At 32.3% G+C, this 63,201-nt stretch overlaps 4 protein-coding genes and 1 long non-coding RNA gene across 8 annotated transcripts; all 5 read right to left on the bottom strand.

The window, feature by feature from the left end:
- Positions 1 to 2,685: 2,685 nt before the first annotated feature.
- On the bottom strand, positions 2,686 to 7,669 carry LOC107024329 (BTB/POZ domain-containing protein At2g04740). Its single transcript, XM_015225288.2, has 5 exons — positions 7,001 to 7,669; positions 4,169 to 4,928; positions 3,820 to 3,856; positions 3,571 to 3,704; positions 2,686 to 3,159 (listed from the first exon to the last, which is right to left on the bottom strand). The coding sequence occupies exons 1-5, from the start codon at positions 7,440 to 7,442 to the stop codon at positions 2,799 to 2,801; spliced, it is 1,734 nt and encodes a 577-aa protein (XP_015080774.1). The 5' UTR covers positions 7,443 to 7,669; the 3' UTR covers positions 2,686 to 2,798.
- A 2,216-nt stretch (positions 7,670 to 9,885) lies between these two features.
- On the bottom strand, positions 9,886 to 14,920 carry LOC107024187 (growth hormone-regulated TBC protein 1-like). Its single transcript, XM_015225101.2, has 7 exons — positions 13,983 to 14,920; positions 12,708 to 12,824; positions 11,833 to 12,011; positions 11,641 to 11,734; positions 10,647 to 10,724; positions 10,438 to 10,539; positions 9,886 to 10,259 (listed from the first exon to the last, which is right to left on the bottom strand). Exons 1-7 carry the CDS (start codon positions 14,457 to 14,459, stop codon positions 10,122 to 10,124), a joined length of 1,185 nt encoding a protein of 394 aa, XP_015080587.1. The 5' UTR covers positions 14,460 to 14,920; the 3' UTR covers positions 9,886 to 10,121.
- Positions 14,921 to 18,651: 3,731 nt separating this feature from the next.
- Positions 18,652 to 29,001, bottom strand: LOC107026565 (3-oxoacyl-[acyl-carrier-protein] synthase, mitochondrial). 3 transcript variants are annotated; one of them, XM_015227576.2, is made up of 15 exons: positions 28,717 to 29,001; positions 27,433 to 27,465; positions 27,111 to 27,340; positions 25,892 to 25,999; positions 25,743 to 25,814; positions 25,465 to 25,551; positions 23,249 to 23,400; positions 23,055 to 23,135; positions 22,925 to 22,958; positions 22,585 to 22,651; positions 22,271 to 22,347; positions 21,157 to 21,217; positions 20,965 to 21,047; positions 20,562 to 20,633; positions 18,652 to 19,288 (listed from the first exon to the last, which is right to left on the bottom strand). In XM_015227576.2, exons 1-15 carry the CDS (start codon positions 28,823 to 28,825, stop codon positions 19,124 to 19,126), a joined length of 1,431 nt encoding a protein of 476 aa, XP_015083062.1. In that variant the 5' UTR covers positions 28,826 to 29,001; the 3' UTR covers positions 18,652 to 19,123. The 3 variants fall into 3 exon arrangements, with proteins under 3 accessions (XP_015083062.1, XP_015083063.1, XP_027774445.1); XM_015227577.2 differs by lacking the exon at positions 27,433 to 27,465; XM_027918644.1 differs by lacking the exon at positions 27,433 to 27,465 and having other exon boundaries at positions 27,111 to 27,413; positions 28,717 to 28,842.
- Positions 29,002 to 31,189: 2,188 nt separating this feature from the next.
- On the bottom strand, positions 31,190 to 32,410 carry LOC107025218. Its single transcript, XM_015226024.2, has 4 exons — positions 32,273 to 32,410; positions 31,972 to 32,046; positions 31,535 to 31,873; positions 31,190 to 31,442 (listed from the first exon to the last, which is right to left on the bottom strand). Exons 1-4 carry the CDS (start codon positions 32,408 to 32,410, stop codon positions 31,272 to 31,274), a joined length of 723 nt encoding a protein of 240 aa, XP_015081510.1. The 3' UTR covers positions 31,190 to 31,271.
- A 6,730-nt stretch (positions 32,411 to 39,140) lies between these two features.
- Positions 39,141 to 50,784, bottom strand: LOC107023964. Of its 2 annotated transcripts, none has more exons than XR_001457296.2 (3): positions 50,502 to 50,780; positions 49,468 to 49,787; positions 39,141 to 40,895 (listed from the first exon to the last, which is right to left on the bottom strand). It is a non-coding gene; the product is annotated as an uncharacterized LOC107023964 (long non-coding RNA). The 2 variants fall into 2 exon arrangements; XR_003579507.1 differs by lacking the exon at positions 39,141 to 40,895 and adding an exon at positions 48,788 to 49,133 and having other exon boundaries at positions 50,502 to 50,784.
- Positions 50,785 to 63,201: the final 12,417 nt, after the last annotated feature.

Genomic DNA, 63,201 nt, shown 5'->3' with positions numbered 1-63,201 from the left:
TATATAAGCGGGAAGCTCCAAAGTAAAATGTTGAATTACCATTTTGCCCTTATACTAAATTCAAATGTTATTAAATATTTAATTAATTAAACAGTAAATAGTAGAATTTCTATGATGTTTTAGTTGGTGTACATGTGAGTAAATTAAATAGAAAACAATAAAAATAAAATTTATCCCTTTAAATAGATATATGTATAGGTTTATCTTCTAAATTAATTTGTGTTCTTAATTAATATTTGTCTCTAATATTTGTAACACTTGACCTTTCAACTTTGTCAGTGAATCTTCATATTCCAAAGGTATATTTTTCCTATAAATACAAATCTTTTAACATTATTTTCATAAAAAGATTTATATGTGATACAATTTTTGTGTGTGGAAGATTAGAGAAGGTTTAATCAAGTGAAGAAAAAGGCAAGAGGATTTGTGTCAAGAATACAAGGCGTAATGTGATTATAGGGATAAATAACACTTTAATTACTAGAATATCGAAGCTTGATGTATTTGTTTTTTTTACTTATTTGTCGAGATCAGAATTATGATAAGACCCCTCCATTTATGTAGTTGAATATCACTTCCATTAACTTGTCTTCCAAAGATTTTAACTTTTTTTATGGTCAAAAGTTGAATGTTTATTACTTTAACTTTGTTTCGATTTGCATTATCAACAAAAAATAGGAAAAAGATTGTCTTAGAATTTTTCTATTTTTCGCCTGTAGCCTTATGCTAAACTAACTCCTATATATGATACTTTTTCTTTGTATTTGTAATTTTGTTTTAAGAATATATTTGATTGAAGGGTGTATTTTTTTGCTTTAGAAAATAAGACAAATCATATATTATTATAAGTGGGAAGCTCCCAACTTAAAAGTTGAATTACTATTTTGCCCTTATTTTATCTCTAAACTAAATAAATATTAATATATAATTAATTTAATATTAGATAATATTTTTTTATTTAAATTCATGCCTCTAGACACATTAGTTCAAATTCTTTTGGGAAATAGTTATAATGAAGAGGAAAGACCAAAAGTTGTATTTTCCTTAATAAATGTGTATATCAATTCTTCTTTATCAAAAATCAATTTAATTTTGGCTTGGGACTGTATCAGTGATTATTTCTTATCACATTTTGTTGTTAATAGAGAAAAGATATACAAGAAGTAGTATAGACACTAAAGGTAATTTCATTCATATTGAATCTTTATGTTTTTTCTTTTTTATTATTTTATTTATTTAATCTTGATTTTGTTTATTGTATTTTAATATATTTTCTTTAAGTTTTTGATCTTGTTTTCATCAAATTGTGCGCTGTAATACAATTTGTTAATTTTGTGTGATATTTTTAGTGTTATTTGCTTTTGATTCTTCTTTCTTAATATTAGATTTTGATGATTTCTTGAATATCAACTTTTTTATTGGTTTTATGGTATTTGATATGCTTAGCCTCATTATGGTTTCATTTTTTCTAAAAAATCTACTTTATGCCTCATTTATATATTTTATACTTGTATCATTTAAAAAAATGAAATATTAATTAATAGGGTACACGTGCGTTGCACGTGAGCAAAGACTAGTACAATCATAAAACTAGTGTACAAGGCATGTAAAACAATTAATGCCTACAAAATATTCTAATTTTAAATTATTAATAATTACATTTTTGCATCTTAAATTTTAAATATTTGTAAAGAATCATTCTTACATGTGCTTGTGGATAAAATCTATAGTTTTTAGACAATTTGCATCAAAATTATCATGAGATTCAAATTCCAAAGTCAAAAAAATGATACACCAAAATGCTTAAGAAGTTAGAAGATCTTTTATCCTTTGATCAAATATTGCTCCTATTAATTTTTTAACCAAAAAATGTAAAATATATTTTAACAATCTTTTTATTGTAAGAATACTATATTGTCATTTTGGCTCTCTTTTACATTAAAATTTGATTTATTTAATTAAATATTAATATTTTATTTATATAATTACTTAATTTAAATACCAATCATTGCACTTTAAATCTTTAGTTATTTCCTTCTAATAAGTTTCTTATTTATAAATTTGAATTACTTAATTGCATTCTACTTAACGAGAAGGAGAATTTCAGCTTTTACTAATTAATGTCAAACATTTTATCTTCTTGAAACGTATATCCTGTATAACTATTAATTTAATTTCAACATTTTTACTCTATCTATGAGACAAGAGAGACATTTTAAGGAAGAATTTCAATATTTTTACTCTATTCTATGAGACAAAAAAACATTTTAAGGAAGTTAATTATAAGATAGTGTGCCTCCATGTTTGTTTTTGCAACAATATTTTGTCTTTTAAAATAAATATAAAATTTCTATATCAAAATTATAATAAAGGGAGGACTAAATGCAAAAAAATTCTTCAAGGTAGTTATACACTACAAACATTTTTTTAAAAATTAAATTGCGCATTGCCCTTTTATTAATAAGTTTATACACAAAATGTTTGTCATTTTACTTTTCATATTTATATTGTAACTCAAATATTATTTTTCAAAAAATTATGTGATTTTTTAATGATTTATATTCTTCGTTATGAATTAACGTGCAACGCACGTGTTCATATACTAGTAGAATCAAAAGACCAAGCCAGTAAGTTAAAATAATGTGAAGAAAAAGAAAAAAAGAACTGTTCTAACTGCCAAAAGTGTAACAAGAACTTCACATATAAGATCATTTTTATTTTCCTCTTGGGGATTAACTTTGCTACATGAACAAAATAGTACATTTATAAGATTCAAAAAATAAAAGAAATAACAAAACTCATATAAGTTCTTGTTCACTACTTGTATTACATTCAAGGCCATCAGTTCTTTCTTGTTCTGCAATTTGCATGAGCATCTCAAGGCGCTTGTCAAAAAGCAATGCACTCTCATCTCTCTCATCGAGTTCGGCAGCTTCAGCTTCGAGCCATTTCTCTCGCAGATCATCCAAAACGTTTCCTTCAGCTGTGCTGCTCATCTCAGCTCCTGGAGCACTTGGGGCAGTTGTACGAAGTGCAGAATCGCCAGATGGTGGTGGGAGGGTCAAAAGCATTGCCCTAAACTCTACGGTATCCGCAAATGTCTCAAAGTTACATGCCATTGCGTCTAGACAATACTCCCGAATCTTTATAGCACCATACCTAAAAGTATAAACCAAAGAACTTAGCTTTATTAAGCAAAAATACAATGGATAGACACCTTAATTATGCCCTTTTTTGCCATAAATTAACTCTTACGAGTTTGGGAGCAGTTACAATAATGTTGTTCATAGGTCTTGATGCATATTACATTTTAACTCTTGCTCTTCTAGATAGATAGTAAGAGATGTTCAATGACAGGACTATTCACACAAAGTCAAACTTACACACAGGAATTTTAGCTTTAAGTTTAAACATCCAAACAGACTGATTAGAAGATGGTGATAATCCATAACCAAAGAGATCAAAAGATTTCCTAGATCTTGGTATACACTAGCAAAGGAATGTGAATACAATTTAGGCATATTGGTATATAAAGAAGGAATATGACTAAAGAAGACAGATAGCACATACATGTCCGACAATACCAGCCAATGGCACAACTCAGCAGGAGAAACCATTTCCAAATGTGGCAGCAGTGCATCTGCTACGACACGTTTGAGGGGAAACAACAGGTACCTTGAAGCAGCATCAAACATTTCTTCAGCCTGGTAAAAGAGATTACATGCATCATAAATTAAACTATCTGAGCAATCAATGCAGAGGAGAAAGAGACAGCTAATTATGGCAACTATTCTATAACTAGAAATTCAAACAACATACTTGATCAGGGTCAATGTCCTTCAACCCATCAGTATACCTGTTTAACATAATATGATCTTGTTAGCAAGAGGTTGCAAGATGAAACAACTGAAATAAGCACAGCTGAAAGCCAAGTCACATGTCATTTGAGTCACACCAAGCGAGTTTGTTAAGAAGGGCTAACTGAGTCGTACTGGTGATCAATTAAATGTACAATCACATAAATGTTGTTGATGATGCAACAGACACATACTGAAATACAGCAGAGTAACTCCATCTATTAATTAGTTTTTTATATGGGAAGGGGGGGAGGTAAAAAAAGCAGCTTTTCAACGAAAAACAAAAAAGAAATGAGAAAAAGATGACTTACATATACTCTATCATCTTCTTAAAAGCTCCAACAGTCAAATCATGTTCCTCAATGCATGGAAGTGCATTATCAGGTAAACAATCTCTCCCTTCCAGAAAATCCTTCATGCGTGACAACCTCGCTTTAAAGTATTCAGACCTTGATGCTAAGATCACTTGATGGCAACGAAAGATCTTCTTATCAACTCTAACACAAACATCTGCAAGATCATCTTCAAACTCACTGATCTGCATTGAACTGACAAGACATATAAGACCATCTACATTGTGATTCAAGTTCTGTTCGCTGTTGGAATTAACAAGAGCAATTTGAAGAATTTTATGCAAAGCATTTGGAAGACGGTCTTCTTCTGGGAGAGAGATTCCCTGCAAGATGAACCGTTTTTGGGAGTTATCTACGTCCCTTAGTGCTTTGTACTCCGCATATTTTTGATGAATCAACTCTTTCTCAAGGACTTTTTGTAGTGACAGGCATTTGCAAACTTTGCAAATTCTAACAAGATCTTCCATGTCATCTACTGCTATATCAAGCCTGTCGGAATAAAAGAAGTGGATGAGGCTATAAAGAGCATGATAAGACAGCTTTTCCTTAGAGAATCGTACTTCCTTTCTATCCTTCCACTCAGTCTGAAATTTCTGTTCGAAGAAAGGTGACCGTGCAGTCAAGATTACTCTGTGAGCTTCAATAGGCCTACCCTGCACGTAGAATACAACATCCGGAGGAAAGTCGCTGGGGCTGGATCCTCCATTTTCTGAATTACCTATTAATTATCCCAGACCACCATGTCATTTTTGAGTGCATGAAGACAATCTGGACAAAGAATCAGAAAGTGTGATATATGCATACAGCTAAAGAACCAAAGTACTAGTACAGCCACAGTTTCCAAATCTAAAGGAGTACAGAATATCCAGTGAATCCAAGAAAAAAACTACTGACTCATGTAAAAAAACAGTAAGCAATAATGATGGAATCAGATTAAAACACCATTTTAAAAAATCATGACTTCACTATCACTGAAAGTTTTATCAAGTACAGTCTATCCAGCAATATATTCATACAACAGCTTCAGCAGGCCTATAGTGAGAGCGGAAGTCATTCACAAAAGGCTGACTGATCGATCAGGTTCTGTGTTTAAAGATTCAACACCGGAATGGAACAGTAATAAAGTGGAAAACTAAAGCACAGATCCCATCAACAAATGAGGAGATTTAAGTTTGTTACACTATTCATGGCGCAATAGCTAGTCAAGTAGTCATACTAAAAGACTCTGTATTCACTTTTGTCTTCTAGTTACTTTTGGAAGTCTAGGTACTTCATGTACTAAGATTCCTGAGCAGAAAGGATCCCAAATTCGATGCCAAATTCCTGTAAATTGTGGTTTCTCAGCATTGTAAGTAGACTTTAAGTACTCCCTCCAACCTCCATTCCAATTTTATGTGATGGTGTTTGACTGGGCACGGGGCTTAAGAAAGAATTTTTTGAAACTTGTGGTATAAAACAGGCCATACATTTGTGTGAATTTAAATTCTCTCATTCCAGGTAAAACTGAAAGTTTAAGTTAAACTATTTCTAAATGATAAAGTATGGCATTCTTTTCGGGAAAAATACTAAAAGAGAAATTATGAAGCATAAATTAGACATTGGGAGTAATAAGTAGCTTTCTACACTGAGAATTTCTTATAAGTGGGTGAAGGAAAAAATTGGGACAGTTCATTCTCCATCATTTGACTGCTCAAGACTAGTTGAGTACGCTCACATTACAAGGTAAATTGCAGCTTGATTGGGATGCGGTATCAAATGAGAATTAAATAAGCAATACCAACCATATGGATTCTTGTAGCATCACATTATTTGGCAACTGACAAGCATAACAGAAGCTATGAAGGTCAAGGAGCTATGTAGAGTGAACACTATCGGCATGTCATGCTAATTTGATGGGTTTGCAGAATGAACTGCCTTTAGATTATAGGGTTCAAAAAGTCTGTATGAACATCTTTGCTTTGGTGCTATTTTTAGATGATTATTTTGATGTCCCGCTTTTTAATCATCACCTCTCTCTTTCAGCTGTAACTTTTTTCCCTTTTTCTATAATCCCAACTCATTGATGAACTTATGAGCCAAAGTCTGCTTCTATCATGTATTGAACTGGATATTTTTCTAAAAGAAATAAGCAGCTGGTGCTAAGACAACTCAATAGAGAATTTTAAATGCCAAGATATTTTATATTCACATTGAGAACTCCAATGCTTTTAATACTACCACGCACTCCTTAAGAAGAAAGATTCAATTTCTTAATAAGTCTAACAAAAGAATCTTGCTCCTAGGACCAATCAGGTAATTTCCATATAAGAAGGGCTTGAAGTTGGAAAATAGGATTGTTTGGAAATTAAGGGCTCGTTTGGCACGAGGGATAGGGGATAACTATTCCAGGATTAATTTTAAGGATGACTTTATGGAATGTTTGGTTGGCATAAAATTGCGGAATAACTTATCTCAGGATTAGTTATCCTGAGATTGTAGTGTTAGTTTTATCCCACATTGAAGATGGGATAACTAACCCCGGGATAGCTTGTATCCCAACTAAATGAGTCCTAAGTCCTACACAGGGTGCTAAAGTTCTTCACCTAGATGCCATGGTTCTCAATAATCCACACTCCAATCTCAAAGTCAGACCATTCTCCCTTCCTCCAGTACCTATAGTATATCTATGCATCTTCTACTTCTTGTATACGGAAAAAAACTAAAATACATCATCCCAAATATTCAGTATTGAGGCATATCAGTTATAATCAAAGACAAATTTTTCCAAGCTCAATATGCATATTCACATACCTGATATGGGCACTTGACCTTCAGATTGTTCGAAGAATTTCTTATTAGCCCAACAAGCCAAGAAAGTATCTCTTAAAGCACCTTGCAAAGGTCCAAGCGGAGGAGGCCGAGCTTCAAAGGCCTTCAACAGTTTCCTCACCTTAAGATTAAGCGCAGCATAATGGCAACGGTCACCATCAAAAGTATGTTCAGAACATATAGCACCACTCTCCAGTAACATTCGGGCAGCATCAAGATGACCGGCAAGACAAGCATAATAAAGGGCGACTGAATCCCATTGGTCCCTAGCATTTACGTTAACACCACACTCCAAAAGGTATTTGAGACGGTCGACATCTCCGGCCCTTGAAGCTTCGAAAACGTCGCCGTATGGGACTTTCTTTAAGGGTAAACATGACTTGAAATCGTCAGCATCTAAGAAAATGTCATCCAGGTCAGACATAGGAATTGAACTGAAGTGTGCAAAGAGAAGTTTGTTTGGTTTGTGTGATGGAGTTTTTTGGTGAATTGGGTATTTGAATTCTTCTGAATCTTGAAGAAATTCGTTAGCTCCAAAGATTGAGGAGTGCAGAAAAATGGAAGCTAGAGAAATGAACAAGTTTCAGTTGCAGAGCTAAAGGATTGACAAGAAAAAAAAAGTGGCAAAATCGAGAGACATCACCCTTTGCCTTTTTTGGGCCGGGCTTAGGTTTTACGGGCTACGTTCATTTTTACTCGTCTATTATTTCAAAACTATTTTTTTTTTAGAGAAAATTGTATATAATAGCAAACTAATAATCTAAAATAAATAAAGTAGCTAGAATTTGATTTAATTGTGCTCCATAACAAACGTTTGTAAAAAATTGTCAGGGGCCTCTCTCCCAAATATCTCGCTCGCCACTCTCCTCCAATCTCTCGCTCGCTCCCTCACTTTTTATACAAACACAAGTGTATAAAAATTGTTTCTAATTGTATAAAGCATAGAAAATTGTATAAATACATATATTTTTGTTCCCCTCTTTCAGATCTCACTCGCCACTCTCCTAAAATCTCGCTCGCCACCCTCGCGTTTCTCACTTATACAAACAAAAGCGAAATGTTTAAATTGCATTTCTGTTTGTATAAAGCGTGAGAAAATTGTATAAACACATGCAAGTACATATATTTTCGTCTTATACACTTATAATTATACAATAAAAATACTCCCTCCCCAGTTTCTTTTGCCTTTCTATCTTTCTCGTTTTATACAATTTTCAAATTGTATCTAATTTCTCTCTTTCTCGTTTTATACAATTCGATTCAATTGTATATTCCTTGTCAAGTCTCTTTTGTCTTTCTCTCTTTCTCATTTTATACAAATTCAAATTGTATATAATCGTTCTATACACTTATTATAATACAATTCGTTTTTATACAGTTCTCTGCCCAAGTGTCTTTCTCTTTCTTGTTTTATACACTTCGTTTTATACAATTTGTTTCAACTGTATATGTATAGCGAATTATACAGTTTCTATGTTTGCTATGGAGCGCAATTATGCAAACTTTGCTATAGCATACAAATATGAATTTTTTATTTGCTATATGTGAAAGTTGCCCTTTTTTTATGGGAAACTTTCACATATAGCCACTTAAAAATAATTAAATATTCTTCATAACTATAGTTTGATAATTACAATTTATAGCTACATGTTGTATGGAGGCGGGAGGAGAGAGGAGAAAAGAATGGAGAAAGGTGAATTGTATATGTATACTGGTTAGATAATTGTATATTCTACATATGTATTTGTATATATGGCAAGAGAGATTTGGAGAAGGAGGAGAGAGGAGAGAGGCGAGAGAGAATGGGAGAGGTGAGCGAGATCGATAGAGGGAGGAGAGAGGCGAGTGAGAGAGGACAGAGAGTGGGAGAGAGGTGAATTGTATATGTATATAATTTATATAGTTGTATATTATACATATGCTTTTGTATACATGGCAAGCGAGATTGGGAGAGTGGAGGAGAGAGGCTAGCGAGATTGAGATAGGGAGGAGAGAGGCGAGCGAGAGAAGGCAGAGAGTGGGGGAGAGGTGAATTGTATATGTATATAATTTATATAGTTGTATATTATACATATGCTTTTGTATATATGGCAAGCGAGATTGGGAGAGGGCGGAGAGAGGCTAGCGAGATTGAGAGAGGGAGGAGAGAGGAGAGCGAGAGAGGGCAGAGAGTGGAAGAGAGGTGAATTGTATATGTATATAAGTTAAATAATTGTATATTATACATACGTATTTGTGTATCCTTGCTAATTAGACATATACAAACGTGACTAATTATACAAATTCGAAGTCAGCCCACGTAATTAATGTATAGTGTTAGTCGCGAGTGATAATTATAACAAACTATAGCTATAATGAATAATTAAATAGTATAAATTTGCTTAGCCGCGAAATTTTCTCATTTTTTATATAATGAATGTTATGTTTTCTCTATTTAACTCTCATAATTAATCATTTAGTTCTATATCGTTTCTCGATGGACCGAGGGAATATTAAGAGAAAAGTTTTATAAGTCATTTCTCGAGACTTAATTTCTATTTTTTGTGAAATTCAAATTAAACAAGGAATAGCGAACGGGGAGTATTAAGAGAGTTCCATAAATTGCAGTAGTAGCATCCATTGTTGTAGGAAGAAAAAAAAGAAGCTGAGATTTTATAATATTTCAAAGGAAAAACGACTTTCTTTTAGCCTCTAAAAAATGACTTTGCTTTTTCTTGAAAGAACTTTTTATTTAATAAAAACGTGACTGAACATCTTAACCATCGGGCCAAACAAGCTATAGCCACTTAATAAGACTGGGTTTTCCATACCTGCATGGTCTTTCCTTTTACTATAAATTTGGCTCAACAAAATGAGAATTTGCAGGATTTTGATAACAGGAGGAAGGATAAAGAATAAAAGATAACTAAATTACAGCAATATTTTCAGATTAAATTTACACTTCTGTAACACCTACAACTTAATAAACAAGCATACTCCTCTCCAAGCCGCGGTTTTTGCTCATTGTTTTTTGAGCAAATCGTTGATCTCCTAGCAAGGGCAGCACGCCCTGACACGGATGCATTATACATATGCTACAATTACTAGGTTTCCTCGTAAAAAACTACAGTTTTTCATCTGGAAATACAGAATTTAACCGTCTTGATCTCTGGTCGAGCTCTGCCATTACAGCTGGTTCCTGCTTTTTCCTCTGTTTTGATATAGTAGTCGTTGTCATAGAGCCAACTTTATCAAATGCAACCTGAATGAATGAATATTAAAGATATGATTCACTGTAGAGTTCATAACACAGCAGCATGTTATCCTAAAGATTAAGTTTCTTAATTCAGAATAAGAAGTCATTTATGCAACATGCGGGTCAAATGAGTTAGATAGATCATGAGCATAAGAGAAAATAGAGTCTAGTAAAAGTGTATTACCGTTAACAACTCGTCAGGATCAAAAAGGTGATGAGTGCTTCTCTGTATGATACTAATGACATCCCCAACATGATGTGCTACCAGCAACTTCTCTTCGTTCATCTACAGTTATTTAAAAATTGCAGAACTTGCTTAAAATTTGAAATTAACTTCTACTGAGTCAATAGTAGAAACACATACATGAAAAAGAAATTAGAAGGAATATGTACCTTAAAAATTGCCAATGCAACATGAAATAGAACCTTAGCACCTTCATAGAAGAGGACATCCCATACTCGCAAGGTTGTCTGAAATGAATTAGCATACACAAATTTAGAGGGTGTTTGGCTAAGCTTATAAGCTAGTCAAACTAGTTTATAAGCACTTTTTAGCTTATTTACGCATTTGGTAAATACTCAAAGCGCTTAGAAGTTAAAATCAGTGAAAAGCCATAAGTTGGTGACCCCTAACTTAGGGCCCGTTTGGATGGGCTTAATAAAAGCAGCTTTAAAAAAGTACTTTTGAAAGTGCTGAAACTTATTTTTAAAATAAGCAGTTATGCGTTTGGATAAAAGTGCTGAAGTTGCTATGCCAAACGTGAAAAGGGAAAAATGGAAGAAAGAGATGTCAGGGTTATGTGGGTAATTTGGAGATTGTATAAAAATATTAAGGGCAAAAAGATAAAAATGTGGTCAACTTAAAACAGCTTATAAGCTAAAAAAAAAAAGCACCCCTACCCCAGCTTTTAACTTTTGGCTTAAAATAATTTTTTTTTAACTTAAAATAAGTTATTTTGAGTATTGCCAAACAGCTAAATAAGTCAAAAACCAGCTTTTAAGTCAGTTTGACCAGCTTTTAAGCTGAGCCAAACAGGCTCTTATGGCTTTTCAGCTTATAAGCACTTTTAGTTTGAGCTTTACTATCTTATCCTTAATATATTTTGAAGTCTCAAAGTATCTTTTTCAAACACATCAACAGCTTATTATCGATTTCCACACTTTACAAATATGTAACTGCTTATTTATAAATCAATTTAGCACTTGAAACTGTTTTTCAGCACTAGAAACTTATCAGCTATTTACAATTTACAATCAGCTAATCCAACTGTCTCTTACTAATCAGTAACCGATTCTTAGCAGGTGGTTTCCACTTTCCACATGGGTTTGGATGATCTATTTTAAAGCATTTTAGAGTTTCAAACTCAAAGCAAGAGAGAATTCTCACCTCAGAAGGCAAACTTTTGGAGAAAAGGCAGAGAAACCACTCAGTGCAAACAAGAGAAACATCAAATTCTAGAGAATCCAAATGAGCTGCTAACCTGCATTTTCCTCATCAATTTCAGAAAACAATCGATATCCATGTGAATCCAAAAAATCAGTGGAAAAAAATAGTTACACAAAGCAAAAGAGCAAGTACCTTGGACATTTTTTGGTTAATAGGTCCTTGAACACTCTTTGCTCAACATGGCATCCAGACAAGTTATTAGTATAACAATCATTAACCAAGACATTCTCTAAAAGGACAGCAAGCATCCAGAAAGCATCTTCTTCAGTTTTTAGCACGAGCAACAATAATGCTGCAACATAGTTTAATCCCTGCAAAACAATCAGCTCAGCCAAATTAGTGATGTAACAACTACTATTGAAGAAAAAACGAAACCTCTTGTTCTACTGTTTCCTATGTCTTTGTCTCTAAGTGGGCACATTTAAGGCCTTTTTATGCCTTCACATATTTTGACATGTAAGAAAATGTTTAATTAATTTGGTTGAGCACCTGGTTCTAATAGGCTAAATGTATTAGTCTTTGAATATTTGTTCCCCGAGGCGTGCTATGTATCACTTCACATTTAAACAGCATTGTCATATGAAATGGGAAAAGCAATATCTCTTTGACTTTAAAACTGTCTAGGATAGGTGCAAACTTGCAGGAGGTAGGAATTAGATTGACTAGTTTAGAGCTAAGCAACTGCGCTATATTGATAACGCAACTTAAATTTCATCCTTATCCGAATTGCTCATCCTCAAGTTTCACTTCCATAGTAGCCTTCGTTTATTATCCTTCTTACTCCTTTTCAACTCTAAACAAGGACACAGCTTGCAATTGCAAGATAACATGAGAGAATCGATTGATATCCCTTAAGAAATGCATAATCTAGCTAAATAATGGATAAGTTGATGTAACAAAGCACAACTAAATTTCTGAACTATGAAGCTTGGCAGCATGGGCTTCTGTAAATGAAAGAGAGCAGATCATAAAAGATTCTATCTTTGTGAAATACAAGAAGAATATACCTGGCAATAGCCAACATCAGAATCTCGGAAAGAATAGGCGACGAGCACTCGCCTCAGAGCAGCATGACCCTCAGAAGTGTCCAACCAGGGATGACCAGGAAAGGTTCGTGGAAGGTCCTGCGAGTAAAAAACACATACAGATCACAAATTTGGCAATACCAAATCTTAAATAAAATGTATCTTAAATTATACATTTCACTTCAAGCTTGTTAACAAGTTACTTAATATAATCTTGATTCTTGTCTTCCATCTCAAGATATACATTCCTCATATAACTAGAAGAGTTTTTTTCAGCTTTATTTTACATAAAATTAAACATCATGAAGACCCTCTTTCATCTGCAAACTGGTGCTCTACCATGAATCACTAGAGAGATTCATCTCTTTAAATGCAATGGGCGGTATGGATTCCAGTATGTGTGCACTTTTAACTTCATCAATCTGCATTCAATCCCTAACCAATAGGAAATATCTATTCAAGTTTGAGCCTAGTAGAAAAGAAATAGCAAATGGGACATGCTCTTCGACTTATAAAGGATCATTTGCCAGCCAACCTTCAACACTACAACAAAGGAAAGCACTCAACCCTTGAAATCTGTAATACAAGTCATCTCCTAAAACAGTTACCAACACATCAAGTATGTGCACAAGTCATCTCCTAAAACGGTTATCAACACATTAAGTATATGCACAAGTCATTTTGATGAAATATTTGGAAGAGGGGAAGTTGCAGACGTATAACATCCAACAATAATATTCACCCAAAAAAATGCATCCTAAATTACTCTTAATTATACTTCACAACCTAAAATTTCACTCTATAACTAGATGAAAATGTTTGCATTTGGAGCACATATTAACTCAAAAACTGCTCTCAAATGCACCCAAAAGGTTATCAACACATCAAGTCTCAACATATAACAGCAATCAGCTAAACAAAAACACCCTTCATCACTCAAAAGGTCATACCAAATAGCATAACACCAAATTCAGAGAAATAAACCAAATCTATTCTCTAAAAGGGGTCATTTGCTACGCAGAATAAGGTGGGATGTCCCAGGATTAAGGTTTAGATAAAATTTACACTATCTTGGGGTTAACGGTATAAATATAATCCCGGGCTTAATCCTGGAATCCGATTTCATCAGATCAAACTTGAGCTGGGATAAATTAGTCCAAGTATTATAATCTCAGCATTATAACCCCAGGATAATTTAATCTGCAAACCAAATATCAAACAAGGGATCAAGGTAATGTTTTGAGAAAAAAAACTCACATGATCAATCTGTTTGGTTGCAGGTGTGACCTTATCCTCAACAGCCATGGTCATATCTTGGTAATAACTTTCGGGGACGGTTGATTTCTTCTTAGCTGCACCTGATAGTGAAAACCACACCTTAGGCCTCAACACAGGTGGGATTCCTTTCCTAATTAGTTTCTTGAGAGTAATTGCATTCACCAAAGTAGAGAGTTTAAGGGATGTTTTAAGGGTTGATGTAACTTGTGTTTGCAAATACCAATTTACACCTTTGCTAGCTTCTAATGCCCACCACACCTTACCCTGTTCCCTAACCTTCTCCCTAACCTCATTCAACACATTTACATCATCAACATTGCCTTCCACTGTAAACCCATATAGATCTTGGAATTTCACAGTAATATTTGCCCTTCTGGAATGAATACTTGGCCTCAAAATCTGAATTTGAGATTGGTATTCAAAGGCCAAATCTTTTCTATTTTGGGTTCCATACATTTTCCTCTTATTTTTTCTTTTTGTAAGAGTTTCAAAGATTAATCAAAAGGGTGTCTGAAAACACAAATTGTCAACTTTCCAGACAAAATGAGAAAATCCAGGGCCTTAATAGAAATGGGTATTTGAGCTTTTTATAAAAAATCCCATTTCTGGGGCATCAGATTCTTCAAAATACAAACTGATTTGTACATAAAAGGGGGAAAAATCAGATCTTTTTTAAGTTGTTCCCCCACAAAAAGACAATGGAGAAAATTGAAAATGGAAACAGCAAATGCTACAAAGGAAGGCAAAATCCTGAACAACAGAAAAAGAGGAAGAAAGAAGATGAAGAAGACAAATAAGGAACGTTGGATAATGGAAAAAGGGAGGATTCAAATGCAAAGAAAAGACACCATTTTGTATATAATCAATATTTGAGTGAATCAAAGCTTTTTCAAATTAAAAGATTTGGTGGCCTCAAAGTTCAGAGAGGGACAAGAAAAAAACTATTTATATTCTCCGTTTCAATTTATCCGTCTTAATTTTATTTCTATTTTCATCCTAACGAAAAAAAACTTTTAAAATTTTTTTTTATTTTTAAAATTTTATGTCAAACTAAACTAATTAAAAAAATTGAAATAAAGGAAATATACTCCTACAGGCTACAGGAATTTTTAATAATCATTACATTAAATTATTTATAAATTTCAAGACATAATTAATATTAATAATAATTATTTTTAAAATTACAAACTCTTTAGTAGAATAAATACTTAATGAAAAAAATTACATTTTAAAATACAAACAAAAATAAAAGTTTAAAATTTTTCCTAATTATTACTCTCTTTATTTTATATTAAGTGAATTTTCGGGGGAGTTTTCCATTGTTCAAGATGGATATTTAAATTTTTTTCTATATTTACCCTTTTTTTTAACGAGGTTTGATATTTTTGCTAAGAGATAAATTGCACTATATATAAAGTTATATCTATGATTTCATAAACAATAATAATAATATAATTCAAATTATGTCCTTAATTATTTTTCTTAATAAGTGTACATTATTTTACAGATTCAATTAATATAGAATATAAAAAAACAAGCTATTTTCTTAAGAGGAGTAAAAAAACACAAAAGTAGAAATTTTGATTTATTGTGACGTTATGTTGAGAAGGTTTGTGGGGTGCCATAATGTTTTTTAAATGATTAATTTATGGAGATAAGTGTTGTTGTTTGCTTGAAGCCCACTTATACAAAGGCAACATATTAAATTCACTACTACCAATTTTTGCTTCATTTTCAGTGCACCAAAACATTATTAAAATATGAACCTATAAAATATTTATAAAATAATTTCATTCATGTTCCAACCAACAAAAATAAACAAAATAATGTGACATAACTCCGTATTTACTGGTTCAACAAACGTGATCACCTATTACATATGGAAATTAAATAGACTTTAATTTATTTGACTATTTCACCCATATTTCATTGATTCCACAAGGTAGAAAGCATAAGAAAATGTGAATTATCGCAAAATTATCAGTTACACGTTTAAATTATATAAGTTTTTAAATTTGTCAAGATTGAATTGTTTAACCTTTTGTGTTTATTAAGATGATGTTATTACATTAGCAAGTGTATTTTTCACACATTTATATCTATAAAGTTACATTACTCATTTTGATATATAATTATTCTCAATAGTTTTTTCATAAATTTTCTTCATTTATGAAGTTGACATACTTGTAAAATTGGCATTTTACATATATTTCCTTTATTTGTTATGTGTATAAAACTCACAAATTATTATTAGTATATAGTTCAAGAGATTTTTTAAACCTCATCATCATTTGGAAAAGGAAAAAAATAATAATAGCCTACAGGCTGCTGAAGTTGTAAAAATTTTACTTTAAATTTTCTTGTTTAGATACATAAATTTAACCAATAAATTTAATTCAATCTATTTGACTTGAGCAATAGCTGTTTTCCCTTATTTGATTTTTTCAATTCAACTACATTAGTTCAAATGTTTATATCGTTGCTCTAAAAGTCTTAACCAATATATATTCAACGGTATCTATAATTGAAATGAATTCTTTTTCTTTTGTTTCAAGTACATTGGAAAAATCAAATAAATTTTATTACTATCTTTTAAGTTAGTTGAGATAAATTTATGAACGATATAAATATTTTGACTTTAAAAAGCTGAATGAACTTTGAAATTAAATCTTTCAATTAAATTTGATATTTAGAACACGTTACACTCTACCAAGTGTAGACTTTGGAATTACATATAGTATTGTCACATTTTTCATATGTCTATAATACTTACTGGTATCTTATTAGTTATATTCAGCTTTCCGCCTATAAGAGACTCCTACTCAACTACCTCCGCGATCTACTTTGATTTAGGTTTTTTGAGTTCAGGGTTTAAGTATTCATATTCGAATTTGAATGATTAAGCAATATAGTACTATATATGATGACATTTCTAGTTAAATTAGATAGAGTTCAATCAAGTTATCTTACAATTGATTAGATAGTTGCATTCACTCAGTTAGAGTAGAATGTCAATCACCTCCTATTCCAATTTTGGTGCATAATGCCTTATTTATTTGCCAAAAACTTTTACGTATTAATTTGCCTTTCTCAAAATATGTATTTATAATAGTAATTTTTTTATAAACTTGACAATGAGTTTTCTTTGTGATTTGGAAAAATAATGTAGCCATCATGTATTATTACCATTATTATTATATGTTGTTACGTTTTATTTGGTGAATTAAAATCAACTTTTATTTGTCCATCTTATAAGATATGGTTTACTTGTTTAGTACTCTATTTTTTTTTTCATGTGCTATGTTTAGTTTTAGTTCATTTATTTAAGCATTTCCAATCATTTGAACAGAAGAAACTTTATCTTCTTTTTTTCGTTTAACAACAAATAGCTTCATGAAAACGATATATATACAAAATGGTACATCAATACCTATCATATTTCACTTTCAAGGAAAGAAAAGATCAAAGAGATATCCAGAGTTAAATTAAATGTGTACACACACACCTACCTAATATAAGTCATCATAAAACGACCAAGTAATTATATTGCTTAGACAGCTTTTTGTTAAAAAAATTAATGTAAAAAATGATTTCATGTACTTTGATCTTATCTAGTGTGAGGTTGAGACGTGTAGTTCTTTGAATGGTCGATATCTCAACAACTAAAAACTGTGTAAATTTCCCTAAAAATATGATAACATCAACTGACATAATTTTGTGTTACTGGCTTTAAGAAAAAAAAAAAGAAAAGGTAGTAGGTCATAGACTCTTCGGTTAGTAAATCATGGCGGGAAAAATATTGAAAATATTTCTAAATTATTTGACATGTAGTCCATCTTTGAACTACTGACAGTCTTAAAAACACCATTTACTTGACTAATTGAACTTGAATACACCCTGAATCTTGCAATATAAGTAAAATACACCCCCTACATTCTCGTCAAATTTTGGGTGTTTTTATCACTTTCTCTCGACATTTTATTAAAAATCTCATGCTCCTACTAGAGCTTAAAACCACTTGTTATATCATACGACAGATCAGAAATGTATCTAAATTTAATCAATCAAAGTAGAGAGTATTTTTGAAGTTATCAATCATTTGGAGACAAAACTAATGAGTCAAGCTGATTTATTACTTCTCTCTATGGATATTTGACTTCCATGTTAGTTCTTAAAGGATTCTGTATCTAAATAAATAAATAAATTTGTGAACTCACACAATATTTCTTAAAGGGATTCTGTATCTAAATAATAAATAAATAAATTTGTAAAAGCAGTTCCTGGAAACAGACTGCATTTGATAAAACAAAAGGGTCCCATTTTCTATTTTCTGTATTGCATTCATGCAACGCATTAGTGTATCAATATCTACACTTAGATCTCACGCGTTAATAATAGCAAAGTAATGTTTGAAAAATAGAGAGTGCCAAACTGCTGGCCACAACATTGCATAAAAATAAGGCGAAAGTCAAATCGAAATTAATTGTTTGATGTGCGATAAAATATCACATATACAGATGAAAAGAAAAAAGAAGCTACATAAAAAGGGTGTGATGATACTATTAATAATGTAAGGCCTTTTCAGAAGAAGAAAAAAATGTTTAGTTCAAAGCAAACTATATCGCGTTACGTTAAGAGTATATCAAACTGTTTCAGCCCAACACCTACCTTTTTATAACACAATGTGGTTTACAAGACAATGACAACAATAACAATTACACCACAGTGCCAATATAGTTGGAATCGATTACAAGAATCCATACCATCAATGTCAACAACTCAATCAAATATTTGTGGAAAAACTTATGCTCTCTGGCATTAGAAGTACTCCGCATTTTCTACTTGTTCTCGGGACACATCTAAGGGGAAAAAACAATAGAACTACAATAATGATAATAAATTAAAGAAATCAGAAGGAAACTGGAGTTTCAAGGCAAGAGAAGAGTTGGCTAAAACGTTTATCTTAAGCGTATTATAGCAGCCCTCAAACCTCCGATCTCCTTCCACTTGCTTCCTCTTGTATTTGATTATTGAGATGGGCGGAGGGCTTTTGTTTGCCTCGACTGGCTAACTATAGTCTAATGCCTAACAAAACTCTTGTTCCAGCTGAGTTTCAGTGTTCAATTGGTTGAAGTAAAAAGCAAGCAAGAATTCGTTCCTCCAAATCCAAATGAGTTTGATAAACCAGATTTAATGGTCATCTCCTTTGAAGCAGTCAAGGGCATGAAACCACTATTGAATACTGGATCTGGTTCAGAAAGGTTCAGTGTCAAAGGCGCGACGCCCTGCAAATAAAAATCAACGTGGTGAGTAGCCCATTCATGAAACAGAAGATTTTGCAGCAACCTCATTAAGTCTAGAAAAAAGCATAATGTTGGCAATAGATAATGCATATATCTACAGCCTTGACCTTTATTGTATCCAACTTAACTGCAACCTTGGTCCTCTAAATGAATCTTTCAGCTAAAAATCCACCCAAATTTACGATTTAATACCAAAAAAATCACATCCTGCGACCAAAAATAAACTAAAGGCAGAAAAAAAGGAAAAAACAAAAAAGGGGTAACCTACAACTCCCTCATGTCTCTCAACCTCACCTGACTCCTATTCCCCACTTTCTGTGGCAGCACATACATTCGATTCACAAAATACAAATCAATATAAAAAAATGAACACAGTGACACACAGAAACAGGAAGAACAGGAGAGAAAGAAAAAACAAAGAGAGTTATGAGGTTTTCTTGATTCTAGTTTTGTTCTTCTGCTCCAGTTTGGGTCCTAGAAGAGTTTTAGGCTTTTAGCATTTGCTAACTCTTGGAAATTCAGTAGATTAGTGGCATCTCTGTTCTATATATAAATTAATCCCTTCTCAATAAAGTCACTTCATTTGGAAAAATCCGATGAAAAAAGGATGTGACATCTTTGACAACTTTTTAGAATTCGAGCTTTTATTATATTGACTTCATATTATTTTCTTGATATTAAATTTATGTTGGCTAAAGTGCTACTCAACCGCTCAATTATCAATGTAATTTTATTAGATTGTATTATATATTGTCTTCTCTCTCACACCCCTCTAAGATTTCAATAATACCATCATGGAAAATGTGACTACCCACCCGGCCACCCCATTCTGTCAAGATAAGGAGACTCTCAACCCCTGGTGAAGGATTTATAGTTACACGTGTTTAAGATGGGAGCACCCATGCATAGAGCCAAAAGACGCTACTATCGATACATTGAACACTCCCCGACTCAAGTTGTCCGCTCATTTTACAGTCAGTCTATATACCTTTCTCCATCATAATCCCATCAGTTTCATATTCTATATAATACCGAGAGCAACAAAATTGCCTCAAATTATCCAGCAGAAATATAGATTTTGCACAGGCTACTAATGTGAGGTCAGATACAAAATATCTTAATGGAATTATCTTCAGAAACAAAATAATATTCACCATGTGGCACACCAAGAGAAAACAACGAGTACGAAGTATTCATCATCAAATATAAAGAATCATCTGGTAAATCTTCTCTAATATAAATGAAATATTCTTACGTGGTGTAATGCCAAGACAGTAAAAATTGCCTCAACAGCTCCAGCGGCTCCAAGGAGATGACCAGTAGCACCCTGTGTCGGGGAAAAAATCAGCAAAGTTCAATAAGAAAGGGGAAATTGCAGAGAACGTACTATAAATTTTAAAAAAGGGGTATTGCAGATGACATGCTAAGAATCCACTAATAATCACAGTAATGTAGAAATAATCCAACAATGTGATGGTTTGCTGAAAGCACATTAAGAATTCTAAATCTTCTATTACTCTTATGCAGAAAAGACATGACATGAGGTCACCAACAGAACAAAACTCTCCTTCAACTTTGGTTCATAGGAGACTCAGTACTTACTGATTCTACACCAATCTAATAGAGACTACTTGGTTGACAACCCCTACTCTGATTACCTTTGTAGAGGATACGGACAGGGCCCCTGATGTAGCATGATCAGAGAATACACATTTTATTGCATTTGCTTCTGCTGCATCACCTGAGCAAGGTATTTCAGTAACACATACAAAAACGTCAAGTCTGTTTGCCATAGAGCGAAAAAAGTTTAAAATCATTACAGAGCACATTGACAATTGGAAAATGATTACCAAGGGGTGTAGATGTTGCGTGAGCATTTATATAATCCACTTGACTAGGATGAAGACCAGACTGCCAATGACAAGAGAGGAAAAAGAAAACGTTTACAAATTAAAAATAATATCACAATCTTCATTCTCTGTTTAGAAGGCTAGAAGGATCTCTGCTCTAAGTAGCATGAATAATAGATTAAAGATGAGTCTTGCTCTACTTTCTGAAACTGTACATGACATTCTAAGTTTCAACCAGATCCATGCTAGAAGTTTCAGAAATTGATAGGTCAAGAATGTTCATATCACAAAAGATTTTTGATTTCTATAACTCCATTACAACTTGAATCCAATAAAAAAATGCTCAAGCAACTAGACAACAGAAAGAATGGAAGTAATGCTTTACCAGGAAATTTTATTTCTGATCAGAAAAATGCTTTACAAGAAATTCATGTCTATTTAAGTTAATCATTAACTAGTTGGTAAACCAACCAAATATACAATTATAACAATTACTTACTTTCTTTTATTTTTTCTAACTGCATTTTGGGCCCAAAATTTTCTCATACAGCAGAAAGCTAAAGGCTGATAGTTACTCGCTCAGTTAGAATTCATGTGAAACAGTTTCAACTAAACACAGATTTGAAGGTGTTAATCTTAACATGTATATGTTATTGTAGCAGCTAATAGATCGGCTATTTTAACTTCTTTTCTCGTCTACAATATGTTTTGGTTATGTACATATTGATGCAGGACAGAAAGGAGCCTTGTTTATTCCATGCAATAGATTTTCACTACACAACCACGATCCTGTACGAAATCAAATGGACAGCTAGGAAGTTGGTATCGGCAAACTGAATGGTTATAGTCTAATATGAAAGAGCTAAGAAAGAAGAGAGAAAGGAAGCTATTATTCAAGGACTCGATTGTCATAATCTTTGATTATAATGGGCAGGAGAAACTGGTTAAAACATTGTCTACCGGTACCAAGATCGTAATTTATGCAAAGTTGCAACCTTGAAGGCAGTTCAATGTAATTTACCCTGATTTTAAATATGTGTTTTCATATAATTTAGTGGGACCTAAAACCAAAACTAAGGCAATGACAAAGATCACAAATCACAATTAACATTACCTGTTTCAAAGCACGAGTCATAGCCAAAACTGCACCTCTTCCACCAATATGTGGCTGTGTAATATGATGTGCATCACCTAAGCAAAATGAAACAGGAGTTATAAAAATTACAAGCACAGGCATAATAAAGGGACGAACGAAAAGGAAATCAGCTTTACAGGTAACATTGTTAGAGTGGGTAACAGTCCCACATTGGTTGGGAATGGACTGGTGGTCTCCTTATATGGACTTGGGCAATCCTCACCTCATGAGCTAGCTTTAAGGGTTGAGTTAGGCTCAAGTGTCATAGTTTTACAAACATAACCAAACTATACCTGATGTTCCATAGCCACGTAGCTCTGCGTATATCTTAGCTCCTCGCTTTCTTGCATGCTCCAATTCCTTGGGACATTATACCACATTTAACATGAAAGAAAAGTTCAACTGATGCTAACCAGAAACAAAAGTAAGCAGAAAGAGGAAATGGGAAAGTGAAATGTTACTAAAACTATCTCGATTAAAGGATCAAATTAAATATTCAAGGAGGTTTTTTCATGGCTACAAGATTAGGACAAGGCACCCCAATCTCTCTATGTTAAGGGGATAAACCCCCTCCCCCCATAATATACAACCTCAACAAAATACAATTTTTTTAAAAAGAAAATCCCAACTCACCTCTAATACCATGACACCAGACCCCTCACCTATCCTGCACTTCAAAATGAGGATGAAATACGAAGATGAATCATAATCAGCTCAGATATATATGATATGCAACCTTCTCATAAGTACAAATATTACTTACACAAATCCATCACGACCACAATCAAATGGCCTGGAGGCTTCATGGGGTTTTGAATTATACTTGGTACTCAACGCCCTTAACCTAAATCAGAAAAGTCAATTGTCAGAAAGATAGATAACACACATAGATAAGGTGTTAAGGTTTTAAAACGAGAGTCATAACATTCATAATCTAAGTAGGCAATTTAGGTGTACCTACAGAATCCAGCAATAGATAAAGCATCAATGCTGGCTTCTGTCCCCCCTGCAACCATCACATTTGTATCTCCAAACTGAATCATCCTGGCAGCATCACCAATTGAATGAGCTCCAGTGGCACAAGCTGTAACTGAAGAATGATTTGGTCCCTAGTCATATTTCACAAATAAGATAGGCATTACTCTTTAGAAAATTGTATACATTGATCTGGTACCAACAAAAAGGCAAGAAAAAGAGAGTAGGTTAAGTTAGCAATATAAAACTTTTCCTTTAAATTTATGCATAAGAACAAAAGTAGCTTTAATGCAGAATGTTGAAATGCTAGCCAAATGATACATATGTCCTACGTACTGAGATTCTTAAAATTATATAGAACATTTTACTAAGCTTTTTTCAAGTACATGCAGAAAAATTGGAAATTACCATATGGTGCATGCCAAGTCTAATAATGTTTTACCAATCATTTACCTGAGAATGAATATCAGTATGTCAAGTGTCTTGCGTTGGTGGAGGAAATGGGTTGTTGTCTCCTTATATGGTTTGGATAATCCACAACGCATGAGCTATCTTTTACATTTGAGTTTAGACCTAAGACCATTTCTTGTCATGATATCAAACCTAGACTCGTTCCTATTCTTGTTTACTCAATGTTGGACTCTCACATTGTGTTGTCCATGATCCAAACGTCCAATCATGGCGTAGGGACTTGTTAAGTGCCCAAATTCATGGAGGAAACTGATTGTTGTCTCCTTATAGCCCTAGGCAGTCCTCATCTCATGAGCTAGATTATGAGGTTGTGCCCAAGGCCCATTTCTTATCATAGACAATTTTGGTTCTCATCCATCCATGTTAGCTTACCTTACAAAAGTTAGTGCTTAATTGTGTCCTTATTTCCATATCCCGAGATATCAGATGGTCTTAGTAGTACAATGCATTATTCTGTTTAGCAACTGACATGAAACACATGGTGAATCAGCCAGGCCCAGGGTTTGGAGAGCAGACACAGTGAAATCACTTCATGCATTTCAAGTTTAAATTATTCTAGGAATTATCATCAAATCAAACAAGATAAGTTCAATTCCAATTTGTTAAGTCCTTCCATGACAAAAAGCATTACCTCAAATAATCACGAATACAAAGCTTACTTATCAATTCTCACATGAAAGCTTCATACGGAATGAAAAGTCAAAATTCAGACTTTGTGAATAACTAGTGGATACCATAAGCATCATGGACATATATTTTGAATTGGTTTTGGCATATAAAGTAATAAATTAATCTTCTAAGAACAAGATTAACCCAAAAAGCAAACCAATATCCAGAATTGCATCTTCTACAAGCTAGACCTTGTGCAACCTGCTTCCGTACGTCCTTTCTCCTAAGACCTTTGACTTGATGGATTATAACGCTAGACTATCTAGAGACTGACACTTTCAGCAACAACAGAATGCGCTATCTCATGTTTTGGTAAAAGCAGGTTTCATGCCCAGAATAATGTTAGCCACTACTCTGCAGTCCGCAACAATAATTTTCTAGTTGGCTCAAACTTAGTTCCACAAATTACAACTTTAGAGTAATTTCTGAGGATACATAGAAAGAAGATTATGTCAAAAGAGCTGTTTAAGGGACCACGAGATCTCACTTGAACACCATCAACTGATGAACTTGATGCGGAAAAAGAAAAAAAGAGAAGTGTCCCTTATCAAGAGACTTATAACAGCATTCTCATGATATCGTTCTGTATAGCTGTCACAATTTTCAAGATATCAAAATAATTCTAAATGTGATATTTTATCTATCAAACTTATTTCTCACATGATCTCTTTAGTATTTGTTTTAACTACTACGAACAAAATTTAGAAGTCAAATACTTTCTTAAAGTCAATGCCAATCCAACAGGATATCCATCTGTTTTTATTTTTCTGCTTTCTCAATTATAAGATTGGATGAAATAATCACACAAAATGGGGCTTGTCTATATCTTTCTTATTAGATGACACCTCAAGGGACTATAAGAAGTAAGAACCAAACTGGAGTGATGATCAACATATAACGCAATAAAATGAATGACCAAGAATTACACCAGATCCTAATAATCAAGCTTTTTTTATTTTATTTTCTTTTTTTAATAAGTCCCTGATTCCAAAAATTTTGAGCTTCCATTACTTCGGATTTGTACAATTTTCATACATTTTAACAATACTATTAAATACCTGAAATCCATACTTCATGCTTACATGACCAGAAGCCATGTTGATCAATATCCGTGGGATGAAAAATGGACTAAGCCGGCGTATATTCTGGCATCAGAAAGTAGATTTATCAGTAGTAATTGCACTTATCTATATATTCGTGGGCAGTTCAGAATTCACAGCAATTTAGTAGCAGATACTCCTAGAAAATGACAACATCGGAACTTTTTTTCTCCTTTTTTGATAGGTATGGTAACACTATTTCTTCATCACTCAGCAAGATGCAGCTATTAACCAACCTTTTCACAGATCATTCTGGACGCTTCCAATATGTCACTGATACTTCCAGTTCCAGCACCTAAGGAAACACCCTGATGCAGTTTACTCTTAGATACCAATGAAAAGCAAAAAAATGATATTCTAACATCAGAACAAAATAGGCAAATACCGTCTGTTCCTTTTCATTTTGCTCAGTGGGCATCCAATTAGCATCTTTAAGAGCTTCATCAGCAGCACATAAAGCATATCCTATAAATCTTGCAATCGATCTATGCTCCTGCGAAAAGGTAGATATCACAAGGCTATTATGGGACCAACGAGCGTTGTCAAGAAAATTAGCTCTACTGGAAAATTTGTCACTCACAATAAACACCAGCATGTTTCCCTTTCTTCCCATGAAGATACAGAAGGGTAGAGAGATAATAATGAAATTAAAGCACCAATTGTTTCAGTTCAACACAACTACTTCAGCAGCCCCTTTCAACTACTGTATATCTTTATCTAGTTTTAGGGGTAAACTTCTGATTGCCAACATCATATATCATTAATCTTAGCATCCCTACTTTATTTGTATGTTTCCTACAACAACAAAATTTGATCTCTGGATTTTTCCATCAACAACCATTGATATTTGCAGATCTGCCAATTACCAAACAAAAAATAATGACTACCCTCGATGCTTTATGTAGACCACACATCATCAAATTATATAATGTACCACAAGTTGCATGTGGACTAAAATGTCCCATCCTATCAAATAGATTGAAAGCAACAGCATTTAAGTTAATATAGCCATTCCTAAAGCTTCTATATAATGACATTTTTTTAAGAATCTTCTATATCATGTCATAAAAAGTAAGTTCAGAATCACTAGCAATATGTTCATTGAAAATCATCAGAGACCATTTAAAGGTCACATAAAAAGAATGGCTACGACAAATTTAATTTTGTTTGATGTGCTTGTATTCCGAGCTTTAGATGCTCCACTTTTTATTTGCATTCCTAAAGAGGTCTTTCTGCCTTTTACCTGAAAAAGGTGGATCTGAAACATGTCCTGCATCACATTTAGTTGAAAAGAGTTCCAAACTAAATGTGAAACAATTTTAGTACCAATGAAGTGCTTTCTTGGATAGAGGCAGTGGATTGGGAAGCTAACACAGCCATGATAGGATAGCAGAGGTTGCTAGGAGTAAGGGTGGGGCAGTGGTGGGGTGAGGTACAAGGTACAAGACATTAGGACAAGATAGAGGAAGCGCATGAGCTAAAGGTTTAGAGGAGTGATGACTTCATCAAAAGTGGTATTTTACATTTCCAGAAGAAAACGTCATTCCAGAACATTTCTACTCATACAACAAAGATTAATATAGTGAATGAAGGTTAGGTGGTACCTTAGAGTTTAGCCACAACTGCTCGTCGAATTCACCTGAGGTAGAACCATAGGGCACAATTGCAGCAACTTTGGATGTCAACTGATCAAATGTATACATCTTAACTTCCGGTTCAAAACCATTCATCTTCAAATCATCAGGACCTATTGCTCTTACACCACATTCCCCTTCTATTAGCCTCTTCCATGTGGTTTCCACTCCACACCCAAGGGGAGTCACCATCCCTACACCTGAAGCAAAACCACCAACCAAAAAACTCAGGCTTTCCAACACCAGCTATACTAAACTTCGAGCAACATGCACCTGAGCAGAATCAACATACTACTTGTTTCAGCATTCACAGTGCTCGCACAATCTNTGTGCAAGACTTTTTGTTTTCTATTTTGAGTAGTATAAATAGTGATTTAGTTGATGATTGTAATAATCTCAAGCGGCCTTAAATAGCCTATAATAAACTTGAGCATTTTCTAACAGAATCAACATACTACTTGTTTCAGAATTCACAGTTCTCGCACAATCAGCCCAAAAATATAAAATGGCATTCTAAACCATATGAGCTAAAGCTGATATTACTTTGAGGATATCCAAGGTTGCGCTATCCAATCACAGAATGCTTATTCTGCCCATAGTACTTGATAAATTTGACACCACACTATAATTCTGATATTACATTACAATAACTGAACAGCCAAAAAGAACCCAACTTCCTCAACCACAAGGAAATTCTAATTCATCTACAAAGAATTCAACTTTTTTACACACGCGACGTCTCGCATCAGTGTATAGGTCATTCACTTCGTATTCTAAGTTACAGAATTAGATTTATTACTTGTTATTGCAGGTAATGTAAAGTTTTGTAAAAAGAAATATTTTGTACAAAAACAACAACTCTTCGAAGAGGAGGAACTATCCAATCACAGAATGCTTATTCTGCCCATAGTACTTGATAAATTTGACACCACACTATAATTCCTCTATTAGTTTTGGTTGATAGATATTAATTAACATTGGTTTTCCCCAGAAATTACAATGTGTAAAACGTCATTGTCATTTTGTCTTGTAACTGCTTTCTTCATTTTGTCATCTGTCACCCTTTGCCTGGCAGGATCTGACTTTGATTTTCCTTCCTTACAAGCTACAGGTATTCTATGATTGCAGTTTCCTTGTTTGTTTTTATTTTTCTGTTTTTGCTGATAAATGGGTTTGTTTTCATTTTAAGGTGAAAATGATGTGGTGGTTTCATGGGGGACAAGAAGGGTACTTACTGAAGAAGAACCTCCNAATCACAGAATGCTTATTCTGCCCATAGTACTTGATAAATTTGACACCACACTATAATTCTGATCTTACATTACAATAACTGAACAGCCAAAAAGAACCCAACTTCCTAAACCACAAGGAAATTCTAATTCATCTACAAAGAATTCAACTTTTTTACACACACGACGTCTCGCATCAGTGTATAGGTCATTCAATTAGTATTCTAAGTTACAGAATTAGATTTATTACTTGTTATTGCAGGTAATGTGAAGTTCTGGAAAAAGAAACATTTTGTACAAAAACAACGAAGGAGAAATAGAACTGAGGAGTAGGGTTTTAGAATTACCAGTAACAACAACTCTTCGAAGAGGAGGAACAGGTGGAGCTTCAAATGAACTGAAACGACGTAACTGAAATCCCGTTGGAACGAATCCTAACCATCTTCTTCCCCTCATTGCTCACAATATACGCGTTTTTGGCTTAAAAATTACTGACTCGACATAATTGGGATTATATATTGGTGTTGGTATCCCCGGATAAACTATAGTATAAGATTAGTAAAATAGTATTCTGCTTTGAGAATCGAACGGAGGATGCAAAATAATTTGTTAAGGAAATAGAATTTTGTATCTCTGGTAATTTCCCATCTCTCGAAGTACTTTATATTTTGGGTGAGTTCGGGCTTCAATTCTGTTGAGTTATTAGAGTCCGATTAATTTCAGAATAAAATACTTTTGATTTTTTAATCACTTATCTCATTGATTATCGATGTGGGACTTTTGTCATTCTTTTAACACTCCACCTCACGCCCAGTACTTCGCATCTGGTGCGTGGACAATTTTTGATTTTGGGGGTCTCAACATCAGGTGAGACGGGCCCTGCTCTGATACCATATGAAATTAGGTTTTAGGCCTAACTTATACCCCAAAAGCTAGCTCAAAGGGAGGAGAATTGTTCAAGCCTTATAAGGAGTTCACCCATTTCATTAACCACCGACGAGAGACTTTTGTCCTTTTTTAACAGAACTAAATATATTAGGGGTAAAACACTCCCTAACAAAGGCGACATCGTATCCAAGAGGGCTCGAACCCAAGACTCTCTTAGTTAAGCATGAATGAGTATTTACTACTCCACCACAATCTTTATTGGTTCTTTATAAGTATTATTTACTGATACACATAATAAGATTTTTTAAAAATTTAGCAATTTAAAAGTCTATATACCCCTTGATTTAGAATTGATAAAATTAATTCATTTCAATATATTGTTATCTCTCATGTTGATTCTATATTTTTCTTCTTTTTTTTTTTCAGAATGAATATTACAAGAAAATCAAACTTGCAAACCATGCAACATAGTTGCAAATATTAAGTCATATTTATTTGATCATTTAGGGTTTTGCTATGTCATTTTGATATATTTTTTAACAATAAGTAAAAAATTAAAGGCCAAAGTCATATGCGGCCACTTAAACTTGTCCCGATTATCATTTAGACACCTCAACTAGACGTACTACCTATTGAACACCTCAACCACTCCAGATTTGAACCGTACAACCATTTTTTGCCTACATGGCAAATCGTTTGTGATTCACGCAAATAGAGTGCGTGAATTTGTTTTTCTCTCATTTTTTACCCTGCCTACATGGCACCAACGTTAATATTATACTTCAATGTTAAAGTTGAAGTGAAATCCCCAATTCCTCTTTCCCAAAATCCATTTGGAACCCTAAATCTCCAATTCTCTCTTCTTCTCTAAATCTCTAAGTTTTTCTCTTTTTCTCTAAATATCCAAGTTTCTCTCTTCTTCTCTAAATCAATTCTCTTTTATCAAATGTCTCAAATTTCAGTGAATATCGAGGAAGTTGATATATGCAAGTATGGTTATTATTGTCGACTGAAAACTTCGAGGACTCCTTTGAACCCAGGTCATCGATTTTTTGGATGCAAAGCATCAAAGGTTTGTTATTTTTCAAACAAAAACTATTCTTGTTGTACTATTTGAAAAATCAGCATTTTTGTATATTTATTACGCCTTACTACTGTTATATGATTTGTAGGAAAATGGTGGATGTGGATATTTTAGATGGATTGATCTGTCGCTTGAAAATGTTGATGAATCATCCTCAATGAATAGACTCTTAGAGGGTCAAAATCCGATTGATCGACTAAAGAGAAAAGTGAAAGAGCTTGAAGAAGAAAAAGATTCTTTGAAATTTCAATTGAATAAAAGTGAAGTGAAATTGATGGTATTGAACAAGAAGTTTAAGGAAGTTAAACTCCAAAGGGATTGAGAAAATGTCAAATTTAATCGAGTTGTGATTGTTTTTCTTTGTCTACTAACTATTAAATGGTTCTTTAATATTTGTAGTTGATAGTAGTTCAGGATTGTAGTACTTAATTGTTTAGTTTTGCAGTAGTTAGGTAGCTATTCTAAATTAATAAGTGATGTTTTAATTGGTATATGGCCTTCATATTTTGTATCAAATTGGAAGTTTGAGTTGAATTGATCACTGTTGAATTGATCACTTGCCATGTGTTTTGAAATTTTTTTCTGGAATTGAATTGAATTGATCAATGTTGAATTGAATTGATCACTAGTCTTATGGACAAAAACACAAGGCATGCATTGAAAGGTAGTGTAGTTGTTCAAAAAGTGAGCTAATAACACAAATGCATGACCGAAAAATACATAACACAACGTAATGGTTGAAAAATACATAACACAAATGCATTGAGAGGTAATAAAAAACCATCGTCTTACAAAATACATAGTCTTGCTAATACAAATACAATATTCAAAAATACATTAGACGAGTGTTCAAATAAACTAAAGAGTAAATTGTTTTCAAATAGACACCCTTTTAACATGGGCCAAAATCATAACAATTTCCCAAATGAACTACTTCCAGTTTTTCTTTTTAGCTTTCATTTGTTGTAACTGTGAGGTGCTGACTGCATCTTTTCCCTTCCATTTTAGGCCACGGGGTTTAAAACCAATGTCTATATTGATTGGTGGAGCACTCTTCAATATTGTTCGCCTCCGTAGAATGTTCTCACTTGATGTACTAGGCTGCAATATAAGATAGAAAGTGTAAAATAAGGTTAGATTATAAGGCTATAAAATATATACTAAAATAGAGTAAACATGTTAAGTCAACATACATTAAATACTTGTGCTCCAGTTGTAGGATTAGAGTAAACACCAAAATCAGTTGCACGCCTTCTGTTTTCTCCAGTAGCAGATGAGGCAGAATTGTATGGTCTCTTGTGACCTGATAAAGGTGGCAATTGACTAGAAGAACTATCTCTTTCTGTAACAAATGGGGTTCCTCTTGCATTAGCTTTTTTTCTTCTCAATTCTCTTCCAGTTCCAACTTGAACCCTATTTTGAGCAGGTCTTGGCACAAATGTTGTGTCAGCACAAATAGAAGTTGGTAGACTTGATTGTGTAGTTGCATATGTGGTTCTGGAAGTAGAATGTGATGGACCTCCCATTGTAGACTATATAACACAAATAAGGATATATGAAAACTTGTAGATTGTAGAACAAACTTAAAATGCAAATGAATTTTTAAAGGCTAGCCATTATCTAATCTTACTGTTGTTTGGGTAGTTCTTGACACAGTTCTTGGCACTGCATCGGTATCAGGATAAACAGAACTTTGTGTTCTAACCTGTTGAACAAAAATAAGTACATATGAATAACTGTCTAAATGAAAATTAAGGCAAATGAATATGTAAAGCAAATCTTACTCTTGTTTGAGAATAACTTTGTTGGCTGTTTCCTTGACTTGTAGGTTGAGAAGTGCTCCCCCTCCCATACTATGTCACCACAAAATAAAACATATGATTATAAACTTTAAGCAATTTACAAATGTGAATATGACTAGTATTACTTACTCTTGCACACACAGCTTTGTTGTGACCAGTTTTCTTGCAAATGGAACATGTCATCTTTACTCCTTTTCTGGAAATTTTTCTCCATTTTTTGGGCTTATCCTTACTCTTTCTTCTCTTCTTGCCAGGTCTGCCTGGCATTTTTCTTGGTTTTGGAGGCTCTATTGATGGATTTGTAGTTTTAGGTCACATTCTCATATAGGGTATTGGTTGGATGAAATGATTGTAAGCCTTGAGAAATGTTTCCTTCATATACCAGTGCTCTACATGTTGATCAGGATCTTGATTCAAGTAATAATAAGCACAAATAGCATGAGGGCAAGGAATCCCTCTCAACATCCACAACCTACAGTCACAATGCTTCTTCTCCAAGTCAACAACAAATGAGTATTCACCATCACTAATCTCAAAACCATTCACCCCATTCCATTGAACATTACAGTTCTTTGAATACTCCTTGTTTCTTTTCAGTATTGCCCTTGCCATAGGTGCAATTTCTGATATCCATGTTTCAGCAAATTTGATCATGTCTATGTGTCTATTCATCATTTTATGCCTAATATCCTCTAGCATGGTAATAATTGATTTATGTCTAGCAGCTAAGATCCAGGAATTGAAAGTCTCACACATGTTATTTTCTACAACATCACACTTGGAATGAGTCTGAAAAAAAGCTCTACACCAATTTATGGGATCATAATGTAGTAAGTCCTCTGTTATTTTCTTTGTACCTAGCTTAGACATTGCATGAACTTCTTCACCAAACTTGACTTCAAACGAGGCCTTTGAGCATCTCCAAAAGTGTTTCCTTCTTTCTTCTCCTTTCCAGTTAACATGCCAATTACTCCATATATGTCTAGCACACATTTTTTTCTCAGCATTTGGTAACAACTCCAACAAGACAGGAATAAGTCCCTTTTGCATATCTGACATCACAGTCAAACCTTCACCAGTTCCCAAGTTTAGATCAGTAATTAAATAACTTATGAACCAGCTCCAACTATATTTTGTTTCTGTATCCACAACAGCCCAGGCAATGGGATACATTTGATTGTTCCCATTCTTTCCAACAGCAACTAATAATTCACCCTTACAAGCTCCCTTGAGAAAACAACCATCAAATCAAATTATATTCCTACACCCCTCCAACCATCCTTGCTTAAATGCGTAAAAGCACACATAAAAATATACAAAAAGGTTCTTCCCTGGTTCAGTTTCCTTATCAATTTTTACCCAACAAGAGCTTCCAGGATTGGTTTATTTGATCACATCTGCATAGTCACACAATCTGGCAAATTTCAGATTCCAATCACCCATGTCTTTCCTCATAATTTTCTGTTTAGCCCTGTAACAAAGAGTCTTACCAACATAAAGACCCAATGTCTTTCTAACCAAATCTTGAATTTTCCAAATCCTTATGTATGGTTGAGATATAATTCTGTCTTTAAACTTTCTAGCAATAAACTTTGAATTACACAACTTATTTCTGTTTAATGGAATATACTTGTGAATAGGATGATAGTTCTTCACAATGAAATCACCTGAGTCCCTGTCAATCGAAGCATATAACAACCACTTACACTTAACATTTTTGCACTTCACCCTCACTCTATGTTTTTCATTAGGTCTTAGCTTTAACTGTCTTCTATACTCTACAGCATAATCTGCCACTGTTTTCCTGAACTGATTTGCACCTTCAAAGACCATTCCAAGCTCAAAAATTGATACTTCACAATCTTCATCATATCTAACCTTTTTGCTTCTCCTTCTAGCAGGAATGTCTACTCCCCTAACAACATCCACATCTAGTGGTTCATCACTATCATCACTCCAACAGTCAGAGCTATTAATATAATCTTCATCTCCACCCAATTTTCCCGCATATTTGTCAGTTTTGTTCTTTCCAATATCCTCAAAGCCTCTATCTATACCACCAGCCTCTCCAACTGGTATTTCTTCAAATTCAGTAGCCTTTTTTCTCTGTTTTTTGTTTCTTCTTTCTTCTCTAAAAGCTCTCAGCTCCTCATCAATATCTGAACCATCTTCTGAAGGTATATCTAAATCTGAATCACTACTCAAGAAATCAGATGCACCTTCTCCACCTAGGTTATCATCCACTTCCTCTCCACCTAGGTTCACATGGTCACCCTCACCACCCTCACCAGTATGGTTACAAGCTTCTCCTTCTCCACCTAGGTTAACAGCTTCACCCTCACCACCCTCACCACTAAGGTTACAAGCCTCACCTTCTTCACCTAAGTTAACAGCCTCACAATCTTCACCATTAGTTAGATATCCTATAGTTACCTCAGTGTCAAGTAAGGGTTTATCTAATACATGACAGAAATATACTTCAAAAGTGTCCTCATGTTTTAAGTCTTTAATAAGGTGTAGTAAATGTTGGTCAGTTGTAATTAGGATCCATTTGTTATTCAATAAATCTTTCACATAAAAGCCTCCAATAGTTTCATACCCTAATTCTTTAGTATAATACAATAGTTCCAAAATGGAAAAGTAAACCTTGATAATATACCTGAGTGCAGACACACAGTTTCCAACATAAGTAGGGACAGATAACTCAGATAAGATTCCACCATGGTAAATCTTCGTAAATATGATTTCCTCCATGGTCAATTGTTAGCCCTACAAAATATCAACCAAACCCTAGATTTAACGGAATATACTCATACAAACAACTCATACTTTTTGGTAATAGTAAAGAATGGATAGAATATTCGCAAACCCTACATTTTTACAAAATCAGAACTTTATGAAATTCATATAAGAAAGCATGTAAAGAAATAGAAATCAAACTTGCAGGAGTATAGATCGTAACACGAAGAAGAGGAATCAAACAATAACCGAACTTCAATCTGGAATGAATCGCGAGATGGAGAGCTTGAAATTGAAAAAAATTGCGAAGTTAGAGAGAGAGAGAGAGAACTGTTCTGTGAAAGTTAACGATTTGGGAATTTTCCCCAATTTAGGCATTAACAAATACACGTCAGATACACGTGGTATTTTTTAAATGGTCATTCAATACACGTCAGATACACGTGGGGAGGTTAACTACACGCGCCACATAATTAATGAAAAGTAATTAAAAAATGGTTGTACGGTTCAAATCTGGGGTGGTTGAGGTGTTCAATAGGTAGTACGTCTAGTTGAGGTGTCTAAATGAATAATCGGGACAACTTTGAGTGGCCGCATAAGACTTTGGCCAAAATTAAAAGAGAGTGTAATACACATGGTGATGACATGACAAACAACTATTTAAATAATTACAAAGTTAAAAATTATTTTAGAATCTATTTAATAAATAAAATAAAAATATTATTCTAAGCATTTTCTTAAAATAACGCCCGATAATTTTTTTAATTTTTTTTCTTAATCTTTTTTTTAATTGTTTCAAATCCTTTTTTTTACTTTCCATTTTGGTGTTATTTTAAAAGAGAAAAAGAGAAGGAGGAAGGTAGGAGAAAAAGAAAGAAAAAGATATTAGTGTTGTTATCCCATTTTCAAACGGAAAATGCGGAGAGTGGTGATGGTACCTTACCCTCATTTTTTATCAAAAATCGACTTTTTCACTATACTCAGATTCTGTTTTGGGCTTTTTTTTAAAATTGTTTTTTTTTTTACTATTTTTCATATTCATTATTTGAAGAAAAGAGGGAGAGGAGAAGAGAAACAGAGAATATATATGAAATATGGGTATTGGTATCAATTTTTTCAGCAAAAAAGGTGAAGGGAGGTGATAATAGATTTAGAAAAATAATACAATGAAAGAATAAAAAATTACTTGAAAATGGCTTTGGATAAAAAATTTGACCTCCATTGAATGAGTTTAAGCTTGAAAAAGTGGTAGGAGGTAGTGGCTTGACAAATGGAGAAGAAGAAGAGAAAATAAAATTTAAAATGACTAAATTAAGTATTTTCATGCGCTATCGTTGAACCACACTCACTTTGACATGTAAGCAAAAAGTGTCAAAATGATACAACAGGACCTACATGAGGTTTCTAAAATATACATCATCGGATCAAAGTGTCGGTTAAACTTGAAGCCGACTTTATGGGATCATCAATGGATTTAACTTGTATCTTAGTGTTTAGTTTGTTGAATGCATTATATATTGATAATAAATACATCAAATTAATGAATTTATTATTTTAAGAGTAATAAAATGAAATTAATCAAATTACAGGACCAAGATATATATATTTTTTTTATCTTATATTAATAATATTAATGATTTATTATTTCAAAGAATAATAACGTGAAATTAATGAAACATAGATACACTCCTTGATTTCCACCTCATAATAAGAAATATTATTAGTTGTTCATATATTTTGAAAATCATCAATTACTCCTCCAATTAATGAAAATTATAACCATTAATTTAAACAATTAAAATATGCGTATCGATTTTAAAATTCGGCAAATATCTATTTCTCATGGATTCAGACTAATATATCTTAAACACGAAATATGATAGAAAAAGTAATATTTAAAACTATCAAGAATTTTAATAAGAGAAAATTGTATATAATGATAAACTAATAAACCAAATTAATTGCTATAACCACCCGTTTTAATTGTGTCCCGTAGCAAACTGTTTGTCAGCCACCTCTCTCCCTCAAACTCTCGCTCGCCACTCTCCTCTCTCGCTCCATCTCTCGCTCACTTCCTCTCACTTTTATACAAAGACAAGTGTGTAAAATTTGTTTCTATTTGTATAAAGCAGAGGAAATTGTATAAATACTTATATTTTTGTTCCCCTCTTTCAGATCTCACTCGCCACTCTTCCTAATCTCGCTCGCCACCCTCGCCTGTCGCGCTTATACAAACAGAAGCGAAATGTATAAATTGCATTTCTGTTTGTATAAAGCGAGAGAAAATTGTATATACACATGCAAATACATATATTTTCGTCCTAGACACTTATAATTATACAATAAAAATACTCCTTTGTCCAGTTTCTTTTGCCTTTCTCTATTTCTCGTCTTATACAAATTCAAATTGTATATAATTTTTCTCTTTCTCGTTTTATACAATTCGATTCAATTGTATATTCCCTGCCCAAGTCTCTTTTGTCTTTCTCTCTTTCTCATTTTATACAAATTCAAATTGTATATAATCGTTATATACACTTATAATTATACAATTCGTATTATATACTTCGTTTTTATACAATTCTCTGCGCAAGTCTCTTTCTCTTTCTCGTTTTATATAATTCGCTTCAACTGTATATGTATAGTGAATTATACATTTATATATTTGCTATGGAATGCAATTATGCAAAATTTGCTATAACTTACAAATATGGATTGTATATTTGCTATATGTGAAAGTTGTCCTTTTAATAATTATGACATAAACTAATGAAATTTATGTGGTTTGCCCTTAACTTATAGGAGTAGGATACGATAAATACTTCACATTTGATGAACAATTTATATAAGATAGGATAGGATAAATACTTCACATTTGATGAACAGTTTATATAAGGAAAGGATAAATACTTCACATTTGATGAACAATTAATATAAGATAGGATAGGATAAATACTTCACATTTGCTATATGTGAAAGTTGTCCTTTTAATAATTATGACATAAACTAATGAAATTTATGTGGTTTGCCCTTAATTTATAGGATAGGATAGGATAAATACTTCACATTTGATGAACAGTTTATATAAGGAAAGGATAAATACTTCACATTTGATGAACAATTAATATAAGATAGGATAGGATAAATACTTCACATTTGCTATATGTGAAAGTTGTCCTTTTAATAATTATGACATAAACTAATGAAATTTATGTGGTTTGCCCTTAATTTATAGGATAGGATAGGATAAATACTTCACATTTGATGAACAGTTTATATAAGGAAAGGATAAATACTTCACATTTGATGAACAATTAATATAAGATAGGATAGGATAAATACTTCACATTTGCTATATGTGAAAGTTGTCCTTTTAATAATTATGACATAAACTAATGAAATTTATGTGGTTTGCCCTTAATTTATAGGATAGGATAGGATAAATACTTCACATTTGATGAACAGTTTATATAAGGAAAGGATAAATACTTCACATTTGATGAACAATTAATATAAGATAGGATAGGATAAATACTTCACATTTGCTATATGTGAAAGTTGTCCTTTTAATAATTATGACATAAACTAATGAAATTTATGTGGTTTGCCCTTAATTTATAGGATAGGATAGGATAAATACTTCACATTTGATGAACAGTTTATATAAGATAGGATAGGATAAATACTTCGCATTTGATGAACAGTTTATATAAGGAAAGGAAATATATCTTTAATAGAGAAACTTACACATATATATTATAATTAAAAAATATTTATCATTTAGCAGTAACATATATGTACACACACTGTTATACAATATTTATATATTGCATCAATTCATCTTTTTTTCAACGAGATGAATTTTTTTTCTAATTCCGACCTCGTTAATTAGCCTCTAATCAATCCCAAATTTTAAATATAAACCCCACTTTTAATTTAACTTGTCCATTCTATTGCTAAAAATAAAATTGTTATTGCATTTGATTCTTTCGTGTCATGGGAGAGTAACATCGAAAAGAAAATTTATGCATATCAAATTCTTTTACAAACAGAGCAAGACAAAGACTACATAGCTATCTAGTAATAAAGCAATAATCAGACTCTTTTTAAGTAACAAAGGTGACTTGAAATAATTTTCCTATTTTAAATCGTGCGAAATTAAAAACATAAAGAAGAATTTGCATAACATGTACAATTGAACTATTTGGATCATAATGACAAAGATAATAACAATTTAATTTGATTATTTTTTTCAAAATTTTAAATAAGAGAATTCCATGAGTTCATATCATCAAATCACTCTTAAATAATTTCTTTGATTCGATTCTCAATATCATGTATACTACAGAGAAAAAAAACATTACAAGTGGATGCTTGGACACAAAAAAAGAATCCAAATTATATTGTATGAGAGGTACATTAAAAACTCATGTCACTTCTATGATAGTCAAGCCTGCTGTTCCATTCTCAGTTGTGCTCTCATCATATCATGTCTCAACAGTTCCAATTTCAACCCTCTATTGATAAAAGGGCCTCACATAAGGTGTATGTATTATCAATAGCAGAATGATAGCAAGAATTATACCAATATTCAGCCATACACAAACAATCATCCTCAGCACAAAAACATCTCAAATTGGTTTCTAAGCACCTATTGAGGACTTCAATTTGGCCATCACTATGGGGGTGATATGCTGATGACGTTTTCAGCTGAACACCTTGCAGGGGAAACAATTGTTGCCAAAAGATACCGAGGAACACAACATCTCTATCACTTTTAATACTGTCGGGTAGACCATGTAACCTTACTATAAAAGTCCATGAAGAATTTGGCCACTGAGTAAGTAGTATAAGGATGCTTTAAAGGAAATAAAATGACCATACGAAGTTTACTTCAGGACCATGTGATTTAGTCAATCCATCAATAAAATCCATGCTAATCAGAACCCACACTTCTGTTCCTTCCTCTGTTAGGACGAGTGATTTCTCAATCTCTTCCCATGGCCAGATTTTGGCCCAAGTTTTCATATCACTCTCAAAGTCATGATCTTGAAAACAATTAAATCAAAGCGAGCTTGCCACGAGAGCACTTCTTTCCCATCACCGTCATCTAAGGATTTTGTATCTATATCACTCTCATCATTCACGAAAATCCAACCAAGATGCATAATTTCAAAAGCCTCAACATCACTCTCATTATCTATAAAGAATGCATCAAAAACAAGTCTTCAAAAGCTTCAGTTTTATTGTTTCTTTCAGTGGTGCCACAATAGAGAGAATCTACATCCAAATCTCTTTTGGACATTTGATCGAGAACCTTTCAAGTATATGACGTCTTCTTGATAAAAGTTTCCAGTGGGTAGAAATGAGAAAGATTAGAGATTTCAAAACTAACTAGCTTCTTTGGAGAATCTGCCCCAAATCTTTCCACTAACGCTACATTATATTCATTCCAAGTTGGTGGTTGAATTTACTGCCTGAATGTCATAAAGGACAAGTGCCACCGAACTGCTTCACCTTCTAACAGTAGAGCAGCAATGCTAACCTTCTCCTTTACAGGAATGTTCTCCATATTGAACGATTGATCGATTCTACACAAACAAGATTTAAGATCTTTTCTAGAGAACTTCAAGAACATTGTCGACCATTGAGAGTAATATGGATTATGATTAATGAAGTTGTTGTGCGATTGCTCCTTTGACTGCCTTCCACCCACTGGTATTTTGTCTTCTCTTGTGGGTATTTTATCCTTGTGATTCATTATATTGCTTGTCATTTGTTCCTTCCGCTCTAGCATCATCTAAGTCCAATTTTTTAAGATTTGAAACTTCCTTTGCTAGAGTACCAACTTCCAATAACATTTTCTGCATCCCTTCACGCAACTCTCTTACTTCACTAGAAGAACTCTCATTAGCTCTTGTTGATTTTGTCACTGCTGTCAAGGATATATTGGGTCTGATACCAATGTTAGCCTAAATGCAGGGATTCTCAGAGGAATCCGGGGTTTTAGCAGCTGCACATGATTTTTTACAGAGAAACTCGAGTTGACAGCTATGGAGGATGAAAGGAAAGAAGACGCAAAGTAGAATAACATTTAGGTAGAAGCAAATGAAATGTGTATGTTCATATCTTCTCAAACGAATTCTACATGTACTTGTAAGAATACAATCTAAAGAATAAATCAATTTCAGTGCTAACTAATTCCTATTTTGTTAGAAACTAACTCTAAGACTGCTCGCAACTAACTTTCCCGCCAAAATTTCCTAACTGCTTTGTTAACTTGTCTAGCTGACTTAATTCTCTAATAACATGACATATGGGGATACCGAATGACTTAAACGGTATGCAATATAATAATAGTACAAAAAGATAAAAAGACCTAAAAAGAGAAATGATAGCACAACATGAGATAGAAACCTAATCTTAAAAGGAGAAAACACATCACTAAACAATCATAGGAATAGAAGAAATGGATTCAGACCAAGTGTCAAAACTTGGGCTACACAAAAGAATCATTTTCTACTAAAATGGATATAGGCTTAACTAAAGCCCTATGCAGGTTGAACTCTATGGAATCTTAGCCTCACTACCCTATGAATTTTTGGATGGTCCCATATAGATTCAGCTTAGGGGTTTATTATGAAAGTTGATTAATGGACCTAAGCTAAAACAACTAAGATTGAACCAAAACCTATAGAGCGAATTAAGAGAGCAAAGGTTTAATTCAAGATCAGGAAAGCAAGTTATATCGAAGCTCAATCCAAACAAAGCCCTAGACTCCAAGCGAAGAAATTGAGTTCAACTAAGCCCGATCAAGAGGGCCTAGTCAGACCAATATAGGTTATTAACCAAAAAGGAGGAGTCCCCTAGAGCGATTGAGGCGTAGCAAGAAAATGCATTGGCGAATAAATAACATATCCATCGCCCTTCCTCGGTCCCTCAAGCTTTCCATTGGCTTCTCTCCCGAATTGAAACTTATCCTTCTCGTCCAGAAGAATTATTGTCTTCTGGTCTTTGGCACCAAAGAAAGTCTAGAAGGTTAGGACGCAATGTGGTTGAGGCTCAAGGAACTCGGGAAGCAAGACTCCGTGAAAAAGTCGTGTGCATCAAAGAAATAGAAGGGCTCTCCTTTTCTATCTTGAACCTAGCAGAAAGCTTGGATGAACAAAGTGTACAACCCATGGAGTGAGATCAATACCATATCCTTTTCAATTTATCTAGTAAATATAGGCTTTGAGTGAGTATCAGACGAGAATATGGTCGACTCAAGTGGACACTCGCTAACCTACACTTCCCTTTGCGACCTGAAACCAAGTCATTGACGAGCCTCAAAGGACCTTTACAGCCTCTCTGCTTTGTGTGCTTTCCTTTTCTCACTCTCAAAGAAAGAAGAAAGTCTTGTTTTGCCTTTTTCATTTCTTGGCTAATTGAAAGGTAGACTCACACGTCTGCAAAGAAGATTTGTAAGAGAGAAGTTCCTAATCTCTCTTATAGACCTTCTGTCTCTTGAAAAATATTGTATTCTTATGTTTGAGATCGCCTCTGAGTGATTCATCCTAAGCAGTTCACCGAAAAAAACTGATAAGAGAAGAGGCTCTAACTATTTAAAGGTAAAGGAAAGGAAACCAAGAGAAATCACCCCTTGATAAAGGAAGGCTTCAACAAGCCTTGTAGAAGCGAAGATCAATGTCCGTCTCATTCAGCGAAGCAACTTCCACCCTCTTTAATTATAGTTTTAGCTTGTATATGTGAAAATTAACAAGAAAAAAATGAGATTTCAAAAGAATTCTTCAAATCAACATTTTTTTCTGCACAAAATAGAGAAAGAGATTGAACTGTAACAAAGAGGATTTTTTTCATTAGTAGTCATTACATAGAAATACATCAAATAGGAAGATTACACACACATAGACCAGCCACACAACTAAACACAACATTACAAAGTGAACAATGGAAACATTGAAAGACTACTAGTGATACATGCAAACACAACAAAGACACTTAGCATGTAGATCTCTACAAAACAAAGAAAAAGAAGAAACACACTGCTCTGCGTCTGCATACACTAATTTAAACCTTAGAAAACTCAAAAGTGTCAACAAACTCTTCTATTTTACTCTCTCGGGGAATTCGAAGCTAAGCAAGAAACCCATTAGTTAGTTCCCTTATAATTCATGGAGGAAGACCTCCTTCCTCTCTTCTAGACCGCAATGTTTCAAATCTGTTGCATCATATTTGCAACGGCCTCAAGAGGAGGCAAATGCTCCAAGAACTGGCCTAAACCTTTGCTCTAATGAGAGCTTCTCCTCCTCTATTCTAAAGATTTCGATAGAAATTTCTTTTAACTCTTAGAAAGAATTTACTGCTACACTCAGTTTTTTTTCCCGACTTCGTTATTCCTCTCCGTATGCCTTTGCCAAATAGAAAAAGAAGCTTCTATTTATAGGCGTTGGGGCCCTTAACCCCTTGTTAGTAAGATAGGTTATCTTGGTTCCGTAACATGGTTAAAACTTGACTTTTCATGAATAAGGAACCCCATTCACTAGATTTTACTGCACTAAATAATTATCCTTTTCTCATATGCACTTGAGTACTCAAGGCATCCTATTTCTTTTGGAGAGAGTATCACCACGTGGCTAAATCCCGAATCACTCTATAAGAAATAGGACATCATAATATAGCGCACATTAGAGAAGATAGTATCCATTTATTACAAGATAGTCCCCCGCATCCTTTCGTAAGAGATGAAGCAATTGTCACTTGACAGCTCAAAACTGACCAGTACAAAACCATGTAATCTGACCTCACTTACATACCCTACTGACATTAACTTATGCCCAGCCTACTCGTTTTTAGTAGTCTTGTTTGTACCAGCTAAATAATGGAAGTCCCCTCTACCAATCGTGAGACAACAACTCAAAGTTGTCCAATACAACCCGCGTGCTTGCCTACTCATCTTTCAACGACTTATCTATACCCAACTATAATCTCTTTTCTTATAAAAGAAAAAAGAGCCCCTTGGCCAATCCTCAATTGACAACAACTCTGTCCTAACAAGGAAAAGTCTTTGTTGAACTTTTTAGGTTTCAGTCTTTAATATAACATCAACATAACAATAACATTATAAAGCAATAGAGGCATTTATCCATCCATCCATCGGTAAAAAAAACATGTCTTCCACTAAAAGTTCATTCACTTATTTATTCAAAACAAAAAACATTCTGAATTGAACAAACATATAAAAGTGGGTTGGTATGCTCAATATTTGTATTCATACATTTTATCATTATTGTAATACAAGTAAGACCTCAACTATATTAGTTCGTACCCACGTGATGCACGGATAATATTAAAATATTATATCTAAGCATTTTAAACTGGAATGTCTTGTTTGGACATTTTAAATGTTATCACCTTAAAAAAAAGTTCAGATTTACCGAATATCATTATTTATTTTTAATTTAGTATAAATAAAAATGAATTATTCTTAATTTTTGGAATTTAATTTATTTCTAAGCTTTTATTCGTCTATTCATTATTTTTTCAATGATTAGATTTATTCATCATATTTTATTACATATTTCTAAAATGAATTATTCTTAATTTTTGGAATTTAATTTATTTCTAAGCTTTTATTCGTCTATTCATTATTTTTTCAATGATTAGATTTATCTATCATATTTTATTACATATTTCTAAAAAAATATAAATAGAGACATTGGATGAATATTTATTTAAATTATCATTCATATTACTATAAAATATAAATAGAGATATTGATTGATTGTTTATCTACTTACATTTTTATAATGGATGATTTTTTTAATAAAGTAAAAGTACAATTGATAAATTACGTTACACATAATAAAATGAAATTTATACAATATAAGAAGATTCCAATATAATCTAAAATTGAAGTTAAACAACCCTCACATTTTATCTAATATAATTTTTCTCGAATTCACTTTCAATTTTTCATTTTTGATTCAAGTTAAAAATAATACAAATTTTGCTTAAGAATTAAATGTAATTTCATAATATACGGAAAAAAATTGAATACAAATTTTAAAGGAGAAATAAAATCATAAATTCATCATGTAAAAAGATATTCATGTCTAACTTATGTACAGTTACATCATGTTTAGTTGTACTCTAAACTAAAATATTTTTAAAATATATCTTTAAACTTACTGCTCCTTTAGGTTAGGAGGTAGAATTTGAATATAATTTTTCATTTTAAAATATTATAATTTACACTTTTGAAAAATTGAAGATTAAAAAAGCATTTTATGGTGAATGTATGCATATGTGAAGATGGAGAACGTGCACAATAATGTGAACTTGGAGGTGTTTATGAGTTTTGATTGATTTAGTTTATTTGGCGATTTCTAAGTCCTTGAGAAAAATAATTTATTAATTCAAATGAATAATGTAAGAACTTGTACATATATTCTACTTTGATAAATAAAGTTGTTAATTATCATAAAAGATGTAATTATTTTCAATTCAAAAATGTATTTAACTAGTATAGTAGAGGTCTTACTTGTATTGCAATAATGATAAAATGTACGAACACGAATAATGAGCATACCAACCCTCTTTTACATGTGGGTTCGTTTTAGAATGTCTTTTTTTTTTAATAAAGAAGCGCGTGAACTTTTAGTGTAAGACAGGTTTTTTTCTCGGTGGATGGATTGGATAAATGCCTATATAGCTTTATAATGTTACTGTTATCTTGATGTTATATTAAAGAATGAAATTTCAAAAAGTTCAGTAGAGACTTTACTTCGCTAGGATAGAATTGTTTTCAATAAGAATAGACCTAGAGGCCCCTTTTTCCTTTTCTAAGGAAAGAAATTGTAGTTGGGTACAAAAAGGCCAATGAAAGACTAGGCAAGCACGCTGATCATACCAATCAACTTTGAGTTGTCAAGTGAGGATTGCTCGAGGGGACTTTCATCATGTAGTTGGGTACAAATAAGACCACTAAAGACGAGTAGGCAGGGCATTGTCTAGTGTCAGTGGGGGTACATAAACGAGGACAAGTCACATGGTTTTGTATAGGTCAGTTTTGAGTGTCAGATGATGCTTGCTTTTATCTCTTGAAAAAGGGCATGGGGTTTTCTTATAATAAAGGGGGTACCATTTTCCATCATGTGCACTATACTATTGTGTCATATTCCTTAAGGAGTGATCCACGACTAAGCCACGTGATGATACTCATCAAAAGAAAAGGAGCTTGAAGTACTCAAATGTGTATAAGAAAAGAATAATTATTCAGTGCACTGAACTCTAGTGAATGTCCCATATTCATGAAAATTTAGGTTTGAACCATGTTACAGAACTAAGACAACCTATCTTACTAATAATAAAAAAGGATAAACAGTCTCCAACACCTATAAATTAAAGCTTCTTTCTCTATTTGGCAGAAGGAGACGAGAGGAACAATGAATTCAGGAAAAAAAAATTGAGTGTAGCCATGGTTTTTTTTATCAATTTTTTTTTAAGACTTCAAGAAATTTCTATCGAAATCTCAAGAGTAAAGGAGAAGAAACTCTAATCGAAACAAAGGTTGGGTCTGTTCTTGGAGCATTTGCCTCCTCTTGAGGCTGTTGGCAAATATGATGCAACAGATTTAGAAATATTGCGGTCTGGAAGAGAGGAAGGAGGCCTTCCTCCATAAACTAAGGGAACTAACTGGTGGGTCACCCGCTTAGCTTTGGATTCCCAGAGAGAGTAGAATAGATAAGTTCGTTGGCTCTTTTGAGTTTTCTAAGGTTTAAATTAATGTCTATAAATGCAAAGCATTGTGTTTCTTCTTTTTCTTTGTTTGGTAGAGATCAACTGCTATGGTAAGTGTCTTTGTTGTGTTTGTATGTATCACTAGTAATCTTCAATGCTTTCATTGTTCACTTTGTCATGTTGTGTTCAGTTATGTGGCTAGTCCATGTGTGTGTAATCTTCCTATTTGATGTATTCCCATGTAACAACTATTAATGGAAAAAATTCGCTTTGTAATAGTTCATTCTCTTTCCCTGTTTTGTGCAACAAAAAAATGTTGATTTGAATTCTTTAGAAATCTCATTTTTTTCTTGTTGATTTCTCACTATACAAGCTAAAAACTCCAATCAAGAGGATGGAAGATTGATTCGCTGAATGGGGCGGACATCGATCTTCGCTTCTACAAGGCTTGGTCAACTAATTGTTGAAGTCTTCCTTTATCAAGGGGTGATTTCTCTTGGCTTTCTTTCCTTTATCTTAAAAAAGATAGAGCATCTTTTCTTATCAATTCCTTTTCGGTTAGCTACTTAGGATGAATCACACGGAGGCGATCTCAAACATAAGAATACAATATTTTTCAAAAGACAGAAGGTCTACGAGAGATTGGAAACTTTTCTGTCATAAATCTTCTTTGCATGAACTTGAGTAAGCCCCGAAATAGACTCCAATTACATGTGTGAAGCATCATGCTATTTCAAATTAAACAAGTGAGGAAGACATAATCTTCATAAGTAGACATGTGAGTCTAATTTTCAACTAGCGAAGAAAGAAGGAGGCAAAACAAGACTTTTTTCTACTTTGAGAATGAGAAAATGAAAGCAATGAAATCAAAGCGAGGAGGCTTGAAAGGTCCTCGAGGCTCGTCAATGACTTGGCTTCAAGTTGCGAAAGGAAGTGCATATTAGCGGGTGTCCGCTTGACTCAATCATAGTCTCACCTAGTACGCACTCGAAGCCCATCTTCACAAGATAAATTAAAAATAGTATGGTAGTGATCTCACTCCACCCATTGCACACTTTGTTCATCGAAACTTGGAAAAGCTAGGTTCAAGATAAGAGAGGGACAACCCTTTTATTTCTTTGATGCACATGACTTTTTGATAGTATGCTTCCACAGTTGCTTCAGCGACAACCACCTTGAGATACCAACCTTCTCGACTTTCTTTGGTGTCAAAAACTAATGACTAGTTAACTAAGAAGACAATTGTTCTTCTGGACGAGAAGAGCGAGTCTTAGTCCAGGGGGAGAAGCCAATAAAAACCTTTCTATGAGGACAAAACGAGGAAAGGCAATGGATATGTTGTCAGCTAATGCATTTTTTTGCTACCCCTACCGATTCAAAGGACTTCTCTTTTTTGGTTATTAACCTATGTTGGGTTGATTAAGCCCACTAGCCTACGGGTTCCTCTTGGTCGAGTTAAGGCTCCACTTCATCTTAGGTTAAGGGCTTAGTTGAACCCAATTTTTTCACTTGTAGTCTAGGGCTTTGCTTGGCATTGGACTTCAATATAACTTGTTTTCCTGGTCTTGAATTTAACCTCTACTCTCCTAATTCAATCTATAGGTTTTGGTTTAGGTTCTTAGTTGTTTAACTTAGGTTCATTAATCAATCTCTCATAAACCCCCAAAGATAAATCTATATGGGTCCGGCCAAAAATTCATTATAACCCTCTAAGAGGGTAAATGTAGTGAGGCTTAGATTCAATATAATTCAATCTACATTAGGCTTTAGTTAGGCCTACATCCATTTTAGGTAGAAAATGATCTTTTATGAAGCCCAATTCATAGAGAGTTTCGTCACTTGGTATGAACCCATTTCTTCTATTCTATGATTGTTCAGTGATAGGTTTTCTCCAAGGTTAGGTTTCTATCTCATGTTGTGATAAGATCATTTCTCTTTTAGGTCTTACTTTTTGTACTTATTATATTGCATAGCCGGCAAGTCATTTATTATCCACGCATGTCATACATCTTCATATAGGATGATCTTAGAAAGTACCTATGTGTTGGACATTTATACGATACAGGTAAACTAATCGGTCTAGGTTAAAAACCATATGATTTTCTCAAACTAATATTGCAGATCGACATCAGGGGTGGCTATGACGCTTCCTATTGAGTACAATACATAATTCAGACTTGAAGTCCGTTTATATAATATGAGAAAGACAATTCTAAAGAATGAGCCTAAGCAAATAGGAAGCTTTGTGGTATACAAATCCACTTAAATATAAGAATCTTCTATATCATGTCATAAAAGTAAATTCATAATCACTTGCAATATATTCCATTGAAAATCATCAAAGACCATTTAAAGGTCACTTAGAAATAATGTCTACAATAAATTTAATTTTGTTTGATGTGTTTGTCTTCCGAGCTGAAGATGCTCCAACAAAAAACTTTTTTATTTGCAGTCCTAAAGAGACCTTTCTTTTACCTTTTACCCGAAAAAGGTGGGTCTGAAACATGTCCTGCATCACTTTTAGTTGATAAGAATTTCAAAAATTAAATGTGAAACAATTTTAGTACCAGTGAAGTGTTCTTGGATAGAGGCAGTGGATTGAGAATCTAACGCAGATATGATATGATAGCAGAGGTTGCTAGGAGTAAGGGTGGACCAGGAGAGAGGTGAAGCACAAGGTACAGGACATTAGGACAAGATAGAGGAAGCGCATTAGCTAAATGTTTAGAGGAATGATGACTTCATAAAAAGCGGTATTTTACATTTTTAGTAGAAAATGTCATTCAAGAACATTTCTACACATACAACAAAGACTAATATAGAGATTGAAGTTTGGGTGGTACCTTAGAGTTTAGCCACAACTGCTCGTCAAATTCGCCTGAGCTAGAACCATAGGGCACAATTGCAGCAACTTTGGATGTCAACTGATCAAATGTATACAACTTAACATCTTGTTCAAAACCATTCATCTTCAAGTCATCAGGACATATTGCTCTTAAGCCACATTCCCCTTCTATTAGCCTCTTCCATGTGGTTTCCACTCCACATCCAAGGGGAGTCACCATCCCTACACCTTAAGCAAAACCACCGACCAAAAAACTCAGACTTTCCAACACCAACTATACTGAATTTTGAGCACAACATGCACCTGTGATCCATATATCTGTGCAGAATCATCATACTACTTGTTTTAGCATTCACTAATTTTTGCACAATCAGACCAAAAATATAAAATGGGATTCTAAATATATGAGCTAGAGTTGATATTACTTTGAGGATATCCAAGATTACCCTATCCAAACACAGAATGCTTATTCTGCTCTTCGGCTGAACTTAGTACTAGAAAACTTACACCACTGTATAATTTTGATTTTACATTAAAACAACTAAACAATCAAAAAGAATCCAACTTCCTAAACCACATGAAAATTCTAAATCATCTACAAAGAATTTACTTTTATACACGCACAACGTCTCGCATCAGTGTATTTTAATAATAGGTCATTCACATTTTCACTTCGTACTCTAATTTCTAGGTTACAAAACTAGATTTATTACTTGTTGTTGCAGGTGATGTAACCCCATAGTATTTGAAAAAAAAACCATTTTGTACAAAAACAACCAAAGATTCAAGAAACCCATTTAGTTAATTTGGATGTAGATGAAATTAAACCCATTTACAAGTCAAAATGAAACGAAAAAAGAGAACCCCAAGATTAAAAATTGCAGCAACCCAATTACTAGATACAACAATTCTTAGCGTAAGCATAATTCAACCAGAAGATATCATGAACAACATATTTCGAAACCCTATTGGGATTAATCAGACAAAAATAAAAGAAGAAATAGAATTTAGGAGTAGGGTTTTGTGATTTACCAGTAACAACAACTCTTCAAAGAGGATGAGGGTCGAACGAACTGAAACAATGGAAGTGAATCTGGTTGGAATGAACCTAACCATTTTCTTCCCCTCATTGCTATACTCTGTACCTAGTTTCTGCTCTCTCTCAGTTTATAGTTTTCAACTTTTCCTATTGAATTAGAAGATGTACATAATATATGAGTAACGGTTATCAAGGAGCGGGTTCATTTTAGGCAAATTAAACATGCAATGTTACCGTTACAAATTTCACACAAATTTCGACTAAGCCATTTCTTTCATAAGTCGAAGATGATAATAAAAATGGCCTAAATTCAAATAAAGTAATTACTTTAGTTTATTTATAATAAATATCTTTCAATAGTTATGTTTTATATAAATTTAGGGATGGTAATGGGTGGTATTGTGCGAAGCGGGATGGAGCGGGTTGAGCTTAATTCATCTTGCATAAGAAACTTTTTTCGTTTTCAATTTATCCCGTATGAACGGGCTCCGCATAATTTTTTTTAATATTTTCTTTTTCTAGTTAATTTTGATACAATAAATAAATTTATTTTTTCATTAAGTTGTATTAATTTAAATAGATAATTACTTAAAATTTATTTTTTAGAGTCAAATCGAGAAACATGTAAGAAATTGTATTATTTTTAGTGAACCATTTTCATTTACTATCTTGAATATTTTAGTAGTTTTATAGAAATTATCATAATAAATAATATTCTATTACTCTTATAACATGTAAAAAATTAAAATTAAGTTTGAACCCATATAAAATCACATATTTTTGCAATCCACCCCGACTCACATTAATTTTTTTTTTAAAAAAAAAAACCCCACTTTAATCCACTTCACATCACTCTTGTCCCGCACAACCTGCCCCGCCCCGCATCACTCCCGCCCCACACCACCTTAACACACACACACCCCAATAGCCTTGAATTCACCCGCCCTGATCCGCCTCACCCCACACTTGTTATATCTATAAAAAAAAAAATTGTAGCCAAAAGTCACTGCAGTATATATTTTTGATTATACAATACAGTTTGTCAAAAGTCATAAAAAGTATACATTCACTACACAATATTGTTATATACTAACATTATATTATGATCCACTCAGAAATTTTTTTTGAATATAACTTACCTATACATGAAATATATACTTAGTATACATGAAATACATACTGAATATTCAATCTCGATCAACTCAAAATCACCTCTAGACAATATCAAATTTTAGATATGAAAATCATCTAAATTTTTCGAGTCTTATGATATATAATTCAATTAAAACAATTCATATTTACGGTATATCAAATTTTATTTTTTTTTTAAAAAAAGGAAGAAACTATACAACAAACTCAGAGAAGAAAAAGAAGAATGGAAACAGGAAACTGGACGAAGTAGAAGACGACGAAACCAATAAAGGTGAAGAAGAACATAGCTATTCCTTTTGGTAATTGAATTGATCGAAGAGTGCTTTGATGTAATTATCCCTAATTTATTAAGGGAAAAATTACATAAATTAATACATTTTAAAAAATAATTACTGATTTTAGCGATACTTTTTGTTTATTACCATTTATAGCAATGTTTTGTTAAATCTGTAATATGTATTAAACTTGTATTATAAATGAATTAAAAGTGATCAAGTGAAATAAAAATATTATTGCTATAAATGGTAAATATTTTTTTAATATAGTATATTTATGTAAGTTTCCCTTTATTAAGTTATGATGGATATTTCGAATAATTATGTAGATAGTTTTAAATATATATAATAAAGTAATTAGTTTACGATAAATATATACAGATTTTTTTAACATAAAAACAGCCAAATTTTTTTTTTATAGAAAGTATACCTTGATTATATAATATAGCTTGCTAAAAGTCATAGAATACATAAATTGACTATACAATATAGCTTACCAATAAATCTCAAAATTTTCATTGCTTTCGAATACATTTTATGGTTATTCTATACGTTGCAAAACGATGGGCATTCCATTCTTCGATTTGATTTTTTGGTTTTCAATTTTAGAAAAGTGTGCACCGTATATTACATCAAACTAATTCGGTTTGTTTCGATTCGGTATAGTTCGATGTTTTAAATGGTTTTTTCGTGTGAATGTAAAATAAAATAAGGATAAAGTATAAGATACTTAGAAATTTAAAATTTTGTTAAAGAATGATTTGTATCACCGTGGAACACTTATTGTGCTAACTAAAAGACTATATTTGTCTTTATCAAAAACATTGTGGCTCCAACCATTTATCGAGAAAAACAAGTACGAAGACGGTTCCTTTACATAATGTATATTGGTAGAAATATGTTTGAGTTTCTCTTGAAAATTAATGTTTGAAGTTAACTATTGAATTATTACTTTGGTTTGTTAATGAATGATTTAATTGTTAGTTGAATTTTTAATTTTTAGTTAAGAGAATACCCACGTGTCTCTCTCTCTCTCTCTCTCTCTATATATATATATATATATATGAAAAAATTAAAGTTTGATTCTTTGGTGCACCGAAGTTTTGAGACACTTACACCAAACACCTAATCGAAGAATCAAATTTTCAAAAAATAACACTGACACCGAACCAAAAAATCGAAGAAGCGAATTCGTTTGGCCCAGAGATTTTTCGATTTTCCGGTATTTATGCCCATCTCTAGTTGCAAATGGCACATTACTTAATGGGAAGGATGAATCCGAGATGGGATAGAGATTTATCCAAGAAGGGGTAGTGTTATATCCGAGAGGGAGGGGGATACAGATGTATCCGAGAGAGAATTTATGAAATATTTTAAACTAGTAGATGTTTTTAGAGATTATAATATCTTATAAATTGTGTATTTATGTAATCTTTCTAATTTATATTAGAGGTACTTTCGTATATAGCTACTGAAAAATAGTCTAATATGCTTCATAGCTTTAGTTTGCTAATTACAATTCGTAAAACTACATGTTATATGGAGGAGAGCTGCGGCGAGCGAGAGAGGGCAGAGAGCGGGAGAGAGGTGAAATATATATGTATATCGGTTAGATAATTGTATATCATACATATGTATTTGTATATTTTGGCGAGAGAGATTACGAGAGGGATGAGAGAGGCGAGCGAGATTGGGAAATGGAGGAGAGAGGCGAGCGACAGAGGACAATAATTTGTATAATTCGCATCTCATATTTATAATTCGCATGTACATTTGTATAATTCGTGTGTTTTTGTATAATTGAGTAATATAAAGTCTGAAGTTATACAAATATAATAAAACTTGAAATAACGAATTGATACAAAAACACTTGAACTTTAAACAATTATACAAATTTATTATACTAAATTCAAAAACTATACGTTTATACAAACTTTAAAAAGTTAAAAAAGATTGAATGTATATGATCACAAAACTGAAAAACTAAAGAAAATCATCGTTATATACAAATACAAATTATCGTATACAAATATAAATCAAACAAAAAATTGTTAGTTGCAAATTATACAAATATGACGAATTATATATATACAAACATGACTAATTATACAAACTCGAAGTGAGCCACGTAATGAATGATTTATGTTAATCGCAAGTGGTAATTATAGCAAATGATAGCTATGATGAGTGATTAAATAGTATGAATTTACTTAACTGAGTAAATTTTCCTTCATATTATATAATATAGGCAAAATTGGATAAATACTTTTGTTAAGCAAATTATATAAGGAAATATCTTTAATAGGTCTAAACCCAATATTGGGCCAGGAGTCGATTTAACGTAGAGGACTATAATGCATATGATCAAACTAATGCGACAAATTTGATCTCTTCTATCTTTTTCCTATTTTGGTATTAAGGAAAATGATAGGTTCGAGATTTCGCTAATTGATTAATTCATTGACCAAACGATAATAATTAGTACTACAATATAATTGCTTACTTACACGTAAAGATTTCGAAAGTGTGTGTAGGGAGGGGGAGGGGATTATGGTTTTTGCTATAGCTACAAAATTAATCGGGAACCGGGTATTCCCCTCGTGAATCCAAATTTATTGAAAAATATCTCAATAGGCCTACGGTGGGAGGCAAGTTCCACTACAGAATCGATGGAAGAAATATGCGTGGAAAAAAGTTAATAACAAAATAAATTGAATAGACAGAGAAGTCTGGTGATTTACCTTATAGTTGGATTGTACCTTCTTTAGTGTCAAATGTGATGTTATACCAGGTCGTTTAAATTAGATCTTTATTTCAGTACAACGAGAAGGTGGAGGAAGAGGTAGAACAAATGAATGTAAAAGAGAATCTTCAGATGCGATAGTAGGGAAATCCCCCTATGGATGGCCATACGTAAATGTACCATCGGTAAAAAACATTTTCAGCTAATTGTCGTATGTATATGTAATGTAAAGTGTGTATGTGTGTGTATATATATACACACACACTTACACATATATATTTCAGCTAATTGTCGTATGTATATGTAATGTAAAGTAATGTTTGTATGTGTGTGTCTATATATAGACACACACTCACACACATACATTTATATATGTGTGTATATATTAGTGTATAACATAGTATATATAATATATAACGATGTATTAGAGATGTATATACATCTCTATATACACTTTTATACATTATTTTTTATATTGCAATATAGTTCATCTTCGTCAACAAGTTGAACTTTTTTCCTTCAATTCTGACTAGATCAATTCTCCGACAATCCCAAATTTTAAATATAAGTTTCTCTCAATGATTTTAGTCTTTTATTCTATTATTCACCCGAAACGGTTTACGTTTACAATATGAAATTTTAAACTTTGAACATCAAACCTATTCAATGACGAGTTTTAATGGACATTAGCTCAAATCTTCTCCTAAACATCTCAAATTTTAAATATGAGCTACCCGCAATATTTCAATTCTTTTGATTTATTATTTACTTAAATTGATTCACCTTTGCACCATATTGAATTTTAAAATTTGAGCTTCAAAACTCTTCCGACAGAAGATTTGGACTTCCGTTTGACTTGTTCATTTTATTACTAAATAAAATGGTTGGTATTTCATTTTATTCTTTCGGTGTTGATGGCAATGTCGAATCGAAAACAAATAATAATTTATGCATAACAAATTCTATTTGCAAACAGAGGAAGTGGTTTTTCTAACTTAAAATAATTATTATATATCCAGTCTAGTGATAAATCAATAGTATAAATGTATCATTATCAAAGATGATCAAATGATCATTTTGCTTAATTATCTAAAAAGAAAAATTATTATTATATACCATGGAAAAATAAAAACGTAAAGAAGGATTTGTGTACTATCGTGTATAATTTAAGTATTTGGATCATAATGACAAAGACAATTAGTCATTTTACTTGCTTAATTTTTCTAAGAATTAACGAAAACGAAGTGGTTTTTCTAACTTGATTAATTAGTTTAAAATATAATCAAGTAAATAATAATATTTTATAACCATTATTTTTTTAAAAGAAATAAGACAATTAATCACATGAGTTCATATCAAGTTATTTATGGATAATTTTCTTTTGATTCGACTTTCAATATCATATATACTATAGGGAAAAATGAACATCGCATGTGGATGCTTGGAGACATAAAATGTAATTTACTCTTTACACTATAAAATTTATGTAAATTATTAAAAAAAATCCAAATTGTATGAGAGGTGCATTAAAAACATACCTTAATTATTTAAATATAAATAAATAAAGACTTTATAATTTAAACATTAAAATTGTGTGTTCACATAGAAGTTTTTCTTTTCTTTTTTTTGGTATAGACTTGACCGAATACCTGACTCTTGGAGACTTTTAGAAAGTCTTCTTCTTGTTAATTACATTGTTTGACAAATTACTTTGGAGTTCACATTGTAATTCTAGAATAACGTGAGCAACGAAGAAACAAATTAAAGAAATTTAGATGTATTAGGTACGAAGAAAAATATTTTTTTAAAATAATTAAGTAGTATTTTTATAATTATGTTTAGAGGTAATTTTTATATATAATTAAGACAAATATCATATGTTGGAGTGTGGAGAGAATATCGTCAATGTAAAATATCAGTAGTGTAACTTGTCTAATTCTCTACTTTAATTGAGAAAAAAAGTCATTTTTCTTATCTACAGATCGTATTTTCCTAAATAAAATATTTAATCTACCTAACGTAGGAAAATTGAAAAATATTTTATGTCTGCATCGAACACACCTTTAATTTCCTTGCGGCATAATTATCTTCTTGGTACGTACAATATTATAGATAGAGTCTATGACTTTGTTGCTCGTGGTTTCTTGTACGTTTTCTTCTTATTTACTCCAATTATTTGACTCATTCTACATGAATCATGCATCATAGTACTTTAATTGATTTTTCCATTTTCTTTTAGCACATTAATTTACTATGATCCACGTTTAATTAGGATATATCATACATATACACGCCGCTATGTTTTTTTTTTTTTTTTGGGTTTATGTTTTTAAAAAAAAATTGTATGCAAATATATTTGTGGGATTAATTTATATTTATTTTAAATAGATTTAAAGAATGATAATAAGAAATATAGAAATAATGGAGGTAGATATAATATCGTAAACTGCAGAGGTGAATGTTATAAAGGAAGGAAGGTCTCTGAAATTATAATTAAGTACATCAATCTAGCTAACTTCAAGGGAGGCCAAAAATTGATTGCCCCTACCAACACCTTCTCAACCGGACTTATTATATCGGGCTTATCTGTTGTAATTACATTTTGTTATGTGATTTGCAAGCTATTATATAGGATTGGATTTACTTGGCGTGCAATCAAAGAATGGTTCATGGAGGTTCCATAAAAAATAAAATAAAAATTAAAGTTCATTTTAGAGCCCATGAGGCACTAGACTTATCCGATTATCATCTCAATTCATGGTTTATTCGATATTGGACATATCAGTGTATTAAATTCTGATTCTATGTATAATGGGCACCAATAACATGTTTATTGTAATCTCATGAATGAAATTTTGAAAAGGTGAGATACTATATATATATTATATCAAGATATATATCATTCATTTTGTATGAGATGGAGAGAGTATTTCGAATTCTAAATACTATAGGACATGCATGTATATTGTTGTTGAAAATTATATTGGGAAGCTTTTGGAAATCCAATTATTTTATAAGAAATGTGTGGAACAGGAAATTCCATTCATCTGTCAACATAGTTAGTTTTCTCCTACGACCAATTTTTATTTGGCACTAAGAACCACATAGAGAAAGGGGGACCGTTGTCCATATTGCAATTGTCAATTGGGATTTTGAAGAATAATTCACTCAAAAAATAACACGAAAACAACATAATGTATTAGTTTAATGTGTATGTAAATATATTACTTTAATTAGATGTTTGGTTTCGACCTATATAGCTTCTTTGTTACTGTATATATCTGTTTTTTATATGTTTTACTTGAGTCGAAGATTTACCATAAACAACCTCTCTGTCTACATAAGGTAAGGATAGGACTACGTATGCATCACTCACTTATGAATTTTTATACCTCACTTATGGAATTACACTGATCGAATATTGTTGTACTTAAATTTATGGGTTTTGGGAAACGGCAATTATCTGCTCATAGCATCATTATCAAATGCTTTTTTTTGGTAGAGGTTAGGAGATATTTAATTAAAGCCACCCTTTGAAGTACTATATACTATATGCATCATTGATTGATTAAATAGCTCTATAATTGACCAATTATTGGTGTCTTATATTATGCTCATGACAACACTTCTGAGTTGAAAGGGATTAACAACGTAATTATGTGTAGATGCTTTTACAACAATTGTTTAAATAAATAAATAAATACATAAAAACCTATGTGTAATTGCATGTTTTGGTGTGAATTTATATATTACTCTTTATATTTTTAAAAAATAATTACATATTCAAACTAAAGAAGTTAAAGGTTATAGTAGTAGTTAACAAATTTAAAGTATTTTGAATATCGCGGATAAATAAAAATAATTTTTTTGAATTGATGTTTATAGGGTGACATCTCTTCTTTAATTCGAATCGACTTTTATTTAGAACTGAAAAAAGGTCAAGGATATATATAATAGGAGTATCTTGTCATTACCAAAAGAAAAAAGAAGTAACGTATACTACAAGTGAATGTCATGGGTAATAGTCGGAGTCGCTTTTAGTTGGGTGTTAAATTCAATTATCATTACTAACAGTAAATTTGTATTAAAAGCAATTACAATATATTGTAATTTTTGAATTTAATATCTTTAGATAAAGGATAAAAATACTTTCTCATATAAATTCGAATTAATCAAACTCCAAACAATATTATAAACTAAATAAACAATTAACCCCAAAAATGGATTATGACAAATTTAAGGACCCATTTGGCCATAAAAGTTAGTATTCGCTTTTAATTGAGAAGCCTATTTTTGAAGATTGGTGCCAAGGTTATCCAAAACCAAATGTTTGCCCAATTCTATTACATTTTATTCATTTTTAATTATCGTGTTGTATTTTTTAAAAATTAATTTGATTAACTTTTAAGGTTAAATTAAATTGTAGTAATTTGATATTTTAAATCAAAAATTTAGGTTTATAAAATTTATACATAAAGTATTTTAAATAGCAAGTTTTTTACATATTAATATGATGAAAAATATGTCGTAAAATGTTAGTCAAAATTCTAATAATTTACACTAAAAAATAAATCATGACAAATAGAAGTAGAGATTTTCAAAATTATATTTATACAGAAAGTACTTTAAATAGCAATTTTTTTACATATCAATATATGAAAAAATATGTCATAACATGTTAGTCACAATTTTTATAATTCGACACTAAAAATAAATTATGATAAATAAAAGTAGACGTAGAAGTATAGGAAAATATGTTTAAATCATATTTGATATGTTCTTCTTTGCCACATTTTGAACCGCTCGTGTTTTCTTTTACCCCATACATTTCTCACTTCGAAAATAGCATAAGTAAATTTACTTTAAAGTTTGATGGACTTGTAAATTGTAATTAATGAAAGATAATATATCTAAAGTGAAATTATTCGTGCTTTCATGGCTATAAAAATAATTTAAAAAATTTATTTGTTAAATGATGATTTCATATTTTCATAAATATTTTTTTTATTTTATGTGTCACTTTTTATTTTTTGAGAATCAAACGGTTTAAGTTTGACGGAAAATTTACGTATGAAATTTTCAATTTTTTGAAATAAAATTATATATTTGTAAACTATATAAAAAATATTATAAATTACAGCAATTGATAATTCAAAATGTTTAAAAAATTTATGAAAAACTTACGATAAAAGATAGACTTGTTTGAGTCTCGAAATTCGAAAAGTATCACGTAAATTTGAGATGTAGAAAGTAGTACTTCCTCCGTCCGCTTTTAATTTGCCATGTTTCTATTTTTAGAGTCAGATTATAAAAATTTTGATTAATATTTTAAGATTTATTTTTTATCATATTGATATGCAAAAAATTGCAATTTATAGTACTTCTCATATAATTTTGAATATTTAAATTTTTTCTTTAAAATATCGAATTAATGGTGTCTAATTTAACTTTAAAAATTAGTCAAATTAATTTTTAAAAGCATAACGTGATAAATAATAATGGACGGGAAGAGCATATAATATACTATCAATTATATTTAGGTAATTAGTGTCCGATACTCCCTCCGTCCATAATTATTTGGCAAATATACTAAAAATAGATGTCCAAAATTAATTGTCAATTTAAATAATTAAGAAACAATTAGTCACTTTTTTCCAAATTTTCCCTTAATTATAGTATAGTTCAATTGAGAAGTTAGGTAGACTTTTGATATTCTTGATATAATAAGATTATATTAATCAAATTACACCTTATATTAAATTTTCGTGATCTTAACATAACAAACAATCGTGACGAGTGAATATAAATTATATAGATATTTGAGGAATGAGTGAATCAAAGCAAGCGCAAGTGGTGTAGTAGTGGAGCGGAATCTAAATCTACTTTTACACAAAAAGGAGTTCAATATTAAAATTATAAAGAAAATACAAGATCCCACCATAGTAAATTAATAAAATAAAATAAAATAAATGGTGGACATAAAAAGAGAAAAAAAATAAACATTTGGAATAATTTATATTTTTTGTGAGATACAAAAAGGTGAATATTCGAATCTTAAAAAGAAAAAAAAAAGAAGCAAAAAGGAACCTTTTTTTTAGTCGATAAGGCTTTTTAGTTTTGTCGCGTGAATGTACGGACAGATAATCGGCCGTGGCGAATTGGACTCGTATTATTAACGATCTAAAATGAAAGAGCATATTCTTCGAATGTTCTTTTTTTTTTCAGATTTAAATATATTAATATTTTTTTACTAATGGAGTAGTAAAATAACAATAATTATTTTTGTTGGCTATCATAATCTATGGGTGGACTCATCTACTTAATATATATTAAAAATCAAGAATCATGCAGCTCTATTTTTGGTTTATATGTAATTGTTGCCTCTCAATGTGTCATAGTTGTTGTTTTGCTAAAAAAGAATAATGCATTATCTTTACTTTAGAAAATATTAAGGAAAGTTATTAGATAATCGAGTGTTGTTTAGTTATTTTTATTAATAATATTGTTATTTATTAATAATTCTTTTTTCATTATTGTATTTTTCGATTTTCCTATTATATGTTGTTGCCTTTTGTTTTGTTTATATACTATTTTATTGCTGCTATTTTTTTTCTCTCAATATCTTCTATAGCTTTTATTGGAGCTAAAAGTTATCGGAAACAACTTATCTATCCTCACAAGGTAGGAGTAAGGCTACGTTCACATACATATTACGTATCTCCACTTATATATAATGAGATTATATGAATTTGTCGTTGTAGTTTATCGTCTTAATTTATTTGGTATACTTTAATTGGAATAAAAATCTTTTTATATTTGTTTAGAAGTATTAGAACATATCTTCACATTTATATAAATTTATTACTTTTAAAGTTTATAATGTGAAATATGTCATGATATTTGTCAATTGATTTTGTATATTTGCCTCTTCTTGTTGAGTGGCCTAATTAAATTTGGAACGAAATAAACTATGTTTCCATTTTATTTTGTTTCCCTTTTTTAAGGGTTTATAAGGTTAGAAAAGAATCAAAGCAACAATTTATTTAGAAAGGTCAATTATTATTAACCGTAATTAGTTAATCTATTGTTATGTATGTCCCTTTCTGAAATTACTTCATTTCCTCTTTATGGTCACGATTATGACAGTCACAAATTGCATATTTTTATAATACGTAAAATAAATCAGAAGTGTTTTAAATTATAAAATATATGGAGTTTTAGTTATCTTTTTAAGTTTGAAATCTTAAAGCATTACAAGACGATTTAGTGGAAAAGTACTCAATTTAATAAAGATTTAACGAATATCACTCAAAATATAGTTAATGGTTGTTGTTTGTTTTAGAGTAAAAAAAAGATTTTTTTTAGGCGTGTGATGTGAATATTTTGACCTAGTGCCTAGTGGTAAAGTTTCTTCCTTTTTAATTATTACGTATTAAATTACAAAAAAAAAAAAAACAGTTATATTATCTGTCTTTTAATTTTGTATACAAAGACGTGTTAATTAAGAAATATAGTTGATCTAAATCATAAAAATATCTAAATTAACTCTTTTCAAAAAACATGATTAATTGAAACAATAAACATTAACTTAGAAAATAATAATTTGTAAAAAATTTAACTTCTTAATTTTAGAGCGTCAATTTTTAAAACAAATTTAGTTAGTTGAAATTGTTAATATTTGAACCAAAGGAGCCAATTATCGACCACATATTCGTACACTATTCTGTTGTTGAAAAATATGAATATTGAAAGTTGATGGTATGATTTTTGGATCTAATTATTGTTGGGAATTAAACACACAACACACACAAATAATCTAGAGAAAAGAGAAACGGAACACAAACGGGACACACAAGAATTTAACGTGGTTCGGTTTCCCTACTCCACGACTGTAACAGGAGGATTTTTATTTCACTTGTGCTACTGTTTTGAATTACAAATACAAGGATCATATTTATAGGAAAACCAAATAGTTAACCTAGGGTTTCAGTAATGGGTCGGGCCGGCTCACAAGCCTCCACAAAGCCCAACAATCTCCCACTTGGAGGCTTGAAGAATTTCAACTGCCATCCACTTAGAACACTTGTATCTCTAGTAATCTTTTTCAACTCTCTCCTGCTACAGCGGCCTTCTCATCAGTCAACTGAAAGGCCCGTTGAAGCTCCCCGAAGCTTCAACACATCAGTCACGGCTGAAACTGCCCTTGACTCGTCCTCGGTCCCTACCGGCTCCCACTTGAGACACGAACTGCCGGATCCTAGAACTCCCTGAGAACAAACACTCTCCATACTCAGCAAGAAATTTTCTGGAGACGTATCAACAGCTGGAATACTGGTTCTCTTGACCCACTGTCTTCTAGGAGCCTTGGCTGAAGCACGGCCGGTGCTCCCACTGCCACAAACGCCTCTGACTGGTCTTCCTGAACCTTTCCTTGCTCGTTCATCCTGAATCTGACCTGTGGCTCTGGGTTTCTTTCTTGCAAAGACAACCTTCTTCTGCCCACGAGATTCTGTGAACCGGACT

The sequence above is a fragment of the Solanum pennellii genome, chromosome 7, assembly GCF_001406875.1.
Source record: "Solanum pennellii chromosome 7, SPENNV200".
NCBI classification, from domain to species: Eukaryota; Viridiplantae; Streptophyta; class Magnoliopsida; order Solanales; family Solanaceae; genus Solanum; species Solanum pennellii.
This window is presented reverse-complemented; position numbering and strand designations above follow the sequence as displayed.

What these genes read in the sequence shown, in the direction of transcription:
- LOC107024329 (XM_015225288.2), bottom strand. Translation starts at nt 7,442, where the DNA reads ATGTCTGACCTGGATGACATTTTCTTAGATGCTGACGATTTCAAGTCA. An exon ending in AGGTCAAGTGCCCATATCAG is followed by an intron (nt 4,929 to 7,000) that starts GTATGTGAATAT and finishes GATAATTAATAG; the next exon opens with GTAATTCAGAAAATGGAGGA. An exon ending in TGGCTGGTATTGTCGGACAT is followed by an intron (nt 3,160 to 3,570) that starts GTATGTGCTATC and finishes TTATACTTTTAG; the next exon opens with GTATGGTGCTATAAAGATTC.
- LOC107024187 (XM_015225101.2), bottom strand. Translation starts at nt 14,459, where the DNA reads ATGTATGGAACCCAAAATAGAAAAGATTTGGCCTTTGAATACCAATCT. An exon ending in CCAAAAGTTTGCCTTCTGAG is followed by an intron (nt 10,725 to 11,640) that starts GTGAGAATTCTC and finishes AATTCATTTCAG; the next exon opens with ACAACCTTGCGAGTATGGGA. An exon ending in TTGCATTGGCAATTTTTAAG is followed by an intron (nt 10,540 to 10,646) that starts GTACATATTCCT and finishes AAATAACTGTAG; the next exon opens with ATGAACGAAGAGAAGTTGCT.
- LOC107026565 (XM_015227576.2), bottom strand. Translation starts at nt 28,825, where the DNA reads ATGAGGGGAAGAAGATGGTTAGGATTCGTTCCAACGGGATTTCAGTTA. An exon ending in CTGGTGTCATGGTATTAGAG is followed by an intron (nt 22,652 to 22,924) that starts GTGAGTTGGGAT and finishes TAATGTCCCAAG; the next exon opens with GAATTGGAGCATGCAAGAAA. An exon ending in CTGTCTTGGCATTACACCAC is followed by an intron (nt 19,289 to 20,561) that starts GTAAGAATATTT and finishes TTTTATTTGCAG; the next exon opens with GGCGTCGCGCCTTTGACACT.
- LOC107025218 (XM_015226024.2), bottom strand. Translation starts at nt 32,410, where the DNA reads ATGCCAGGCAGACCTGGCAAGAAGAGAAGAAAGAGTAAGGATAAGCCC. An exon ending in ACAAAGCTGTGTGTGCAAGA is followed by an intron (nt 32,047 to 32,272) that starts GTAAGTAATACT and finishes TTTGTTCAACAG; the next exon opens with GTTAGAACACAAAGTTCTGT. An exon ending in CTGGAGCACAAGTATTTAAT is followed by an intron (nt 31,443 to 31,534) that starts GTATGTTGACTT and finishes CTTATATTGCAG; the next exon opens with CCTAGTACATCAAGTGAGAA.